Source organism: Amphiura filiformis, chromosome 18, assembly GCF_039555335.1.
Source record: "Amphiura filiformis chromosome 18, Afil_fr2py, whole genome shotgun sequence".
In the NCBI taxonomy this organism is placed as follows: Eukaryota; Metazoa; Echinodermata; class Ophiuroidea; order Amphilepidida; family Amphiuridae; genus Amphiura; species Amphiura filiformis.
Genome location: NC_092645.1, coordinates 32,306,448 through 32,378,536, shown reverse-complemented (window position 1 = coordinate 32,378,536; position 72,089 = coordinate 32,306,448). Strand labels below are relative to the sequence as shown.

General features: G+C 36.5%; 1 protein-coding gene across 2 annotated transcripts; it reads right to left on the bottom strand.

Moving 5' to 3' along the window:
- Positions 1-31,871: 31,871 nt before the first annotated feature.
- LOC140139440 (DNA repair protein XRCC4-like) lies at positions 31,872-54,978 on the bottom strand. 2 transcript variants are annotated; one of them, XM_072161196.1, is made up of 10 exons: positions 54,888-54,978; positions 46,251-46,438; positions 43,981-44,102; positions 42,139-42,207; positions 40,461-40,625; positions 39,009-39,065; positions 36,797-36,851; positions 34,241-34,401; positions 33,146-33,276; positions 31,872-31,967 (listed from the first exon to the last, which is right to left on the bottom strand). In XM_072161196.1, exons 2-10 carry the CDS (start codon positions 46,381-46,383, stop codon positions 31,889-31,891), a joined length of 972 nt encoding a protein of 323 aa, XP_072017297.1. In that variant the 5' UTR covers positions 46,384-46,438; positions 54,888-54,978; the 3' UTR covers positions 31,872-31,888. The 2 variants fall into 2 exon arrangements, with proteins under 2 accessions (XP_072017297.1, XP_072017298.1); XM_072161197.1 differs by lacking the exon at positions 54,888-54,978 and adding an exon at positions 54,783-54,867.
- Positions 54,979-72,089: the final 17,111 nt, after the last annotated feature.

The window sequence follows — 72,089 nt, the reverse complement described above, 5'->3', positions numbered from 1 at the left end:
TTCATAATCAAACAGTTTCTTGCCACGTCTCAGATACGATGGAAAACCAGTCTGATGGGGGCCCGTCTGATGTGCATCACGATATCCTTCCTGTACGTTACATTCCTTACTTCATATGGCTCGTACTCATGGCAATTATCGGCACATTTGGAAACATACTCATCATACTTGCGGTGGTTGTTAACACCAAACTGCAAGTTATCAGTAGTATCTTTATCGTAAATTTAGCTGTTGCTGATCTATGTATTACAGGTTTAGTCGATCCATTCACCGCTATTGGTCTGATCAAAAATGCTGATTTTTTCACCAACTATCCAGATGTCTGCATAGTTTTGGGCATACTGTTTGGTGTTAGCAACGCTAGTTCTCTGTGGTCTATCGCTACTATTTCCCTTGAACGATACATTTGTCATCCACGCCTATATCTCAAAATTGACAACCGTCGATCTACATTCTTTATCTTGCTATTTCAATGGTTTATTGCAGCGGGTGTATCGATTCCTAATTTAGCTACGATAGGCTACCCTTATTATATACAAAATGAACTCATATGTCACTTTAGTTTTCGAGGTAGCTACTATACTTTTTATTCTCTAAGTTTCGGGCTTTTTTCACCAATGCTTATTATACCATTTTGCTACTTGCGAATTTATTTATTTGTAAGAAAATCAAAACAACAAGTACTGAAACACGGTAACATGAATGTGGGTGGGACACGTAATTTCCAGGCTGCTGATACCAGAACTCTTAAAACGGTGGCGATAATATGGGTGATTTTTATGGTAATGTGGGGCCCTAATTCGCTCATCTACCTGAATCATCAATGGCCACTTTCATACACTAAAACATCAATTGCACTTGGCTTGTCGAACAGTTCAATCAATTTCATTGTCTACGGTATTATGAACAGGAACTTTCGTCGTAGCTATAAGATCATTTACCGCAAGATATGTAGCTGTAGATGGAACGCGTCGAAAATGACGATTGTTGATGGCGGGGGTGCCAGATCAGCTCAGAGAAACGATGTTCCAGATATTTCTTTGAACGTGAGGTTTGGTTCACCATCATCAGATAGCCAAATACATGGCCCAGCAGACCAACCATGCCAACAGAACGTATCCACAAATATTTGATATCAAATTCAACAGATATGGGCACGTTTTCTTGGTGTTATTATTGATTGAGAACGTATTTTCTTAATGTAATCAGATATAACACGAGGAATGGTGATTGGTGTGTTGGTGTGTAGTATTACGATGTGTATTAGTTAGCACAATGTGGCTGTTGCATCTTGACAGAACGAAAAAATAACAAAATTATAGAAATACGTATAGGTAAATTCAAAATATGTTTCGTGTATGAACTCACCAAAGGACTTATTTAGGGTGTGTCATTTAAAAGGGCATTTCGTGATCCACAGGCTCATCCCCCCCACTTTTCTCAAAAAAAGTTGAGATTTTTATACCACTGGAAACCACTGGTTACATAATGTTTTATGTATCAAAAATTTCTTGCAGATTATTTCCTTTAGCAAAGATATCGTGAAATTTGAATTTCGTTCTGGTATACCAGAACGAAATTACAACAGTGGCCTATGGAGCAGTGTAATACACATAATCATGCATAACTCGCAAACGCAAAATCGGAATCAACTGAAGTTTTGGGAATAAGCTTTTTTCGTGGATATCTACTGAAAAATGTTATAAAAAGAGGATGCTAGGATCACGAAATCCTCCTTTAATACCCAGTCAAAATACTTGCTTATGCATTTATCGTGCTATACATAAATGACTATAAATGATACAGATTGTTAGAGAGCCATACGGTTAGCCACTTTGAAAGTGACTCCTTGTCACTATTTGGCTTTCCCTGCCAGGGTTCTCTTGTTTTTCTGTCCTGTTTGTCATTTTTCCTGCTCTGGCCCACCATCCCAGGGGTTGGTGTTATCTGCCCAACAGGCCAGGTTGCTTAGTTCCCATTATACTGTACATAATATATTCATAAATGTATTTTTGATGTAGTGATTTTAGATGTGCAATATATGTATCTTTATGTATATCATATGTTTATTGGGAAATGAAATGAAATTACATAATTAATAGATGTGCGTAAAAAATCCGTAATGCTTGAAATTTTTCTCCGTAAAAATTAAATTTTACAAAACGTTGACTAAAATACAATTGATGGGGAATGTTTACGAGAATATGTGATGAGCCCCCGCCTTCCCTGAAGTTTTAGAGCTGTTTATTTGTAGTTTTTGCTTCTTTACCAAAGAGAACTAGTTAAAAATGCATGTCTTTCACTACTTCTCTCTTTCATTGAGTAATTCTGTATTCCATGCACAAATACATTTTAAAGAACCATTATTTATAGTAGAGGCGTGCTGCCAACAATAGTTTCCACCTGTTCAATGTGATATTGCAATTTTGCAACTTTTAATAAACACTCATAACAATTGTAATTGTGTCTTATACAAAAGGCTGTGACAAAAGAAGAGAGGTAAGACCGCAACATTCTCCAGGGTGAAATTCCATAGTGGCTGCTTCCTGGCTTGATCTGCAAGCAACGTTTTTTAAGGACGTGTAGAGATGAAGCAAGTTGTTGTTTGCTGTATCAAGCACAGGTAGACATATTATAAATCCTGTTCCATCAATCTAACATTCTGCTGCACTGCCCCCGACTTGGGACGGGCGGTGGTGGGTTGAGCTCTTTGTTCCCGGGACCCCTCCCTCTCCAGCAACTGTTGACATCAGGGAATCACATTACAGTAGTGGCTACTCCCTTCTTTCAGATCAGGAACTGTTGGTATAAGGTGTTGAAACCAACGTGCCAAGCCAGCACCCCTTGGTATACCAAGCAAACCCTTTGTCATGGATCTGCAGGGCAGGACCCGCACTGCTGGAACATCTTAATGTGTGCGTGCAAGTTCCATTAGAGGTTGGCTGGTCACAGGATCCTGGTCCTATGTAGGGAAGTAAAGCTTGGTCATTTATTCAACTTCAGGTAAGTCGAGTGGTGGCATATACGGACGATTCACCAATTCCCAGTTTCCAAAGTGTCTGTTGTTGCGTGCAAGCCATAGAGTGTATGTTGCTCTTAATGCTGTTCTCGCCACAGTATCCAGTGCCTTTTTGGTTTCTTTGTTTGTGAGGCCAAAGAACTTGAAGCAGGTTCGAAGTGTGTTGTTTGTGACATTTCATTATTTAATAACACTTTTTTTTTAATTGCAAAATGTTTTCAAGAGTAAAAGAATTTGAACTTGAACGATTTTAATAAACACTCATGCAACATTGTGTCTTATATGAAGCGGTGTGATAAAAGAAAAGAGACAAGACAATTATTATAACATTCTTCATATGCACATTACATTTTATTTTTCATTTGCGCAATAATTTTAATAATAAAATCACTTCAAATTCAAATTCAAAACTATACACTTGTTTCTCTTTGTTGTTTGTTACATGTAGCATAAAGTAATAATAATAAAAAAATCACTAGAGCAACTGTGATTCAAGAAGCATGAATATCAGGCGGCTGCTGAAAGACCCCAATAATCTTCTATGGATGACCTTTTCCCTCAACTAGAGTAAAAAGGATAATATCCAATTGGTTTTCCAGGTCAATTCTCAAAAACTGACTCAGGTGACCTCTAGATGACTTTGATCCCTAATTTATGTAAATAAGATTACTTCAAAAGGACATTCACAGATACAAGAATCTGTTTGACTTAATACATAATGCATCATGGTACGTTCAAGTTGATTTAAATTAAATCTAGTCAACTGGACTTACTATTTATTGACTGGCGACGTTTCACATCCTATCCTGGATGCTTCCTCAAGCCGTCTGATTTTTCGGCGGCGATTGGTCAGTGACCCGTGACGGGGTCACAGAACTGAGACGTCGAGGGATCTTTTGGATAGCAGAACTGTAGGCCCCCGCCAAGTTGTGGCGCAGACCTCCTCCTCTGTTCAGAGATGGCTCCTCCCGCTTCACATAAACAGCCTCTTTCACACCTCTTTCAAACCACCGCGATTCTCTGTCCAATATGACAACGTCCTTGTTATCGAATGTGTGGTTGGTACTGTTGAGATGCGAGTATACAGCCGAGTCTCCACAACCAGATGCGCTTGCTCTTCTATGCTGATACATGCGCTTAGCCAGCGGTTGCTTTGTTTCCCCTATATACAAGTCCTTACACCCATTGTCTGTACATGGGATAGCGTAGACAAGGTTATTCTGTTTGTCTTTCGGGACTTTGTCCTTAGGATGAACAAGTTTTTGCCTCAGTGTGTTGGTGGGCTTAAAGGAGACAGGGATTTGGTATCCTCTAAAAATTCTGCGAATTTTCTCGGAGAGCTCTGACACATAGGGGATGGTGACGTTGTGTCGTCGTTTCTCTTCCCCTGCTGATGCAGTATGTGAAGCGTCGTCCTTTGTTGGCGAATTTGGCTTATGAAGCGCTTTCTCAAAGGTCCATTCGCGGTATCCACAAGCACCAAGTGCAGATTTCAAATGCTTATGTTCCTTGGTCTTAGCGTCCTCATTCGACGAAATAGTGTCCGCACGATGGAATAGCGTTTTGATAACCCCTAGTTTATGGACTAGTGGGTGGTGAGAGTCAAACAGGAGATATTGGTCCGTGTGAGTGTCTTTTCTGTACAGAAGTGATCAGTTCACCATTACTTTGGATACTGACAAGGCAATCCAGAAACGCGAGTTTTCCGTCCTTGGGTTCCTCCTGCGTAAACTTGATGTGTTGGTTGACGTTGTTGATGTGCGCAAAAAATGGAACAAGCTGATCTTCCTTGATCTTTACCCAGGTATCATCCACGTAACGATACCAATGCGATGGCGCTGTACCAGTATACGACTCCAAGGCTCGGCGTTCAAAGCGTTCCATAAATAAGTTCACAACTATCGGAGAAACCGGGGAACCCATGGCACAGCCATGGCGTTGTCTGTAGAAGTTTCCATTGTACACAAAATATGTAGTGTTCAAACAAAGTTCTAACAATGAACACACTTGATCAGGATTAAGCTTTGTTCTTTCGCTTAACGTGTTGTCGTTGATCAGAAACTCCTTCACAACATCAACGGCTTCATCCGGTGGAACACATGTGAAGAGGGCAGACACGTCGTATGATGTAATAGTCTCCCCTTCTTCCAACTGAATGTCCTTGATTTTTTTTTCAACAAAGTCTTTGGAATTAACGATGTGGTGTTGCGACTTACCGACCAATGGACCGATAATGTAGGCTAGGTGTTTGGCAACATTGTATGTAACAGAGTCTATGCTGCTTACGATCGGTCGTAAGGGGGCGTGCTGTTTGTGGATCTTTGGTAGCCCGTAGAATTTAGGAACCGACTCCCCCGGGTATAATTTGTAATACAAGGGTCTGTCAATAACTTCCGATTTCTCTAGCTGCTGTAGACAATCGATCACTTTCTTTTTATATCCACTGGTGGGGTCCCTTTTGAGGAGTTCATAGGTCTTAGAATCACTCAATAATTCACTCACTTTCTTGTCATAATCAACCTTATCCAACACAACGGTACACCTGCCTTTGTCAGCTGGTAAGATAAAGATGTCCTTATCCTTTCCAAGCGAATTAACAGCCTCCTGTTGCTCTTTATTCAGGTTAGAGTTCGGAACCTTAACGTTAACTAAACACGATGATATTTTAGTTCTCAACTCATCCGCTGTCGATGTATCCAAATTGTTGTGTTTAATGGCTGACTCTGTTGCTGTTATTAATTCCACATGGGGGATGCGATCCGGCGCTACCGAATAATTCAAGCCCTTCGCGAGTACATCTCTCTCCGCAACACTGAGCGGTCTTCACCCATCTGTCTTTTAAATCATTATCTGGATGTAATCCATCTCTATTTCTCCAGTTCTTATCCAAGTCCGACCTCGACCAAAAGATCCCTCGACGTCTCAGTTCTGTGACCCCGTCACGGGTCACTGACCAATCGCCGCCGAAAAATCAGACGGCTTGAGGAAGCATCCAGGATAGGATGTGAAACGTCGCCAGTCAATAAATAGTAAGTCCAGTTGACTAGATTTAATTTAAATCAACTTGATATTTTATTTACCTGGATGACTGAGAATATACACAAATATATCATGGTACGTTAGTTATCACTTCTTAATTAGCAATTTACTATGCACAGTAATACAGGATGAGTCAAAAAACGGCAATAGAGCAAAGAATCAATATTATGTAAGAACCAAGTCGAACTTTCCCAATATTGAAAGATGCTATAAATGCTCTACTCAATGGCCACCTTCTGTGAAAATATGAAGTGAATCGCGACTACCGTTTAATTTTTATGAGTCCTTTTGCTGCGATACCCAATTTCGTTATTTGTCCACGAGGTACCATGTATTTTGAATGAGAGCACACAGTGCACGGTAAAAAATGAGAGCACACAGTGCACGGTAAAGACACCAGATCTGAAACTGACTTTAACATAAATAAGGTTGTTTTTGCGTTATTTTTTTTTCTGTTCAAACAAACTTTCTAACATTACTTTAAGTCCTTCATACCTCACTCAATTCCAACACCAGTTTTTTTAATCCCAATATGTCCAACTTTTTGGATATTTTGAAATTCACTCCACTTCAATTTGCGCGTATTTCATTTTGACATTTGAAAAACCCGCCTACAAATTTGTATCTTTTTGATAGAGAATAAACATCTTTAAAGTAAAGGTAAAATAAAAATAACAACAAATAATGTTTCTTCTCCTTAAACAAGACCAAGGGCAATAACACTTTGGGTGCTCCATTCTATTTTAATGCCAATGAGGTTAAGAAAATGGCAGTTGTTCCAAATCTACCTATCTACAAAGTGGGCTGACATTCAAATTTTAGATGTCTGTTGGACAAACATTAAAATTGGGTAGCGCTATAAAATGTGTCATAAAAACAACAAAACGGTAAATGCTAATTCCTTACTTTTTTCACACAAGGTCACTGATGGATATACCATATATAAAATGTTTTAAAATCTAAAAGGTTCAACTCGGTTCTTAAATAAAAATGGATTCTTTTCTCTATTGCACTTTTGTTGACTCACACTGTACAATGTAGCATCTTTCTCTAAAACCATTTATATATAAAGCATAGGCCTACACTTCTTCTTCTTAGCGTGTCCAAGCGCATGGTCAAATGCGCCCGAGCCAATAGCTGACGCAGTGACGAGCAGAATCGTTGAATTCAGCATTCATTCATTCATTCATTTATTATTTTTCACTCATCAAATTACAAAAAGCAAGAATACATACAAAATCATAATATAAGTGAGAGTGAAGGAATCACAGGAAAGGCCAAGGAGAGGCCTGAAAATCTGTGATCCCTTGATTGGTTAATTCATCATTTGACATGGCAGCAGACTGTCACTTCAATGAAGTAACAGTAAGCTGTCATATCTTGATATGAATTAACCTAAATACATAAAAAAATAACAGTTAACAATAGTAAATAAGAAAATGCACAACACAAATAAGTAATATACAATATAAATATCCAATGTGGTCATATAAACCAGATACAATAAGAGTTAATAGTAACTTTGCATAAGATGTTTTTAAATACATGGCGGAATTGATTAATCGATGATGATCTTTTAATGCTGTTATCAACATTATTCCATAACTTAGTAGCTGCATATTTGATGGATTTTTCACAGAAAGCTCTTTTGATAAAAGGAAGCCTCAGACGATCTTTATTTCTGGTGTTTAAGTCATGGATTTTAGACTGTTTTATAAACAAATCATCAAAAACACTTGGTAAAAATCCATTTTCATGCTTGTACATAAATAAACCAAGTTCAAATGTATACATATCCCTGACACTTAAAGTATTATACCTAATCAGTAAGGGATTAGTGCTACTTCTATAATCACTTGCACTTATAATACGAAGTGCCCTCTTTTGAATTTTAAAAAGATCATTTATGTATGATGAACATGCACATCCCCAAGCTAAAATACCATAGTTGATATACGGTAATATCAACGAACAATACAATGTATGTAGCGCCTCATGTGGGAGGAAGTTTTTTAATTTATTAATGATACCTACATTTCTTGAACATGTTTTTACAATATTATCAATATGATCTCTCCAAGTGATATTCTGGTCGATTTGTAGACCTAGAAACTTAGTGCTTGGCACTCTTTCAAGCGGTGTTCTTGCTGTAGAGTGCATGTCAGAATCAAGAAAGAGTAACAAGTTGTACTCGGGTTTTGTGTTCTTCTTGGTACCGAGTAACATATAATTAGTTTTTTTAGCATTGACAGATAATTTATTTACCTGGAACCATCTATTCACATTTATAAGCTCTTTGTTGAAAACCTCCTCAACAACATTAAACTGATTGTGAGAGTAAAATAAATTGGTGTCATCAGCAAATGAAATCACATCAAGTGAATCAGTAATTAAGTGAATATCGTTAACGTAAATGATGAAAAGCAGTGGACCCAGTATTGAACCCTGTGGCACACCGCAAGTAAGATTTTGCTGTTGAGATGAAACACCATTATAATATACATATTGTTTTCTATTACTCAAATAATCCTCAAACCATTTGTGTGTAATACCTCTAAAACCATAGTGATAGAGTTTATCAAGCAATATTGTATGGTCTATAGTATCAAATGCTTTTGATAAATCTAAAAAGACACCTGCTGTAAAATAGTCATTGTCAACAGCTTCAGTAATTTTGTTAACCAAGTCAATCACTGCCATATATGTGCTGTGGTTTTTCCTAAAACCATACTGACGTTTGTATAAAATGCGATGATGATCTAAGTATGACATGCACCTGTTAAAGACAAGTCGTTCCAGAATCTTTGAGAAAATTGGTAAAACAGATACTGGTCGATAATTCGAAAACAAGTCATTATCATCCTTCTTATATAGTGGAATTACCTTCGCTACTTTAAAACTGTCAGGTATTTTACCAGTACAAATAGACTCGTTAAAAATTATCTGAAGTGGTTTTACTATCACTGGAGCAACTTTTTTTTATTATAAATGAACCAATTTTTTATTATAAATGAACAGCTAGGTCTTCATGTGTGCAGTGTTGTCCCATGTGGACAGACCAACAGGTGTTCCATAGTCTGTGGAACCGTTCCAGACTCACAGGTAGTGTTTTGTCCTTCTGGTAGGTAGCCCCAATTCTGCAAAGCGACCTTGCACCTTCCGACCCCTGATCTTAGGCCTATACTACTACTATTCAACAGTGTCACAAAAAATAGCCTGGTCTTCATCGGTTTTAAAAAGGCATTTGACACCATCCATCGGGGGAAATGCTGAACGTGGAGTACCAGAGAAACCTGTGGCAGCTATTGGAAACACATATGAGAACACAATACCACACCAGATGGAATTACTAACGACTTCATAATTCAGGCTGGAGTACCGCAGGGGACACATTTACACCATTTCTATTCATATGCTCCCTGGAATGCACTAGATTGGAATGAAGATCTCCTAGGGCTCACACTAAATACCAGGAAAAGTAGAAGGATATGTCCCCAAACAGTTGCAGATCTCGACTTCACTGATGACATATTGGCCGACAGTCTCAGATATGCCAAAGAGATAATCCATATTCTTGAAGCTGCGGCACTAACAGTCGATCTAAGCATGAACGCAAAGAAAACCAAGGTAATGATTTGCAATATGGGCCCATCCCAAATCCAAACACTTGATGGCAATGAACTTGTAGATGATGCCTTCATATACCTTGGGGCTTGTATTGGCAGCAGTGGAAAAGACTTGAACATCAAGAAAGCCCAAGCATGGAGAGCCGGCAATAGCATGAGCAAGATATGGAAGAGCAACCTGCCTAGAAATCTAAATATCAAGAAGCTTTTCACCACTACAGTTGAATGTATGGTGCAAAAACCTGGACAATTACATCTATGTTTAGGAAGGCGTTAATGGTTGCTACACACGAGTACTTAATGTTACCTGACAGTCATACACCACCAATAAGGAGCTGTACTGCAATATCTCCCGAAGCTCCGAAAGACTGAAAACGTAAAGGCTGAGATTCACCGGACACTGTGCCAGATGTAAAACAGAGGTAGTTTCCGGAGTTTTGCTAAGGCAGACGACACATGGTAAAAGATCAAGAGGACAGCCATTGAAGGACTACATTAAGACTCTAATCGAGGATACTGGGGTAGAGAGAGACAAGACATTAGGAACTACATGCAGAATAGAGTCGTTTGGAGAGCCATCAGCGGAGTCCGATTGGCCAAGTAAGCAATTCGAAGGTTCAATGATGTATATGACGTAATAATGATGTAATACTTGATAATAACACATAATAATCTAAATTACTATTATACATGTACACCTTAAGAGATGAGTAGTGTCTATCCTTGTCCATATTGCCTACATTAGCTTGTCAAAAAAATTTCAGAGCTTTTGGTTGCCGTATTTCTGTTGGCAATAGTCAACGTGCTTATTAAAGCCATCGTGAAAACATACAGATATTTTAGTTAATTAAAGCTCACTTTTTTCTGATCTCAAATTAATACATTACTTTGTACTTCAAAAGGTTAGAAATTTTTTTTTTGTCGGAGAATGAATCAATATTCAAGATCGGAAATGAGAACGAATCCGATTGAACTTTTACAACAAAATCAAACAATTTCTCGTGTTTTTTTAAATCTGCAAGATATATGCAAATTGTAGATTACTTAGAAAATCAATGCATTTCCTGTTTCTACATCAATAACTGTAAGTCCAAAGATTAATAGAGTTTCTATTAAAGAGTTTAAAGTTATCGAAAGAAAAAATAAACGTGATTATTTCACAACATGATTATGTCACAACTGCGTAAAGAAAGAAGAAACGACAGGACAATAGAACACAGCGCCCGGCTGTGAAATTAATAACGGCATGCATTTTGATAGTCTTTACACTCAGTTGAGCTATTGGTACTTGGTACAAACACATCAGTGAGTAAACTTCATGGAAACGATTCTTTGCGTCAATCAAACTCGTTTTTTGCCAATCCTTTCAAGATAATGTACAGTAAAGATTACACGTTGAAGCAATTCATCAAATCAATTTAAGCTTCTTCAGCAGATGATATTCATTAATATCGATATCAGCACCAGAAAGCTATTTCAACAACACTTATTCCAGCACTCGACAACAGATAACTATTTCATCAATACCAATATCAGCAGTAGAGATCGGGTATATCATCAATACAGTATTGTAGATACATAAATTGAATCAATACCGATATCAACAGTAGATTACTACATGAGAGCAACGTTATCAATACCGGTACAGGTAATAGATAATGCTTGATCGATGTCATCAGTAGATATTTCCATCAATATCAATAGCTACGAATATCGGCAGCAGTTAGTTACATCAGGAAAGCAATGGATAACAAGTATGCCATCAATATCAGCAGCGACATTTAGTTGATCAATACAAATATTAATTTTAGTTTCTTCATCAAGACCAAAATCAGAATTTCTGAAACCAGCAGTAGATACAGCTAGTCAGCTACTTCATCAATGCCAACGACGGACTGATACACTATACTTCATCAACACTAGTATTAACAAAAACAGGGAACATCATTATTAACAGAATCTAGCAGAAGACACTGAAACACAAGAAGTCACGTACTTCATAATCAAACAGTTTCTTGTCACGTCTCAGATACGATGGAAAACCAGTCTGATGTGCATCACGATATCCTTCCTGTACGTTACATTCCATACTTCATCTGGCTCGTACTCATGGCAATTATCGGCACATTCGGAAACATACTAATTATATTTGCGGTACTAATAAACCCAAAACTACAAGTTATCAGTAGTATGTTTATCGTCAATTTAGCTGTTGCGGATTTATGTATTACAGGTTTAGTCGATCCATTCACCGCTATTGGTCTTATCAAGAAAGCCGAATATGTCACTAAACATGAAACTGGCTGCATAGTTTGGGGAGTACTCATGATGTTTAGTATGGTTTGTTCCATATGGTCTATCGCGGCGATTTCATTTGAAAGATACGTTCATATTTGCTATCTACCACTGTATCTCAAAATGTATAACCATCGATCTGTACCGTTTATCCTGTTAATTGTATGGTTTATTGCGGCGGCTGTGTCAATTTCACCTTTAGCTACAGTAGGCTACCCTAGTTATATAAAATATCTCCTTGTCTGTAGCTGGCGTTTTCGAGGCGGTTACATATATATTGCGATAGCTTTTGGAATAGTTTTACCAATGCTGATCATACCGTTTTGCTACTTGCGCATTTATTTATTTGTAAGACAATCGAAACAGCAACTACTGAAACACGGCAACATCAATGTGGGTGGGACACGTACCTTTCAGGCTGCCGATACCAGAACTCTTAAAATGATAGCGATAATATGGGGGATATTAATGGTAATGTGGAGTCCTATCTCACTCATTTATTTCTATCATCAATTGCCACATTACTACCCTCAAGCGTCAATTGCTTTTGGCTTGTCGAACAGTTCAATCAATTTCATAGTCTACGGTATTATGAACAAAAATTTTCGTCGTAGTTACAACTTAATTTTCCAGAAGATATACTTCTGTAGATGGATCGCGTCAAACGGAACAATTACCAATACTAACAATAAGATTCCAAGAAACAAAGTTTCAGCTGTAGCACTGAATACGAAATTTTGTTCACCATCAAGTGGTCAAACGCACGGTCCAGCGGACCAACGGAACGCATCAGTAATAACAAACATTTGATATCAAATTTGACAAAAATAACCACGCTAGCTTGTACTATGATTCATTGACCTTGGACTATTGGAGAATTCAACAATTATGACGAACGTTTTTCAAATTTTACGGACACAGCCACTAAAGCCTGTAATATTGAAGGATTTACCCGTAACATTACAAGCTCTGGCCTCCTTATCCAAAGTGTTTTATTTGGGATTGACTTTGGACTGTTGGATAATTCAAAATTAAAAAGGCAATAGCTCAAACCGTCCAAAGATAGTGCCCTGAGGTACACCACCATGTAATTCTACCTACGCAAAGTAAGTATTTTCCTCCCAGAAAAGAAGTCCACCACCCACTGCATAAGCGAAGGGAAAACACCAAGTTTAAGAAGCTGTAATTTTATGGTAAATCAAATCAACCTTCGAAAAACCTGTTAGCACAAGTGTGCCAAAATGTCTTGATTTCTCGGCCCCTGACATCAAATGGTGATAGCCATCAATAAGGCAGTGGGTGGTAGACAATCCCGTCTGGTTACCAAATTTTCTTTGATCAACATGAGGATGAATAAGCATCTACAATCTATTTGCACACTCTTCCTTCAGCGACTTTCGCAAGACATGGGAGTCAGAGAAATCGGACGCAATTTGTCACTTGAAGGCGGAGTTTACTTAGTGTTTGGAATGACGTAGGCTTCCTCCCACTGGGAATGAACAATACTTTGCGTGAGGGATGCATTGATTATATTGACTACCCAACTTATATGAAAACACATATAAACACTCATGCAACATTAAGTGTTGTGACAAAAGAAAAGAGACAATATAATTATTATAGTATTCTTCTTAATGCACATTGTATTTCATTATTTAATCATAATAACAATAATAATGGACATTTATAAAGCGCACAAAACAAAAGGTCTCAAGGCGCTGCACAAAGGCAACTACGATAAATTACAATGTCTTAAAACTACAACAATAACAACATTTGTTTTCAATTGCACAATGTTTTCAATAATAAAAGCACTTCAAATGCAAACACTTCTTTCGTTTTGTTGTTTGTTATTTTGTAGCATACAATAATAATAATAACAATTAAAACATAATCAATGATAATAAAAAAATATTTATAAAATGCACCCGAGTACTGACAAAATATATACACTAGAGCAGCTGTGATTCGGTGGTCGTTTGCACGGAATTTCATGAACCTGCGACAATCTATGGCGATTTGACCCCGAATGACTTGAACTTACGAGTGTCAGATGACATGTGTATGTTCATGGTGTCAGTCATTGTTGCGACTGAGGTAGGTCAAAATTGCTCAAAGTTAGGTCCGGTATAGAAGAAAGAAGATATAAACGTGTAGCATAACAATATACAGTCGTGAACACAGTCGAGTTACGACAGGACAACAGAACACAGCCGGCTGTGAAATTAAGAACGGCATGCATTTTGATAGTCTTTACACTCAGTTGAGCTATTGGTACAAACACATCAGTGAGTAAACTTCGATGAAACGATTCTTTGCTTCAATCAAACTTCTTTAGACAACTATCCTTTCAAGATATTTAACAGTAAAGATTACACGTTGAAGTAATTATTCATCAAGTTAATTTACGCACGGTATATTTCTTCGGCAGGTGATATTCGTTAATATCGATATCAGCATCAGAAAGCTTTTTCAACAATACTTATTCCAGCACTAAATGGCAGATAACTATTTCATCAATACCAATATCTGCAGTACAGATCGGTTATGTTATCAATACAGGTACCACTAGTATAGTAGATACATATTAAATCAATACCGATATCAGCGGAAGATAACATTTCCTCAATACCAGAGAGCTACGTTATCAATACCGGTACCAGTAATAGATAATCAATATCGATGTCATCAGTAGATACTTCCATCAATACCGATATCAGTCAGTTACACCAGTAAAGCAGTGGATAACATCTATGTCATCTTGAACAATATCAGTGGCGACATTTAGCTTACAGGTACTAAAATTAGTTACTTCATCAATACCAAGATCAGAAACAAGGCCCATTCTTCATCAAGACCAAAATCAGCAGCGGCGATAACTACTTCATCAATATCCGACATCAAACAAAGTTACGGATTTCTTATCACGTCTCAGATACGATGGAAAACCAGTCTGATGTGCATCACGATATCCTTCCTGTACGTTACATTCCTTACTTCTTCTGGCTCGTACTCATGGCAATTATCGGCACATTTGGAAACATACTAATTATATTTGCGGTACTGGTAAACCCAAAACTACAAGTAATCAGTAGTATGTTTATCGTAAATTTAGCTGTTGCTGATTTATGTACTACAGGTATAGTCGATCCATTCGCCGCTATTGGTCTTATCAACAAAGCCGAATATTTCACCAAACATCAAATTGCCTGCATAGTTTGGGGCGTGCTCATGATGTTTAGTATGGTTTGTTCCATATGGTCTATCGCGGCAATCTCATTTGAAAGATACGTTCATATTTGCTATCTACCACTGTATCTCAAAATGTATAACCATCGATCTGTACCGTTTATCCTGTTAATTGTATGGTTTATTGCGGCGGCTGTGTCAATTTCACCTTTAGCTACAGTAGGCTACCCTAGTTATATAAAATATCTCCTTGTCTGTAGTTGGCGTTTTCGAGGCGGTTACATATATATTGCGATAGCTTTTGGAATGGTTTTACCAATGCTGATCATACCGTTTTGCTACTTGCGCATTTATTTATTTGTTAGGAAATCAAAACAGCAAATACTGAAACACGGCAACATCAATGTGGGTGGGACACGTACCATTCAGGCTACCGATACCAGAACTCTTAAAATGATAGCGATAATATGGGGGATATTAATGGTAATGTGGAGCCCTATCTCACTCATTTATCTCTATCATCAATTGCCACATTACTACCCTCAAGCGTCAATTGCTCTTGGCTTGTCAAACAGTTCAGTCAATTTCATAATCTACGGTATTATGAACGAAAATTTTCGTCGTAGTTACAAGATAATTTTGCAGAAGATAAAATTATGCTTCTGTAGATGGAACGCGTCAAAGGGAAAAATAATTACAAGTGCCAACAATAAGATTCCAAGAAACAATGTTCCAGCTGTAGCATTGAATACGAAGTTTTGTTCCAATGGCCAAATGCACGGTCCAGCCGACCAAAAGAACGTACCAGTATCTGCAAATATTTAATATCAAATTTTACAGACATAACCCCGCTAGCCTGAAATATGAAAAGATTACTGTTATGGCGCTATTTTCGATATCTTAGATACTTTGACACACTATGCTAATAAGTATCAAACAAACTGGGATGAATATATTCCAGCCATTCAATTTGCATATAGGTCTACACCAGCAGACAATTCTGTAGGATTTAGCCCTTTCTTTTTATTATATGGCAAGGAAGCAAGACTACCCCTGGCTGTAACATTGATGGCTAAGAGTGAATACCCAGACAAGACTACGAGAGAACATATTTTGGTATCTCAATTTGAAGTGTAATATCTAAGCAACATCTTGAACGTAATCAAGCTAGCATGAAAGACCGTTATGATGAACAAGTAATGTACAGTTTCAGGTGGGTGATACAATTTGGTTACATATTCCAGCCACTCAACCAGGCTTGTCCAAGAAGCTCATGAAATTTTGGTCAGGACCATACTTACTGGTAGAGCAAACGGGCCCTGTGAATTTCCGTGTTCGCAACCTGACAAACAATAAGTTGATGTCAGCCCCCGTGCATGTTAATCGAATGCCAGACCAGAAAATCATGTCTTGCCCATAGATTTTGTACAAAGAGATCCTCTAGAAGGTGTTGTAGATTCTGAATGTCCAGATGACTCATTTGCCCCACTTATGGCATCCCAGGAATTGGATAAGAGCATATCTTTTATACCGGGTCTACCTTTGACCCCTTGCCCCTTTCCTTAGAGTTTGAGAGATGTTGTTTTTTTTTTTTTTTTTCTCCACATCCATTCGTGTTTTGGAGTTAAATGTCAGATTAAAAGATGCAGTTATTCAGGAAATGTTATGTCTGATGTTGAAGTTATTTATATTAAATGTATATATATATATCGAAGTAGAAACACCGCACTAGCGTACTGGAAATCATAATGCATATTTTGAGACTTTGCTTATATTTGATATGCGGAATTAAAGATTATAGTGAAGTTATATCTTGTTATCTGTCTATTTCTCTTCGTGAATTCAGCGAGTTATTCCCCGTGAAGTTGAGATCCATCGGCCATGAATATGGTATGATTTCAAAAAACCAAATAACTGGTTGTTGGATAACGTGTAAGTTTCATTCACAACAAAACTATACGCGAAGCCTGTAATATTACGAACTGTTGCGTCCCAGTGCCATATGGAAAGGTTTCTATACAAAAACGATTCTCTTATAAACCATTATGCGCACCGTTTCCACCTCGATACACCTGAGCACACATTTTCGTCCAAGAGCTTCCAAGCAGAGAACAACAAGCAGTGAATGTCTCCACCACATTCTTTGATTACACTACATGATTGAGTGCATAGTAATGTAAGAGCTGTGGAGCTTCTAGATGAAGAATGGGCCTCTTTGATTGGTTTTTGTCGAAACCTTAAGTGTTCCCTTCATCCAATCAGAACTTTTTTTTTTTATATCAAACGAAAGCTAAAACTTCCCCCTAAAACTCTTTTCGTCAGTAGGTCAACAGATAACGCAATTCAATGGTATATCAAGGCGAATGTGGAAAATCTGTTGAAAAATGTAGTTTTAAAAGTCAAAACCTCAAGTGTTCCGTACAATATTTTTAAAATTTTATGTCATTAAATGAAAAAGCACACTGATATTGTCCATATACTAGCGTCACTAGAATGAGCAATGGCCAATTCTCTTTAAATTGCATATCTTGTGCAAAAAGTTACTATTTTCGCCCGTTTTGTCATACGGTTGTAAATTCAATGAACTATGACTTTTAAAAAAGAGCGCTTACAAATTGATATGTTTAAACGACAAAAATATCATTAACGATTTCATTTTGAGATTGACCTTGGATTGTTGGAGAATTCAAAAATTTTGACAAAAGTTTGATTTTTTTTATAGACATAACCACGGTAGCCTGTAATATTCAAGAATTTGTTAATAAACTATGAGCGAAGCCCGTACGAGCTGTGGCGTCCTTATCCAAATTAGCGTTTGAACGATATACGGTTTCATGGATTGGCCTTGGAATGTCGGATAATTCAAAATTATGATAAAAGATTGATCTAGAATCAGTGGCATCTTTAAATAGTTACCATACATACCATACAACTGATAAGGCCACGATGTAAAAGGACTGTGATAAATTTGCTTTTCTTTTCTCCGAGAAAAAATCCCATAGGAATATTGTACAACACGTTGCGTGTCGATAAGAATGATAACATCGTCTGCTAGTAGACGAGACCAGAGGATGATTTAAGCACTACCCAACACCCAACTGGGTTAACTGTGCAGTGAGCAGAGCTGTATGAGTAACATGACACCACTGCTCTGCTATACTGCATAGACGTCCATGGTAAAATTTGAATTTGTACTGCTATATTTACACTACAAACACTGTTAATTTGCTGGTCGATTTCACATTTTATGTTATCTACAGAAGGTGTGAATTATCCTTAATACACACATCACTTTTGTTCTGAAATCGACCAAGTAATAATGACACACACACAATTCTAAAACATCGTCTTTTGCGCAGAGTTCAATGGGATCTGAAAAGTAAAGTGGCAGTTGAAACTCTAGTGATAACACTTTTGCAATGCATGATGGGGCTTCCTTAAATCATCCTCTGAGACGAGACAGCGTGAAGATATCCCAAAGGTAGATGTTGATCAATAGGCTGTGTCACTTTGCAGTTTTAATAAATTTCTCCTTGTTGCATTGAGGGGACAACAATATCACTGCGTGACTTTTGAAAGCCATTTCCATCTCAGTTACTCTCTAAGTAGTGTGTGGAAACACATTGGCGAAGACATGTCAAATACCAGTCTAACATGTGATGAAATTGTTGCTTATATATATGGTAGGTTGTGCGTTTGGTTTACGGAGCAATGCATTCTCTTAGTGTTCGTTGATTGAGAATTCACTGGTACACATAATATCTTTATCAAGCAGGTTTCATCTGCTAATACTGCTTCAGCAATCGATCTGATAAAAGCAAATAGACAGGTGATTCATACTGTCATCAGAACAGTAGATACCAACTTCATCAACATCAATATCAACAGCAGATGACTACTTCATCAATACCAATATTGGCAATAAATACCTTTATCAATACTAATATCAACAGTAGATATGTATACCTACTTCATCAATACATTATTAGCAGTAGATACCTACTTCATCAATACAATATGAGCAGTAGATCACAACTTCATCATTACAATATCAGCAGTAGACACCTACTTTATCAATACAATATCAGCAGTAGATACCTACACCAACTTCACAAATATGAGCACTAATACCGATATGACAGCAGTAGACAGCTACTTTGTCAATGCACGTCAGATGTAGACATCATGACATATAGCATACTTGATCATAATTAATATCAGCGCAGGTAGTTAGCAGAAGAGACGCCTAACAAGTAGCTCCTTCATACAAACTTCCGAAATTCATGCCATGTCTCAAACACCACGGACAATGATGGAAAACCAGTCTGATCTGCGTCACGATGTCCTGCCGGTAAATTATATCCCATACTTCGTCTGGCTCGTTCTCATGACAATTATCGGCACATCTGGAAACATACTTATTATACTTGCGGTAGTTGTGAACAAAAAACTACAAGTTATCAGTAGTATGTTTATCGTAAATTTAGCTGTTGCGGATTTATGTATTACAGGTTTAGTCGATCCATTCGCCGCTGTTGGTCTTTTCAACGACGCCGAATTTTTCACCAACCACACTATTGTCTGTGTAGTGTTGGGCATACTAGTGGTGTTCAGTAGCGCTTGCTCCATATGGTCTATGGCGGCAATTTCACTTGAAAGGTATGTCCACATTTGCTATGCCCGCCGCTATTTTAAAATTTATAACCGCCGATCTGCTCCCTTTATCCTCTTTATGATATGGCTTACTTCAGCGGGTGTATCGATTCCCAATTTAGCTACGGTAGGCTACCCTTATTATATAAAATACGAACTTATCTGTAACTGGAGTTTTCGAGGAAGCTACTACGTCATTTATGCAATAACGTTTGGAGTTCTTTTACCAATGCTTATTATACCATTTTGCTACTTGCGCATTTATTTATATGTAAGAAAATCAAAACGGCAAATACTGAAACACGGCAACATCAACGTGGGTGGGACACGTAATTTGCGGGCTGCCGATACCAGAACTCTTAAAACGGTGGCGATAATATGGGTGATTTTTATGGTAATGTGGGGCCCTAACTCACTCATCTACCTGCATCATCAATGGCCACCTTCATACACTAAAACATCAATTGCACTTGGCTTGTCGAACAGTTCAATCAATTTCATTGTCTACGGTATCATGAACAGGAACTTTCGTCGTAGTTACAAGATCATTTACCAAAGGTTATGTTGTTGTAGATGGAATGCTTCGAACGAGACTATTGCGGGTGACGGCAGCACCAGCAATGCTACGGTACAGAGAAATAACGTTTCAGCTATAGAGCTAAATACCAGGTCTGTTTTCACATCAAATTGTCTAAGAAATGGACCAGGGAGCCTAAAGAACGCGCCAGCACCTACAAACATTTGAGTTATAAATGCCTTGATAATAATGTCTTGACATAAAAATGTATATATCAAGCTAATAGATTGAAATAATTCTGCAACATTCCATCATGGAATTTCCATGCCATATCTGATTTGAGAAGCCGTTCATTTGCTTGGAATTAACTTTAGCCATAACATCATAATCAGCAGTAGATTGCACCACCAGTGCAGAAGTACGTAATACTTCATCAATACTAAACTCCTCAACAAAAGTTTGTAATGTTTTTTCAAACACCTGTATCTCCAATTATTTGTAACATATTCATATCGTGTTGCATATCACTGGATAGCTACAATACTCCCCTTTACAATGACACCCCATTTGAAACAATAACATTTTTCACGGCTGAGTACACACCTTGTGAATGTAGTGGGGTCTCAAACAGAATTTGCCAAATTGACCATTATTCTGTGCTCAAACAACGCTAGCCACTAACCTTAATGATAGCAGGTAGAAAAACCACAGGCAGCCACAATAGTCAGGCACCTTTTCCTCATGCTGCTCACCGACCTGGTTATTGTGGGATGGAATTCCATACTTCAACAAGGATTCGTTGCAGGTCATTCAATGTGGTTGCATATGGGCTTCTCTGGCACTCACAGCACGATCAAGCTGGTCCCACAAGTGTTCAATCGGGTTGAGGTCTGGCCTGATGGCATGGCAGGCCATTTTGACTCTACTTCCATATTCTGTAGGTAGTCGTTGACTACCGTGGCTATGTGGGCGAGCGGTGTCATCTTGGAGAATTGCATTAGGTCCCGGATTGTGAAGTTGTGGGATTGCAGAATTTGGTAAATTCTTTTTGAGACCCATACATTCACAAGGCGTGTACTCAGCCGTGAAAAAACAAGATCGAAGCATTTTTTTTTTTTACATGTGTGACCTTTCGTGAACTCTAGCAAAAAACGTACCCTACGATTGGAGTCCACTACCCCTCTAGTAGTGATCCAGAGGGTCTATACTAACACCTCATGGTAACAAATATTGGAGACATGGGTGTTGAACTCAATCCTATTAAGGCCCGTATGAGATTTAGCTCCTAAACTAGTATTATAGCTACTTCATTGATCCTAAAATCTACTATCATGACAATAGATAATTCCTCCATCTATGTCGGCAGTAGGAGCTACATCAATAATACCAATTATCAGTAGCTAATAGTAATTTCATCAACACCAATATCAGCAACAGTTACTTCATCAACACCAGTACCAGCTTGTGGGATAGGCTTTTACGACGGGAATACATAACAATTAGTGGGTTGAGACATGTAGACCGCCCTTTGCCTACTGATGACTCTGAAAAGAGCCATTCACTGAAGACTGCCCCTTGTCAACAGAGAACTAGCAGATCTCGCCTATCTGCTAATATAAAAGGTTTTGGTGGCTCTGAAAAGAGCCGTTCACTGAAGACTGCCCTTGTCTACAGAAACAAGCAGACCTCGCCTATCTGCTAAATTTAAAGGTTTGGTGGCTCTGAAAAGAGCCGTTCACTGAAGACTGCCCCTTGTCAACAGAAAACAAGCAGACCTCGCCTATCTGCTAAATGTAAAGGTTTGGTGGCTCTGAAAAGGGCCGTTCCCTGAAGACTGCCCCTTGTCTACAGAAACAAGCAGACCTCGCCTATCTGCTAAATTTAAAGGTTTGGTGGCTCTGAAAAGAGCCGTTCACTGAAGACTGCTCCTTGTCAACAGAAAACAAGCAGACCTCGCCTATCTGCTAAATTTAAAGGTTTGGTGGCTCTGAAAAGAGCCGTTCAATGAAGACAACAAGACTACCCCTTGTACTGCCCCAGTACCAGCATTAGATATTGGATCCACAACTTACAAGCTCTTTGGTAGAATTGAGGTCCCCTTTACTGCCCATAGTTTTAATTTAAGCACACTCATGGTCACGACGGTTATTTATTATATACAATCTTTAATATGTCAATATTTTCTCATTGTACTACATTGTAACAGTAATCAAATTGTAAAAATTACCACTATTATTACATTTATTGTATCATGTTTGATGTATGAAAATATGAATGAATTTGGTTTACAGCACGAGTTTCCTCATATCCTGAGGGAGCTCTTTAATTTAGGTTCCCTTTTCTACCCATGGTGTAAAATTAGTTAGCATAATCTTGTTTGTTATAGCAAATCGTTTATTCGAAATTGTGAATAGCTTTGTTTATTTTATAACAAGTCTAATGCTGAATAACTTTCTTAAGGGTATACGATGTATTGTTGGTTGAAGCAGCAAAAAAAAAATGTAGCTCACAGCATCTTGCGAATGGTAGTAAGCTTGAGCAAAATTTGCATTGCTCAACTCATAGCGAGCGTGTAGAAGAATTCAAATATCACAGATATACTTTTGTAGGTCATGTGGTTCTTGAGTTATGTTGTAAAGAGGGCTGAAACAACAACACTTTTGTAAAACGTACATAACTCATTAACAACAATAAATTAAGCAAGTTTTCAAAGTATATGATTTGTAAAATGAACTTTTGCAAAACACCAAAGTGTTATTTTTCAATAATATATTGATTCAGATAATGAAAATCAATTTTTTTTTTGGCTGCTTCGACCAACAATACCTCGTATAACCTTAAATAGGAAGAATTCAAATTTAAATTTAAATAAGTTGGTGTTTCTTTTATCTGTCTATGAGCAATGCATGATCTGAAATAAGTTTTAGTACAAGTCGTTGGGTTTGATTGTCACAGCATACAAAAAACACCTCAAAATACATGCTTTTGGCCCTTATTACAGTGGTATAAAAAGTTATGTACATTATAGGGCAAGGAATCCAATTATTTAACACCAAAATAACATCCCCTCCACAGTAAGAACATGAAAATAATGGGTTGGGCTGTGCCTCAGCCATTATTTACATTTTTACTGTCTCAGACATATCATTTGGGTGTAAAAGGATGCTGCATTAGCCTTTTCTTAAATAGAATCCTGGTATAAATTGTATTGTTCAATTCTGTTAACAAAGGACAACAAACTGGTTAACAGGGAAATGCTATTTTTTGCCTTGATTGGCTACTCATGCTCAGTGAATTGTTTAACCCCATGAGAACTACCTGCCAATTGGTCAAAATGAATATTGTGTCCAATTTTGAACCAATCAAGGAGGGTATTAATAAGATCATCTGCAAATGCAAGTTTGACCATAAATAGTTTAAAGTCTAGTTATAATTGGCAATTGAAATGAGCATCTCAACTTAACAACCAATCAGAAATGCTGTTAGATGACTAGTGTCCAGGAGGTTAAGGCGCTTCACTTGTTAGACAGGTGGAATACAAACTGTATCAAAATGATTGGAACCAGGATATGACTGATATTTAAAAAAAATGTTTCAAACATAAAATTGCTCATAATTACTAGAAAGAAGATGCATAAGTTAACTTTACAATCTGATAATCTGAAGCAAATAGGTTTGCATGTGAGAGATATTGTCATCGGGGGTTACTTTAACGCACAAATCATGTGTATTTACGCGTTCACACACTTTGGGGACCCCTTCATATCCAAAAGTCTAAGTCCAACGCGTACAAAATCTTGAAAACGTACACGTTCATGTAAGCATTTAATAATTTGAATGCTGTCAAAAGACGAAAAATAATTTTGATAATAGTATCATGGCATGTGATTCGTGAACTTTATTCAGCGAAATTGCTTTACATAAGCGGTAACTCAAAAAAACCCAAAAAAACCACCAAAAAACCACATTGTTTAAATGTCTTTCAAAATAAAAAAATACCCTTTGGGCAATGTTTTGGACCCCTTCAGAGGGAAAATTCACAATTGAAAGGGTCCAAAAAATCTGAAAATACCCTTTCAGCTGATTGTCATTCAAATGAAGATAGATATATTCATTGTTTTAGTTCATTAGTGATTAGCTTTACTGCTCAATTATGGCACAGGTACTCTTAATCAATATCTCTTCCTGCAAGAGCATGTAACTCTGAACGGCATGTGCTATCTTCATGAGCTAATATTTTAGAAGATCAAACTAGTATAATTTAAAATATTCAAAAAAATGAGCCTAAACTATATATCGCACAGTGCAAAAAAAAGGCACATATAAAACACATAAAATATTCTGCAAAAATGACAAGTCGTTGGTTCCAATCATTTTGATATAGTTTGTAAACTGTTATAAATCATAAAAGCTACGTTTTTGCTTCTGTACTCAGAACAGACATGTGTGTAATTGATTATTTGCATTATAAAACCTCTTAGGCCAAAAAAAAAAAAAAAGATTATTTGCTTGTCCTCCACCGACAGCCGACCCTAATCTGGAAAAAAAAATTTTGTTTTTGTTTTACTGTACAAATAAATACCAACCCTAATTTTGGAAATTCCAGAAAAAGTTTTTTTTTCTTTCAACATTTTTGGCATCCTGAATTTTTTTTTCAGTTTCTACACGCTTCTAAACGGTTTTAAATACACGAATGAAGTGGTATTATACAGTAGAGAAATATCCCAATTTACAACTATTTAGGCTATTTATTAAGCTAATTCAAGGCATATAGTCATGTTTTGGCTATGGCCTTTAAAAAAATCCAGACTGACCGACCCAATTCTGAAAAAGTTGTGGAGGACAAGCAAACAATCTTTTTTTTTTTTGGCCTTAGCTATAGATATGAAATTATAGCAACAATTAACATTAATTATTGTATTTTTTACAATATTGACAAAGTCATTGACAAAGTTATCAACAAATTTTATTTCAGAAATATGTTACTCAAATTTCTACAAAAGAGTTTATATAAAATATCATCCTATATGTTTTTACTCTGAACTCCTGGTCTGAAGTGCTCTAATAACTAGATATTTATTTTGTTTGGCATCATATAAAAATAAGCAGGTTTAATTTTCAATGAAAATCATGACATACAGGAAAGAGTGCAGCATCCACTTTATGATTTAACTGGGCAAGATAGTAAAATAATGCTAGCTATTATGCCACATACCTGATAAAGTTCTGTTTAAATTGTGTGCTTGTTAGCCATCTGTGTCTAATATGTTAGACCAGTAATTATAGGTTAATAACTGCGCATTAGTTATTTGGAGGGCATTGTGAAAAATCTAAACATTTTGCCTTTGGAACCGAGGGATATGCCGAGGTCCAAGGCAAAATGTTTAGATTTTTCACAATGCCCGACATATAACTGATGCAAAGTTATTAACCAAATTCATAACCGTCATTTTTAACTCATCACTCAACCAAATCTCAAGATTTTATTCTCCGAAATTTGTTGAAATAAACAATTTTTATCAAAACTTATATTTTGCCCTTCAAAAAGTCGAACAGGCTAAAACGGACTTACCAATTACAGCACTGCGCAATCACGCCATGTGCAAATATGGTAGTTAACGTGCGCGTGAAGTGTTCCGCGGAAGTCATTGTATCACGTAAGCACACGCGCGGAGGTCATTGATGGATATCAATAACCTCCGCGCCGTGTCGTATATCATCTAACAAGCAATTTGATTGGGACGCACATACATGTATGGCATGATACGCGGAGGTTATGAATGTATGTTATGTGCTCCGCGTGCAAACCTTTGTAATGCTCCAGTCTAAAGAAGCAATTTATCACTCGATATCAAGCTTTCATGGTAAATACAGGAGGTTCACTATTTCGGTCTCCATAAGTGACAAACTATATGTCATATTTAACATAGCACATGGCAATTCCGAGTTCGTTCTCTAGGTCTAATATCTTTGAGAAAGATACACTGTTGCCAAGTGGAGATAAGCTACACTATGCAGTTTCAACTCCTCTTAGATACAAGGAGGGAGGATTTTTTTTTTGACCAAGAGTACACAATAACAGTTACTGGAGAACATTAGGCCTAAATGTGATGTGGTCAAGCAATACTTGTAATGAGCAAGAACGTTTCCACAAATATTGGTGTCTATAAAAATGCTTAACAACCCATCAAAAACGATATGGCAGGGATGAAAGTGGCCTGAAGTGACTTGGCAGGAAAAGCCTGAAAAGCGCATAAATTTGGGCTATAAAAGCCTCAAAATGGGCTGAAAATATATAAAAGTGCGGAAATTTGGAGTAGCAAAAGGCCTGAAATAAGGCAATTGCCTGAAAACTGACATCCCTGGATATGGGCATGAGCGTGACATAAATATGTAGGGTTAAATTGCATAGGCTTTCTGATTTTTTTTTTTTTCGAAAAATTCTATTGACATCAAGGTTGGTACCAATCATGAGTCAGAATGGGCTATTCCAGATGAAATCCATACACCCTGTATGGAAGACATGATCCTAATCTCCCACACAGGGAGTGTGAATTTCAAATGGAGTCACCCAATCAGGTAACCCCACTTACAATTCACACTCCCTATGTGGAAGATTATGGTCATGTCTTCCATAGGGGGGTTATGGATTTCAACTGAATAGCACAATATAAAGAAACTCAAACTGAACATGTCAACATTTGTCATGATTCAGTTTTTGTCTGCAATTTATTAGGCCATACATAAATCTGCAGTCACTTTGAAAATGTGTAGGATATCCTGATAAGCCAAACACACCCCTCCCCGGGTGAATCACTGAATGGCTCCAGCAAAAACAAAAAGTTTTCGACATCATTCGCAAAAGCTTATAAAAAGTTGTCAGAAAACGTTTAAATGTTGGGTTATATAAAGGGTATATTAAGGGTATAAAATGTTTTCATAACATTAAAAAACATTTTTTGATAATCTACTACCCAGCAAAACACACAATGTTTTACAGAAAACGTTTCAATGTCGGGTTATATATAGGGTATAAAAACGTTTTAATAACATTCCAAAAACATTTTTGAAAACTTATTAACAGAATGTTATTTTGGGGTTGAAAAAAATATTTTACAAAAATATTTGCAAAAAAATATTTTACAAAAATGTTTGCCCAAAATATTTGCAATAACGTTTTAACAACGTTTTCATGACCTTTATATAACCCGACAGTTAAATGTTATTAAAACATTTTGAAAAAAAAAACATTTTAAGAACATTTCTGTGTTTGTTGGGTGCAAATATTTTCACCTAATGTAATTTAAGTGTTGACAAAATATTTGGCAAAAATTGTTTGCAAAAATAGTTTACAATAACATTTTGAAAACATTTTAAAAATATTGTTGTAGTGTGTTTTCATACAAAACATTTTAAAACGTTTTCATGACCCTTATATAACCCGACATTTAATGTTATGAAACGTTTTTATCTAAACCAAAACCCAAAATATAATTTATTTAAAACATTTTCACAATGTTTTTGTGTTTGCTGGGGAGTAGCTACTTTTAAGATAGAGCCAAAAAAAAGTTGTTTGTTTGTCCTCCACCCCCAGCTCCTCAGTTTAATGCCTGACCATTTTTTTTTCAAATTTTTTTTGTAATAAATAAAAAATTATTTTTTTTTCTTCAGATTTGGAGTATCTCTGGACCTAGCTAGAGCTAAATGCTAGGATCTTTCTAGGTTAAAAATAAAAAGCTCCCCCAAAACACTTTGTATCTTCAATATGCAAAGTTATAATTTGTTTTCATGTCATAGTCTATTATTATTAATGACTTCAAAATACATTGGATTTATATCCATTTTGAAATCATTAAAAGACTATGACATCAACACACACTATAACTTTGCAAATTAAAGAAACAAAATGTTTTTTAAGTCACCATAAATGAATGTAGCTTTTAGCTCTAGCTACAACCCTGGACAAAAGGGTTGGAATGAAATTAGTACGGTATTGCAAATGAGCCCCCGTTCCCCCGATCAATGTTGAATCCTGACATTTTGTTCATGTGCGCTCAGTAGTACCCAACATTGATTGGTGGGGCAGGGGGAGGTATTGGGGGTGAGGGTAATGTTTAGACTTGACACTCAAGAAAGTGCCATTTCATCACTCTAGAAATAATGAAAATATGGCCATTAGAAGGTGCACATTCTATTTTTCATTCCAACCTATTTTGTCTAGCATTGTATTTGAAAAGTTGAAAAAAAATCATCTAATTTTGGTTTTTTGGCCATAAAATGAAAAGTAAATAAGATATGGACCTGCAATTTGGAGGCTAAGCAGCTCTTATCATTATCCTTTACCACAAAAAGTAACAATAGCTAATCCGTCATATTTAGGGACTGGTCACTAAAATTCCTAATATCCTATTTTTGGCCCTGTTTAGAAACACAATTGATCACTTTAAATGCCAAAAAAATAATAAGTCTACAAACTTGTAAAACATTATTTAGATCAACAAAAATCTGAAATCTATTCTGTATAAATAAATACTAAGGAAAAATAAAATATCGGGATCAAAATAAAAAGCGACCATGCAGGATTCGAACCCGGCTGTCAAATCTGCTCGTTTAACTGGTACGCGCTCTACCAATGGAGCTATTTAATGTTACTCGATTTGTTTGCGATAATTTAGACCATATCAATGTATGAGTTTTACGGTATGCAGACACAATAAAGATTTTAATACTATGTCCCTATACTGTTTACAGGCTTGCATACCGTGCATTTTTCTATTTATGTCAAGTTTTGGAATCTAATTTGTGAAGAAAACGTCTGAATACCGTGGTTCTCTATTCAATAAGCCAATTATTGTTGCATAAAACAAGTGGATTAGTTTAAAACACTTTTTATTCATTTATAAAGAATCTCTAGTACAAAAGTGCACGTAGAATTACAACGCCTCAATAGCTCAGTGGATAAGGCGACTGGCAGTTAACGGAAGGGCTTGGGTTCAATTCCGGCATTTTTTAAAATTTCTTTTGTTTTAATTTGCTTTTGCCTATGAATAAAAATTAAATTAAATGCTTCGTTTTTGTACTGAACATTTGATTTTAATTTTCCTTTCTTCAGACTTACAATAAGAACAATATAGCTATAAAACCTGTAAAATATACTACACATGTTAACTATCTACTGAAGACGAAATAATGATTTTCTATGTATTTTGTATATTTTTAACTTCAAAAACACTTATTTCAGTTTTTCATGTTCTGTTTCTAAGATTATACTTTCATGAATTACATTTATGATATTTCATTTACATGTAAAGGGTAAAATGAACATTTCTTGGACGTACAACACTTATAATGCAATATATGACGTTATATGAGCTACTTTAGTTGAATTGCATGAACTTCAAATTAAAGGCTGCATGTACATAAATTGACCGCTCCCTTACACTAGTGACACTAAAACAATTTTGGTTTTGTCATTGAGGAAAAGACAATTAATTTTTTATTTTGATGTAAATTTTCATGTAAATCGGACAAAGAATAAAAAACTATAGCTATAAAACATGTGTCATTATGTAATTTCGGTAGCCTTAGAGACAACCCTGGACAAAAGGGTTGGAATGAAATTAGTACGGTATTGCAAATGAGCCCCGTTCCCCGATCAATGTTGAATCCTGACATTTTGTTCATGTGCGCTCAGTAGTACCCAACATTGATTGGTGGGGCAGGGGGAGGTATTGGGGGTGAGGGTAATGTTTAGACTTGACACTCAAGAAAGTGCCATTTCATCACTCTAGAAATAATGAAAATATGGCCATTAGAAGGTGCACATTCTATTTTTCATTCCAACCTATTTTGTCTAGCATTGTAGGTCCAGGAATACACCAAATCCGAAAAAATTAAAAAAAAAAAATTCCGTCCAACCGCACCTCCTCTTTCAAAGCTGTGGAGGACAAACAAACAATTATTTTTTTTGGCCTAGACGAGGATTGTACCAATGAAGAGTGTACCAATCTACAACTGCCCCACCAAGTCATCAGCCTCAGGCTCCTGTTGTTGTGACCTGGATGACCGAGATGATCTTGAGCGCTGACTTGATGAGGGTGTCCTCCTGGTGTCCTGAAAGATAGAACAGTTATTCAATGTAAATAAAGTGATAATAATGTAACTGTATAGCTATATTTGACAGATGTGTCCAATGGGCTATTCCATTTAAAATCCACACTACCCCTGTGGAAGATTTTGGAAATATTTTCCACAGGGGGAGTATGAATTGCAAATGGAATTAACATATTAGGCAGCTCCATTTGAATTTCATACTCCCTCTTAGAAATATTCAAATTGAATCTTCCACTGAGGGAAAGCGAGATACAAATGGAGCTGCTAATATGTCCATTCTATTTGAAATTCATACTCCCCCTGTGGAAGGTATTTCCAAAATCTTCCACAGGGGTAGTGTGATTTAATTGAATAACTCAATGATTAAACAGGAGATTAAATTGATAAATTCTCGACCATGTTTACATGCCACTCAAAGGAAATTTTGTTCATATTTGGCAATTCCAGTTGAAATGCATATTACTTTGAAAGACATGACTCTAATCTTTCATAGAACTGGCTCCGTTCCCTCTGACCGCATCAGCAAGGATGAGCGGTGGTTTTAGGAGTTGGATTGTCATCATTATGAGCGGTGGTTTTAGGAGTTGGATTGTCATCATGGTACAGTACTTTGAGCACGTAACCAGTGCTAATCTTTCACACAGGAAGTGTGAATTTCAAATGGAGTTTCAAATGGGGTTACCTAAATGGGTGACTCCATTTGAAGTCTACACTCCCTGTGTAGGAGATTAAGGTCATGTTTTCCATAGGGGTGTATGGATTTTAACTGGAATAGCCCCATTACATGAAGGACACACCAAAAGTGAACCTTTTGGATTTTGCTGCTAGTATTTTCTTGACATAACTCAATTAAAAATGATGATGACGTATCCCAAACTTTTATTTTGGTATCTTTGAGATCGGAATCCAAAAGTACTATTGTTAGGTTACAAAAAACAACTTTGTTTCTCTTTGGATGCATGCATTTTGTTTTGGGGAACAATTTTACAGCATTTTGTTTTTGATTTGAGAATAAACAAAACAGAAGATACTTTAAAAAAAAAAAATGATGGCAAATTTTTTCAACATATTTCTTTCTCAAAACATTTTGGTTGCAAGTAATATGAAATCACAAAAATATCCTATAAAATTTAATCTATAAAATTCTCCTAATACTGTCAATTTTCATATCTAACCTGCTCTGCCCTGATTTGACAATAAATATCAGTGATTTGAGTCATAGGTTTACTTTGTGAAACTTTAGCTGCCCGAGCCAAGTAAACCACACAGACACACTAAATGCCAGTTGATAAACAGTGGTGAACAACAGTCACGATCATGATGAGTTTGACATCATATACACTGTATTTTGAATATGTTTATGACTGGAAATTTCCATTCGTAACTTTTATTTCATAATTTTTCACCTGGGGCGATTAATTCGGCTGAATTCGGTACTTACGAATTTGAAGGCACGCGTGGTACTGCAGGTTTCTGTGGTCCGGTGTCTTTCTTCTGTGGCTCACGTCGTCTTCTCCTGAATGACAAAAATAAAAATTGTAATTTTTGTAAAGTTGAAAATATTTAAATAGATAAACAAGCACTGGTTATCAATTGAATACCTGAGTGGAAGAAGGGTACAACTCCATCCAAACTGTTTTTGAGATATTAAGAAAAAACTTATTATTTGGAAAAGTTTTATAGACAGAATGTTTTCATCTTCAGGGGACCTTTAGTACATAAACATACAATATTACATACATTTAAAATTATATGTTTCCAATGGTACAGGTCTTAATACGAGCTGGAGTTGGGTCCTTCATCCACTAATATACTGCAAGTGCCAATTCCGTAAGCAGATGTGTTATAAATAGCTACCAAAAATTGGTAATTATCCATTAATTGCATAAGTAGAAGCATGTAATATATTAGCAAGAAAGTTTATTGTACTGAAAACCCAATATTTGTAGAAGAAAGGCCCAACTCCATGGAGTTGGGCCTTCTTCCAAGAAAACCATGATTAAGTGTATGTGGAAGACTATTTAGAGAGTGGATTTTGGCTCATCTTTCACACACAAGGAAGAACAATCTGCTGGCAATAAAATGCTGGGTCTAACTCATATTTGTAAAAAATTGGAGTTGGGCCCTTCTTCCACTCAGGTATTCAATTGGATCAAAAAAGCTGAAATAGACTAAGAAATCTTAGGTTACTAAGAAAGAAACAAACAAAAAACATCTATGATCTGAGCCTCCTCATATACTGCACATAAAAAGTACCCGTACACTTAAAACTTAAGGAATATCTTAAATACACTAAACATAAATTGTGACATGATCATTGATCAAGGAGAATGAGTCACATGTCGGCCCTGGTCGAAAAAGAGTTTTAAATTTGTTTCTAAAGAGGACAGTCAGAGCTTTCAGAAACTGAAAACCCCATAGAACGACTTTTCTTTGCAAAGTTATGTCAATTTATCAATTGCTAAAAACAACATAAAACAAAAGAATTTTAACATTTTCATTGCCAATATCTCAAAATCAATATTAGCAACATCCGACTCATTTCCCTTGATCGTGTAACATATATGGATTCTATAAAGGAGATCCCATTGATATAAGGGGTGTCATTTCCTCCCCATACACGAAAATACCCAAAATTTGGCTTCTGTTATCCCAATTGACTTTTTACTAAATTTTATCTGAAATCAGGGGTACCTTTTATTAGTTGTTGCTGGCTGATCCTCTTCTTCTTCCCCCAGTAATAACGAGCTGTCACCTGAATCTCTTAATGGAGCTGCTGCTGTAGCTTGGGACCTCTTCTTTATTCTTAGGGGTTCCTTTGCTTTCTGTAAAAAAATAGAACATCATTTCTTTTAGGTCACTCCAGACAGCCAACATGTGCCTACATTTTGTTCCTTGATTGTAGCTTTGATTTGTCAGTTTTGGAATATGTGACCAAATCTGATCCAGTCATGCTAAAGTCAGCACTAAATGAAACTGAAAGTGAGGAGAAAAAACATCAGAAAATGGACACATAAAAGGTTCACAGTATAGATACTTACTCAATTTTCAAAATTTCCAACTCGGGCCTGAGTGGATCAGATCGGGTCACATATGCAACATTGGGCAATGCCCATAGCAGGGGCCTATCACATATACTTATTAATTACCCTTCCTATGCAGCTGAGCCGATATCCTAGCCCTACCAGAAAAAGTTGACAAAAGACATTTCTTTCTGCATTTATGTTCAGCGATTTGCTGCAACTTTGAATAACTTTGCTAGTTTGCAAAATGTATTATTGACTAAACTTTCCTGTACAAATGTTCCATAGGCCCATAGAAGGTTTTCTTTTAACAACCAACCTCAAATGGATGATGAAATATGATATTATTGCAATATGTTATGACTATTGCGCATAACATATTGCATACAGTGTGCATTTTTTTATTTTCCATTGCATCGATCCCAAGGTACACAATGCATGTATTCACCCGTGTGAAGATGTGTTAGAGTGGAAATGAGACCATACGTACAACTAATAAATGTGCATGTACAAGTAGCATTAATTTATGCAAATGATAACCATTTGTATAGGTGTCGCTTCTAAAATAAACATATTTTGGATATTTTTAATTTAGTTTCTTATCTTGGTAAATTATGAAAAAAAAAAAAAAAAAAAAGAATGTATATTATGAGCCACATGAAAAAAAATAAATGTTTTCATTCATACTCATTGGTGAAATATGCAAGGTTCCATTGAAACAGTCCATGTATTTCATCTCATTGTAAGAATGAAATAATGCACAAACCTTTCTTTCATCATCAGTATCTTCATCTGATATATCCATCTCTTCCTCAGAGCCATCGCCATGAGAGCTCTGTGGTGAAACGCCCTCTCTTGATGAACCTGGTCTATTTGAAGCTGTCGCATTTTCCAGAGCATCTTCCAACTGTGCTTTGGTTTCTTTGACTGGAATGTAAACAAAATTTACATATTTTTTTATTATTATTTTATTTTATTTATGACATCTTTGTACAGGGTAGCCATTAATCAGTGACAAAGCATTGCTTTGTAAATGGGCTACCCCTCTTTCTAACAAAGCATCTTCTATGCAGAGACTTTCGAATTTGCAGGAGAACATTAAATAGCTCTTCTGGAGCCTTCAAGAAGAGCTGTTTAGAGCATTTACAATAGAATGTAAGGAGAGAATGGTCAATTTAAGGAGAGCTAAAAATCACTCTCCTATATCAGATTTAAGGAGAGCTCTCCTCAAAAGGCAGTCACTGTCTTTGAAATTGAGGATAACGATATTGGCTATACAAGATCATGTTGCATTGTAGAAAACATGAGCTGTACTAAACATGCTGCTGTTCATTGCAAATACAGGAGAAAAATTAAAATTAATCATTTGGCGATTTCATTTTAAAAACTTTGCTTATTAGACTTGTCCAAATTTTCTGTATTATAGAGTACCAAAGTGTGACATCATAAAATTTTCTTTTTAGCATTTCAGCATTTTCATGACCATATTTCAGTAGAACATGATGAAAAACATCCACAGTCCAAATTTGGTGGGAACAGATCATGAGGGCCCGAGATATGGCTGCATGAATACCTAATTAGCCCCATTGAAATCAGTGTAAATTGGCCGGGTTCATAACTGAGAAAAGTTCCTCAACTGTTGCTGACTCAACAGCTACAAAGATTACAAATAAAATCATTAACTCACCCACCTTAATCGACACTATATTAGCAACAAATCAAGATGTCTAAAAGTAACACTTTCATCAAAGCAGTAGCAGTTAGAATCCACCGTATCTAAAAATGAATACCAGTCACTTAGTATGGAGACAGATACCATCAAGGCACAGACAGAAGATAACCAGAAGAAGATTGAAACCAACAATCTAACCATCGAGAAGATGGAAACAAAAGCTGATGACCTCGAGCAGTATTCTCGCAGGAATTGCCTCCTCACACACAGGATATAAGAAATACTACTTGAGAACACCAATAATCTGGCTATCAATATCATTATCAACATCTTTGTACAAAAGTTGAATGTCTGCATCAATGAATCCGATATCGATAGATCACATAGACTTTGGAAAAGACACCTTGTGAGTGACGACGATGATGCAAACAATGACGATGATATGAATATCACAGTACCCTCATCCTATCATAATTAAATTCATTTCATACTAAAAGCACAATGAGGTGTTTATTTATGAACAAGTCAATTGAAAATCCAATGTAAGGATATCCCTGCTCCTAAATTCCTAGACTACACAATCAAGTTGATCGATAGACTTTTACAGGGGTATTCAAGATACAGACTTAGGGTAACAACAGGTTTGCTGTCTGGCAAGTGGAAATCTTCAGTAGGATGGGACACTACTACAAACAAGTATTTTCAGAGCCAGCATGGTTTAAGGGCCAATACCCACATATCATTGGGCATGGGGCAGCCCACTATGATACCAGCAGACATGGTGCAGTCTACATGCAGAGCCTGTAATAGTTTTGTAAGAAGTCCCAGTTGTCAATTTTATACATGTACATCATTGATGGCAAACCTGCTGACATCCTCAACTGGGCTATTCCATTTAAAATCCACTCTCCTTGTGGAAGATTTTGAAAATATCTTCCACAGTGGGAGCATTTATTTCAAATGAAATTAACATGTAAGCAGCTCCATAGAGAAAGATTCAACCTGAATCTTTCACTGAGGCACACCGACATCGCCCGGTTAATAATTACATTATACAGCAGAGACACTGAAATGAATACCAGGGATCGATACACGTGAATGTGCTATGCACAATTTGATATTCAGACGATAAATCTTTGGATACCGGGTAGAAAATGATGAATATCTCCAGTAATTGATTTAGTCTAAAGAAGCCAGATGTTGTTCCTTGCACTTGAATATATGTGTTCAACGGATATGATAGTAGTTAGCTAGCATCTTGAGAAAGAAGCGTGCGTCTTGAACTCAAAAACTGACAAAAATATTCTGATTTTATATGTGCCGAACTATGGCGCAGCGTAGGCTAGCTGCACTCACTCCTGTGGACAATGGTGGAGGCAGTCTAAAAGCAGATGACCATTGACCTCATCATGGCGTATACATGCTCACTCACACACAGAGAGGTCAATTACCAGGCTATTGTCAGTAGCCTTTAATAGTCGGATGTCTCATTATGCGTCTCAAAGGTAGGAACATAATGGCCATGCGTGGCTGTGGACCTAACATGTCGCGCGATTTCTGCCATGAAGATATCAGGGCAATGACACTGTGTGAGGGGGAGGGGGCAAGTTTAAATAGAATAGCCCATTTGTAATGCTGTGTAAACCTTACCTTCCTCTTTGAGACCTCTGATCTTAGCTTTCTTGTCATTCAGTACTATTTGGAACTGCAACAGACAAAAAAATACAATAATATAGATGAGGTGACATTTGTTTATTTGGTACACCCTCTGTTGGTCTGAGGTGGACATATGCCAGGCAAAGGACTGTATAGTTTACATGGAGAAAGTTTATTTTTTTGCATTAACTTTTGGTTTCAAAGCAAATAATACCAAACTTGTTATCAAACTTGATTACCGGTGCCACAAGTTGCATAATATCACAAAATTAAAACAACAAAGATTTTGCAAGTTGGGTTTTGAAAAGAGTTTATGTGTTCTGCCATACAATGTAGATAATGTGCATTATTTTGCCTTGTGGGAATCAACAGACGGCTTTCTGAATGTAAACCAGTCACTGCATCTATTCATGTAATGATACATGTGCATGTATCAAGGAGATTAAAAACCCAAAGAGTACCAACTCAAAATTGCACTGTGCATTAAGTGATCTGGAATGAGCGCTTTGAGCGTTTCGACAGTATTTTTTGTGGGACATGAGAGCACATCAGACATATCGAATTGCATTCTGAATACAAAGAATGTCTTTCTGATATGAAATAATTTTCATTTTTTGAAATTCACGATAATATACAAATTTTATGACAATTTATTAAAATTTGATATTTTTCACATTTTGATTTACATTTTCCTTTACCGTTCATATTGAAGATATGGATTTTTTCCAAAAAACACCTAATTTTTTTTTTGGTGTTTTGGGAAAAAAATCCATATCTTCAATACGAAAGGTCAAAATTTTCAATTGATCGTCGGCTTTTCATTCCACTTACATATACTTTAAGTATAAATCATCAGATTTATAAAGTTTACTTTGAGTACTGTTAAATATCAAAAATATCAATTTTGAATCATTTGCCATAAAATGTGTATTACATTGCGAATTTCAAAAAATCAAAATTATTTGATATCAGAAGGACATTCTTCGTATTCAGATATTCAAATTCGATATGTCTGATGTGCTCTAATGTCCCACAATAAATACTGTCCAAACATTCATACCCCATCCCTTAATGTTATAAATCTGCCACATTGGTTTGTTATGCATGGAGACCAAGCTAATGTACCTCAGGTCTTTGTTGGCAAAACCCCGATATCAAACAATAATTTGTGTCTTTAAGCCAGTGGCATGCACAAAGGGGGGGGGGCAGATGCCCCCCACTTTTGTTGGTCATTCGGGGGAAATTGGAAGGTCCTGTGGAAGGAAAAAACATATGGTGTGAAAAAAAAAAGTATTTATGAAAGAGTCCGTCACTTTTAACGGTGCAAAAACATCAAAATTTGCCCCCTCAAAGTAGGATTCCTTGAAAACCCCAGAGCTTCCGGGTGCGCTGCCCCTGGACCCATGCCTGGACCCCATCAGGGGCCCTAAGGCAGGCCCCTGGACCCCACCTGCCCGCACCTTACACTCCTAATCAGACTTCATTCGGGGGAACTTTCAATGTGCTGCACACGCCACTGCTTTAAGCTTGAGCTTCGCAAAGGATTGCGCACTTGGGACTTGACACACATTTTTGGCACAAACACGTTACACGTCAAACACAAAAAACAACACACTTTAATCAAAGTTTGCCATGGGCATACTGAATTTATCTGCAGGCACACTATTGTGCCCTTCATGCAATTATGACGGAGTCAGTCCTCACTTGGATCTACCTCATTGGCTAAAGCAAACAAAGTAACAGCTTGCAAATTAACTCTCTTCACGCGGGTGTCGACTGCAGACGACATGTTTCAAATTTTTTTTTTAAATTCAAAAATTTCAGAAATGTAAATTTTCGTGACCATATTTGGAATCAGCATGAAAATTGCATTAAAATGAATACAAACAAGCCTAGTATTGGTTGAGTAGTTCTTAAGATAGCTCTTGATATTTTGAGAAAAAATGTCAAAACTTGAACTTTTTCCGTTGAAGCGCATGGCTAGCAGGCAGAGCATTAAGCGATATTTTCAGCTGTAATGATGAATAGAATGAATTTGAATAGTTTATTCGGAACTTCACTTTTACATCAGTGGCAGAGAAAATGCAAACTATTAACAGATACAATATAATAGATGAAAAGCTGCCCTATGATGAGGTCAGTAGTATAGATATGGTCCTTGACCATGATTATTGGTCAAAATCTCACTGATGTATCTAATCCTTACCTTGGAATATAAATCTTGCTCTAACTCTTCTTTCAGACTAACACATTTCTCAAGTCTCTGTGAACAAAAATATTAGAGGAGATAATAATGATAAATTTATTTTTTCAAAACTCCATCTTTTTGGCATTAAAAAAAATTACTATCGGTTACAGGCCTGATATTACCGTAACCACTCGGGTAAAAGCCCACCCCCCTGGATGGGCAATTTCACTTCAAAAATGGGGTGGGCTTATAACCAGGGAGGGGCTAGTAGTTGAATTTAAAAGTAAGAAAAATATTCCCCATTTGTATATGCCCATTTTATTGTTTTTAAATTTTAAGTATGGAATGTTAATTTTTAACTGATATTTTTTAAATATTTGTTCTTAAATGGGAAAGAAAAGCATTGATATGATTTAAGAACTAAGCCAAAATGACTACTGGCCTTATACCCGAGTGCACCCTTGTTCCAGAATGGTTTGAAAAACAGGGGGTTGGCTTATAGCCGAAGGTGGGCTTATACAAGAGTGGTTACGGTAAGTATGCCTGGACCAGAAGACCAGGAGCTAAAATGAGCTCCTGGTCCCCCAAATGGTTCCTGGTCCTAAAGTTTCTATTGACACACCATGCAGGAGCCAAAACTGGGCAACCATAGGGTAAAAAAACCCTGAAAACCTGAGGGCCTGCTTAATATAAGCCTTGATAGTTGATGGGGTTAGTGGGTGGGTGGGAGGCTGCAAGTTTGTCTCAGGAGCAATGATAAAAAACATGCAAAGAAGTATGCAATTTTTTTCCCCGAAAGTTTTATGCGCAATCAGAATGGCAGTTAGAAAAATATGCTGCGTTCATAAATATTGTATAATTGCACTCTAGTGCAGTTTTGCATACTACGGGCTGTGCGTTTGGGTCTTGCAAGATCGATTATTTTTTTGAAGGTGAGGTGCATTGATATTGGTCAAAGTTTCTGACATTTTTAGTATTTTGTTTGTTACAAAAATACCAGAAATTCCTTGTTATGTATCATATAAAATAGGTTAATAAATGCGAATAGTTCAAGTGGATGGCGTATATATATTGACACAGGAGTCCCAAATTGCCCCCTAACCGCCTAAGGGCTTTTTTGGCGACGGAAGGGAAAGAAGGAAAGAATAAAGAGAGAAAAGAAGGAAAGAAGTTGTTTGCTCTGGGTGGGATTCGAACCCGAGACCCCTCGCATGCCAAGCACTCGGTCGGCGACACTTTGCCACGGGTCTTGGGCTTCGCTGGCCAGCGAAACCGTGCCTAGATATCACTTAGGGCGATTGCGTCATCACACCACGTGGGATGCATGCACGAACAGCGCATATATCAAGTAGTATTTTGTAGTATTCAGGAGGGTTAGGGTTAAAGCTGTTGTGCTTTGTCAGCTAGAACTCATCCACATTTGACCACTCTGTAAGTAATTTGATGGTGTCCCCTGCATGCATATCATACCTTGAGGGCATTAGACCTCTCTGTTGATAACCTCTCATCCTCCATTTCCAACCTGCGGATATCTTCCCTGAGTGTTGACACATGACCTATGCTGAATATCAGCAGGTCTTGTATACTCTCTGATGGGTCGTCTACCGGTTCCATAGTCAGGCAGCCTAACTGGAACTAGAATGGAATAATACACAAGGGCAGAGTATGATAGTTATCTGGTGAGGTTTGGTGGAATATGGTTTATCTGTAGTTAAACTACTATGTATTCAAATAACTTAGACAAAAAGCCTTTAATTGTTTCATTGAATACTGACTTACTGTTAATTATAAATGTCATGGAAGTAAAATAGTGTTTTTCATATTTTCTACAGATACAACACAATTCTTAAGGACATTTCTGTTTAAACTTCACAAAAGCCTCTATGGCAGTTGAGATTGGACTGCCAATTTCCTTTCTTGGTCCAAAAGGCTGTAACAATAAAATTGTTCATGTGATTTGTTTGGAGGGGGGTACTCAAGTTTGGTTTTGGTATGGACGTGCCGCTGAGAATTTGACAGTGGACCCATAAATATACAAATTTTTCAGAAATTTGGACCCATTGATATACCAAAAGTCCAAATTTTCAGCCGAGTTTAACCTAAATTGTCTTAGTTTTTCCAAATTTTCTCCAAATTTTGGGAAAATTGTGAAAATTTTGGCTAGATTAAGGAAAAATTAGGCTATTTTCCGAAAAAATTGAGAAAATTGTGAAAAAAGGACCCATTCATATACCAAAATAGGCTTTGAAAAAGGGGTTATTGATAATACCAAAAGGCTGAAAATGCTTCCCATATTTGCGGCACGTCCCCGTATGGTCATTTGTACTGGGTACCCCCCCCCCCCGGACCAGCCTTGTTTTCGGCCGAGTTTAACCTAAATTGTCTTAGTTTTTCCCAATTTTCCCCAAATTTTGAGAAAATTGTGAAAATTTTAGCTAGATTAAGGAAAAATTGGGCTATTTTCCGAAAAAATTGTGAAAAAAGGACCCATTCATATACCAAAATAGGCTTTGAAAAAGGGGTTATTGATATACCAAAAGGCTGAAAATGCTACCCATATTTGCGGCACGTCCCCATATGGTCATTTGTACTGAGTACCCCCCCCGACCAGCCTTGTTTTTATATATGCTTTAAGGTGACGAAAAAAAGAAACCCTGTTCTACGGGCGGACGGACCATTAAAGTAGGGTCAGTCGGTCGGCCTTGTTTTTTTGTTTTGAAATGACCCAAAAAAATCACCAAAATCTGTAAATAATTTGCAATTTGAGAAAATACAAAAAAAAATTGTGCCTGAAATTTGGGTCGGCATTCATTTGTACAGGAAAATGCTTTTCCCCAATTTCTTCAAAATCTGGGTCGGTCGGGCCTGTAGAACAGGGTTTTCTTTTTAATCGCCTAATAGACTTTTTAGCCTAAATTGAGCATTTTTTTGTTTGAGCCTGGTCCCATCAGGACCTAAGTGTGTCTACACACTTGAATAGATTATGATTATGTAAATGTATATATATAATTTATAATTCTTCTCTCAGAAAAACCTGATAGGCCAGGTGATATGAGAAGAGCTTTCTTTTATGATACCCTGGCATTAAATTCGGGCAAGTGTTAAAGTACATCCCTGCCTATGTTCATAAATCATAATGCATTCTTACCTTTATATTTCCTGTTGTCATAACCTTCTTCCAAGAGAATTCCTTAGCTCCATCATCAAGATCCTGAACCTACATTGTACATGTAAATAAATAGCATTATCAATGAGCGCTTTGTCACAGGTCTGACCACAGCAACTAAAGGGACTATCCCATCATGCATTGCAATGTATCTGCTAGATCCATAACAATTGCATACAAAAATAGGTAAGATCTGCTTAAATATTGAGACCTATGAAGAGTTTCACAATAGAGGTCATATTTTTTCCCCAAAGAACTTAAATCTTGAAATGAGGATTTTGTGTACATTGTCAATGGCACATACAGTTCTATTACGGTACCGCATAGCATTTATAATGGGATACTCATTTCTGCTGCTGTGAGGTCTGTCAGAAAAACTCGGCTGCTTATTTCGCTTCTCATTTCAATGCATTCAACGGACATGCACAAATCCTACACAACAAACCTTCCTTAAAAATCTTCTTGAAAAGGGGACCCTTTTCATTAACCACTGATTCTGTAATTACGCTTTTAAAATTTACCAGTATGTGGGAGGGGGACATTTATTATAAATTTTATATTCCCCTTTCCTCCATTATTGATGCCCATGAATATGCTAAAAGATTCCATGATTATAAAATAAAGAAATAAAGTTACAAAAATCTTAACTAGCAATTAGCTAAGTTTTAGATTTCTGCACACACACACACAAGTTTGTCCATAGACACTTGCAATTATGCATTTAAACCCTGGGACCTGTAGCCAACAGGTGTGAATTAAATACCTGAGTGGAAGAAGGGCCCATGCATTTCCATCAACACTTTTTTAGGTAAAACTAAAAACACAATATTTGGAACAGTTTTAAGCGACACACTGTTTTCATCTTGAGGGGATCTTTAGTACAGGAACATGAACATACATGTGAAATGATATGTTGCAATGTCAACAGTACAGGTCTGTTTTAAAATATGATTTCATTTTTGTAAAATGCAGTTGGTCCCTTCTTCCACTCAGGTATTCAATTTCTTTCTGGGGAGCGGAGTTGAGAGTTAGTGTAAGGTTGCATGACACGTTTATTGTCACTGATTGATATTCGACTTTGTGGATTGAAAGTGAGGTAATTTCTTTTAAGGGGGTACTACACCCCTGGCCAATTTTGTGCCTATTTTTGCATTTTTCTCAAGAATTATAGCGCATTGGTGACAAGTAAGATACGTATATTATAGGGGCAAGGACTACAACGACTGCACTGAAAATTCAGCAACTCAAGGCAAGTAGTTATTGATTTATTGATCAAATGTTGGTTTTGCCTCATTTTTGACTGTAACTCCACAACAGTTATCTGTGCTGAGATAAAATTTCCAGTGCAGTAGTTGTAGTCCTTGCCCCTATAATATATATATATCTTACTTGTCACCAATGCCGAAAAAATGCAAAAATAGGCACAAAAATTTCTGATATTTTGAAAACGGAGCAGGTCAATTGTCAAAATTCAAAAAGTATATGAAAGCTATTTATTCCTCAAATATGATATCAAATATTTTGTTAAGATTGGATCCGGCATTAATATAACCCAAAATTGAAAAATACAGTTCTTTCTGGGACACCCTGTATCAGGTGGGGTGGGGTTATGGCCTGGAGTATATATAGCATAAGTATGGTACCGTGTATTCAAAAAGTATATGAAAACTATTTATTCCTCAAATATGATATCAAATATTTTGTTAAGATTGGATCCGGCATTAATATACCCCAAAATTGAAAAATACAGTTCTTTCTGGGACACCCTGTATCAGGTGGGGTGGGGTTATGGCATATGGAGTATATATAGCATAAGTACGGTACCGTGTATTCAAAAGCCAGACTGCCAAGCTCCATCTGCGTCAGCGCTTTCTTTGACACATCTATGAACTCTTTCCTTTCCATGCTCACTTTCTTGGCTAATTGGTCTAGATCTGATTCAGGAACTGTAAATAAATAAACACACAAATAAAACAATAATCCAGGAGAAGAGGAATCCAGAGGAAGATTATGGAAGAAGAATTTGGAAGATGAATCCAAAAGAAGAAATGAACCCAGAAGAAGAATCCATAATAAGAATATTATGGACCCTATCGAATAAACCAACTGGCAGCCAGCCATGTTGGAGGACAGGTACAGGTCTCTAGTTCGATTCACAGCCATTCATACCTATCTCCTGTTTTATTGTACTATCATGTGAACTGCCCCATGGTGGCCTTTTGGTAGACAGAATTTTATCTAAATGAGGATGAGTGGCGTAGTATTCAAAATGGTTTACTGAATGGCTTTGATTATGATCAATTCTTAAACACTTGAGAACGTTCCTGCAATCTCATTGGTTCTTACCCGTGTGATATGACACGATATCACACAGGTCAGCGCTGCATGCATCAACGCAATACGCTGCGTGCTCGCTATTTGAACCAATCGGGAGGCGCATAGCAACAACGGGACTGATCGATTTTAAGTCCTAGGTAATTCCTTATAAAATGTAGGATTTAATTTGATTAAAATTTGTAATATATACTTATGATATTTCTATTTGAATTGAAGTGTTTAAGAATGAGAATAAAGGTATTGTTTTTAGCAGCTGTAGTGCATCTATCGTCTCATATAACACGGCGACATCATTATTTTTGGCGTAAAACAACTCGGCCGCCTCGTTGTTTTACTTAAAATAATGATGTCGCCTGTTATATGAGATGATAGATGCAACAGGGCTAAAACCAATACCTTTATTCTCTAAATATATTGCATTAGATAGAATACAATGTATGTAGCATAATAGGAAAATAAGACATTGAATATGATGATTGTTATCAGACCGACTTGGTAAAAATTAATTAAATTGACCTAACTCAGTGTGAGTGTAAAGTGAAAAAGTATGTGTGTGCACATCATCTGCATACAAAATCCTGTTCATATTGTAGCCATTATAGGATACTTTGACAAAACCATGTGATACACGATTTATTTGTACCACTTGGAACTTGAAAGGCTGATATAAATAATAATCAGTGCTTACTCATCAGAGGCTGTATGTCCCTATTTTGGCCCAGTGAAAATTATATGTACACAAATTTTCAATGCGGAGTCAATTTGAGGAATTACTGAGCCAAAATTGGGGATGTTTCATTTGGTGGACCCAATTACCAGAGAGAGTATACTGATAATTAGCCCTTCACACATATCTGCAATCTTGCTACCAAAACAAGGTTCTCCCTGTAAACGCATGCGCAAAAAGTGCATTTTTGTTTCTCATGCTTTTCTAGCAATACGTGGCAATTAAAGTACGCACACGTAACACACACTTTACAAGTAGAACCCCCGGCCCCAACTCAACACAAAGTTGACAACCATGAGAGTTACCAAATTACAGAAAAGGGGTCATTTTTTACCAGTAGCAAGCAAGGACCGCGAAATTGGCAAAATAGGGGGTATTTTAGCACTGTCCGTGAAATTTGACAGTGAAATCAGCAAAATAGGGGTATTTAACTTGCACTGTCAGCGAAATTTGGATAAAAGGGTTACTGTCTTGAGAATTTTATGTCAATACTTACATGTAGTGTCATTGATAAGGGGTGTATCCTGTATGGGAAATCCGCCTTTTGTTCAGCGCACCGCTGATATAGCGTAAAAAGTTACATGTAGAACATCAATTAACAATTGTCACTGGTTTCACCACAGTTCACCGACCACCACCATTAAACACTCAATTGTTAGGCTCACTGCACACCTCCAGGCAAGGGAAAGTTCAGGTGAGGAGCAATAATGCAGATGCAACGGAGGAGTGTTTGAAATTCTAATCATTGAAAATGGGTGTTTGAAATTCTGGTCATTGAAAACCACCAAAAAGGGGTTGTTTTTGGCCAAATTTTGTCCTTGATTTTGCATGAAAAAGGGGGGTAAATTTGAAGAAAAATCATTGCAAAGGGGGCCTTTGAAAGATTTGGTAACCCTCATGGTTGTCAACTTTTGTGTTGAGTTATTTGCGGGTAGAACCTCATTTTGAGATGACTGTGCGATCGGGCAATAATGACATACAAGTAACAACAATATTATTATTAGCCACACAGTTCAAAATATGTACTTACTTTCTGCAGTCCAAGCATTGAGTGCATCTGTCATCAGGAGCCTAAACCCAGCATTTCCCCCAGCCAGTAATGTTGTCTGCAAGAAATATGGCTGCCTACCGACGTCTACTCGACTCAACACAGTTTGGTCCATTTTTGTTGACTAGATTTCAATGTACAGGTACCAAGAAGTTGTATTACACGTAGTTCTATAACATGAACAAAAATTTAAAGCAAAGATTTTAAGCTGAAGCAGGCATTGGTAAACCTGTGCCACACTCATTGTTTTACAGCCTGAAATTAAGGCTGGCATTTTCGGGCGGGCTAGCGGGTACCCGCCCAAGATTACATTACCGGGCAGGAAATACCCTGCCCGGTACCGATATTTAAAAAAAAAAAAAAAAAAATTGTGAAAGTTTTTTATTTTTTCGGTTTTGTAGTGTCCCTGGACCTAGACCTAAATGCTAGGATCATTCATGGTTGACCTAAAAAAAAAAATTGAATTTTGCACGGTGTTTTGTGTTTTTAATATGAAAATTGATACTTTGTTTTCATGTCATACTCTATTAATGATATCAAAATGCATTCAAATTCAATGCATTTTGATATCATTAATAGAGTATGACATGAAACAAAGTATCAATTTTCATATTATAAACACAAAACACCGTGCAAAATTCTTCTTTTTTTTTGTTGCAATTTCGGGTACCCGGTTACCCGCCCGAAAAATGCGCCGGGTACCCGAAAATGCCAGGCCTACCTGAAATGTATAAAAAAATTTATATTTAAAAAAAAAAAAGCAGTCAAGTTAGCTCAATCGATAAGGCGTTCAACTATGGTGCAAGAGGTTGCGGATTCGAACTCTGGCGGTGCCTAGTGCGCTCTTGTTGAAAAATTGAGCAAGCTTGAAATTCCCCTGGACAAGAAACTTATACTTCTATAATTGTCTCGTTGTAACCTGTACGAAACTCGGGGAGCTGATCCCGGTTGCGAAGGTTATTTGTGGAATGTCTAGGGTGTGCACTCTTGTAGCAGCAAAGTCCCTGAATTGTTGTTAAGGAGGCTGTGTACTCTCAGACATGCATGTAGTAAAAGTGCAATAACTTTGTAATTATTCGCGCAAGACATATAAAAGTATACATTTTTATGAAGGCAAGACATCAATAAATCGTAATATAAATACAGATTTGGGGTAAAAACAACAATTATGAAGAAAATCACAAAAAAGTGAGTTTTTGGCAATATTTGTTAGGTACATCATAACAAAAAAACACTCTTTCCAAAATATTTTATCTTGTTTTTAGCTCAATCTTGAGGCTCCATTCCAAAAACGCTTTTTTTATTTTTTTGATATTGGCCTTATTTTTTGAGATATTGACCATAAGGCATCAAATTGAACTTTTTCAAATTCACAAACGCCTATTTGCACTTAAATGATGCCTAAAATCGGAAATAGACCAAAATATAAAAAAACAAGAAAACCGTTTCTTGAGTCGATCATGCTTTTTACGATGATCATAATTGCTTACCGTACCTATAAATGCTGTATTTATTGAGTTATCGTGTACCTAAATCGTCATTTTACCGAGAAAATGAACATTGAAATAATGGCTGTTGAAGTTTAAAGTGGTCAGATTTTGCACTTTCATCGAATCTCGCAGGAGAATGCAGCAGTTTTTATTTTTCTACCTTACAAGTTACATTACATAAACATCGGGTAAATCCACAGCCCCTTGTTAAGTGTGAGCGAAATCCATTCATAACTTGATATTTAAATCGGGGAAAGAACTTGAAAAAACCCACATTTTATCAGCTAAAAGCGGAGCCATTTGACCACTAGGTTTTTGTGCTTCCGTGGTGTTTCCATAAGATGCGCCACGCATGCAGATAAGCGTCAGCGTATGTGTAGCGTATTTGTGCGTTAACAAATTGCGCGATCACGCAAAGCGATGCGTTGTTCTTGCTGCGTGTACCCTGCTGGTACAACAAAGATTTTCTTTCCTTTTCAATTTCAAACACGAGTGGAATAGTGAAATAAAATCCTTAAAATATTGCAGTTGGAGTTTACAAATCTGGATTTTCATTCCTTGTATTTATAAAAAACATAACAAAGTACAAACATATTAAAAAAACTCAATTTTGCGAAAGAAACAATGTCTAGAGTACATAGCTGCCTTAAATGGTTTATGGAATGATGGGGGCCGTAATGGTCAGCAACAACCTGTAAAGTGTGCTGAGGCTTGTGGATCAATGTCTAGGCGTTGTGCCTGTGCGTACATGTAGCGCACTATAAACCACTGCGCTTTTTTTTTTTTTTTTAATCCATGAACATGATAACTAGAGCGGTTATTGCACTGCAAACTGGTGGACCGAGCTAAGTGCATTTGTTCATGTTTCCTATATTTCTTATTTTAGATACGATTACGAATAGGGTGCAACTTGCTAGGTTTGAGTCCAGTCCGCGTTTTCGGAGTTTAGGGTTAGGGTTTAGGGTTGGGGTGGGGCAGTCTTGTAATAAGACTAAGAGTTGCACCCTATTCGGCAATCGCTCCTTATTTTATAAACCATTTGTATTTAACCTTAAATATTAACTGTCACAACTGTACCCATTTATTTGGTGAATGGTCATTAAATATTGATTAATGGATGAATTTCTAAATTAATTCCTGCATTCCCTGGCATCGCCATTACACAAAAATGCTGGGAAGACTTATATAACATCATGGCAGCTTCATGCTAAGTACACTAAAATGTTGCTGCCACCAGCAATATATCCTACGTAAACAGCATAATTTATATCAAGACTTTTGTTCCAAGTACATCTATGACGTCACAGTCCTCAGATCGCTGTGCCAAGTCTCCGGTCCATCAAACTTTGTGCTCTATTCTCTCGTCCATGATTGAGCTACTTGATGAAGACAGCTACTAAAATTGCATACATCTAGCCTACATCAGGCCACGGCAGTAATTTTATGTTATTTCCAATACATACATTGTATTTCACTGAATTACAAGTGCCAAATTTGCAACAGCAATGGCAACAGGTTTTGTGACCATTAATTTGATTGGTCAGTAAGTACCGGTACCTGTTTTATTATGCACAGACTTCCAAGTTAGGGGGTTCAATTCAAATCATCATTTATGAATCGAATCTCGGGATCGAATCCATTGATTCCTACAGTCATGAGGGTCAATGACTCACATTCGATGGGTGTAAATGTGACGTGTTATGTCAAAAGGAGACACTTTTGGGCAGGGTCATAAATGGAGAAAGCCAAAAATCTGCCTGGGGCGATTTTTTCAGAGTTTGGGATTGTTGCGAAATTGTAATATAATGTTTAAAATATTGTCAACATTGTCAATAACATTTTTAAAGGGCGATATCTCAATTTCCAAAATTTTTCATAATACCATATAACTTACAAACTCAATATCTTCGGTTAGGAATGTCCAATTTCATTGGGGAAAACCGTGTTGTGGAGCAAAATATCTCTATATTTAATGTAAAAACTTCAAACTTGATAACCTGCACAAAGTGTCTCCTTTCACCGCCATGATTTAAGCAGGCAATGAATGGTTAGCAATTTAGCATTACCATGTATCTGTTTTAAAACCATCGCATACATGTATGCGGCGTGATGTCTAGCATGTGCATAGGAAGTTGTGGAAAATCATATGCGCCGTGCTAGACAGTTAGCAGTTTACTCGAGAACTCAAGCTTCGAATTTGCACAAGATATTAGTTACGCATTCGATGCTAGAGTGCGTTGCTATCGTTTTTCGGTCGGACAGCGGTTCAATTTTTTGCACCGGGGGTTATTCATTCTGTTAATGTTAATAAGTCAACTGTATCTTTTGAGCAAGATTTGCCTATTTTGGACAGTCTAAAATTTTTGCTGTGTTTACTTCTGAACTTCCCTTGCTTTACAGTGTCATGCTTCAGCGAATCCGAATAGATTTTGAATGCAATCGTCTCTAGCCTACATGTAGAATGTGAAGGTGTGATCAAATTCTTGGCTAGACTTCTCGAGCAATTAGCAGTACGCTTAATTTGTAAAAAAAGGAATTCCGCCAAAAATTATAGTCAGTGGTGAGTGGATGCGGATAATCATGATATGTTAATCTGCGCAGAGTACCACATCATGTCGCACTTGACTTTTGCGACGCGTGGGGGGGGGGCAGTATGACGAGGGATGTGCCCCCTCATAAGTTAGGTATGTCCACATTGCTTATTATAGAGGGTGACGTTCAACTCAAAAAGTTGCGACCACAGTAAATTGCTTAACTGTGTAATCCCCATAGGAAAATACAAATTTTTGAAATTTGGACACCAGAAACTTGGAGACGTACCGTAGACTAAAAAGTGCTGGTACTTTATCCTTGATACAGAAGTTATCATGCAGTGATAGTTAGATGTCATAAAATAAAATCGCCTTTGTGTGTAAAACAGATCGTGGTGAAAAATGATGCATTACTTGTTTTTTGTACAGTAAGTCATTGGAAGGCATTGTCAATGATGGCCGCACAAAAATCAAAAATGTCAAAAACAGACATTTGCCCATAACTTTGTTGATATTTGAGCTACAGACATGGTTGACCCCACATTTTTTAAGTTAAATAATCACCTTTTTAAACAAAATAATTTCCATGTGAAAAAACCTACTTGAAAATTTTGTGATCATGCCTACATAAGTTTAATAGACAAATTGGGCGATTAGATCACATTCAATCATGAACATGATCATTTAATGAATGCTGGACGGTTCGCACCCTTTCAATTTCGGACCCGTGCACTTTCGCCCCTTTCTATTTCGCGCACCCGTGCACTTTCGCCCCTTTTTATACGCGGCTATTGTGCTGCTGTTGATTGATGTACGATCGATTGCTTGAACTCCCGGCGGTGCGGCGTAGTATCATAGTATGTTTATAGTGCTGGGGCCGTCGGGCATGCACTTATTAAAGCTGGTTTCATACTACCATGCCACTTGCCGCTAAGCGGCGTGGCGCACGCGCATTGCAGACAAACGGACACAATCAAGGCTTGTCATTGGTTGAAAGCAGCCCTGCCGCTTGCCGCCAGCGGCAAGCGGCAGGAAAGTATGCTGGGGCATAAGTCATGATAAACCGGGAAGGAAGGAAAGAAAGGATATTTTATTTAACAAAATAGAGGAACGATTTTTTTCTCAGTTATATAACAGGCCAGATATTTTAGCAGCAGGCTTACCCAAAATAATGAATTAGAATTCAATGATAAAAATAGTAATAATAATAAATAGTAATAATAATAATAAATTTATATTTAATTATTAATTATAATATGTATAAAAACAGTGAAAATTTGTTCCAACTGGCGACCAAAGGATGGATCCAAAAGGATACAAGTGTCAACAAGCAATGGATAAAATTAAAAACAATGAAAGTATGACACAACATCCAATGGGGGAGTAACACAAAACATATAAACAAAGTTAATTTAATAATATAATATGATGACAATAATAATAATATGATAATAATAATAATAACAATGTTAATAATATAAACAAAGTTTATTTAATAATATAATATAATGATAATAATATGATAATAATAATAATAAGAAGAAGAATAACAATGATATGAGGATGAATGCAGATTATTTTTATCATATTCATTTATTATAAATTTTTTGTCTCTTAGTGAAATATTGTATTAATCTATGTACATTTTTTTTTTATAATTATCTTTTAACAAACTTTTATATTTTATATTTTAGTAATGTTTTAATATCCACACGGACATGTGGAAGATCAATATTGTATTGAACATGTTTTACTGTGTATAAAATAAAGTTATTATTATTATTATTATTATTATTATTATTATTAGTGTTATTATTATTATTATTATTATTATTATCCCTCACTTTCCTCAAAAAATTGAGATTTTTATACCACTGGAAACCTCTGGCTACATAATGTTTATGTCCAAAAAAATTCTTGCAGATTTAATTCGTCTAGCAAAAATATCGTCAATTTTGAATTACGTTCTGGTGTACCAGAACGAAATTACAACAGTGGCCTATGGAGCAATGTGTAATACACATAGTCATGCATAACTCGCATAATGCAAAATCGGAATCAACTGAAATTTTGGGAATAAGATTTTTTCAAGCATATCTACCATGTCTACTAAAAATGTCATAAAAAGATGATACTAGGATCATGAAATACTCCTTTAAGATAGATGTCATTTATGCGTCGGACCCCTATAGCCTGATCATGCAAACGAAAAAAGAAAGAAAGGAAAGAAAGGGAAAGAAAAAACGACATCCAAAGAAATTAAGATGAACTGAACAAATCTTATTGATAAATTGATTGTTTAAAACTGTTTATTATGTGCAGCAACATCCAAAAACAAAACAGGGTTCAAAAGACAAAGCAGCTTTCTTGATTAAAAAAAAGAAGAAAAAAGGCACTATAAAAAAGGAAAAAGGAAAGAAAAATAAAGAAAGAAATTCATCTCCTTTACACGATCTTTATTATCTAAGAAATAGATGCTATATTACATTATTGACATCTTCGAGTTCAAACATCCCGCCTTAAAATTGTTGGCATATTTAGCAGATTAAGATATAAGATGTGCCGTGGTGTTAATAAAGCATCGTCATAATGAGTCCGTGATTGACAGGCCAGTAAACAAAATGAATCATGAACACATAGATGTCAATCATTTACAATGCAGAATTGGATAGCATTTTTTCCACAAATGTGTTTATTTACTTTATGTTATTTATTAAAACCATATTTATACAGGGCTACCTTTCAGATAAATCTGCTATTATAGGGGCTCTGTGTCATAAAAACAATATACATAACAATTTGTAGAATTATACATAAGCCCTATATATGTAAGAATTTTTTAAAAACATAAAAATGCATAAACATCAAAAAATCATACATCAAATATATCAAAATTCATTAAAAGTATTTACATTTCTTTGTTTATACAATTTACGTAACACTTGTAGAAATATATATTAAATCAATTGAGAACACAATACATCATTCATTAAAAGACAAAAGTTAAAACATTTGGTTCATTATTTACATTTCTCATTAAAACGAACAGAAAACTTTCCTGATTAATAATATTTTACGATCGTACGTCAAAGAGGCATATGGCACTTTTAGCGTGTCTGTTTACGGTACCCTACCATTGATTTGACCCACACCATACCCGGCGTTTTCGCGTAAGTCATTCATTACATAATGGGTTGAAGGAGTCACACTTTATACAATCACGCGGCCGCGTGGCCGGAGACTTGTCAAGCAATCGATCCGATGCGGGTGTGTTCTGGGACGAATATATGCGTGCTACTGCCTAGTCACCGTAGGCTCTACCATTGCATTGATTGAACCCATGTCACGCCCGGGCGCTTTTCGGCGTACTAGTGGCAGCTAATACTCATGGTGAAGAAAGGTGGTGAAAGTCGGCACAGCATTATCGCAAAGCTGCTGCAGGCATTTGTTTTGCTTGTGCGCATTTGTCTTTGAGAAATTTGCTAAATATTTTTTTCCATTAGTGTCATGTCAAAGAAGATCAATTCGCAACATAAAGATGGGATAAAATTATAAATTATAAGCCATCATATTTTTGGCCATATCAATATTAGGCCCTATAAATTTTATACTTTATAGGCCATAAATAATTGAATACTAAATTATATAGCCTATTATAAAGTACTAATAAGGTAACATAATTCTAATAACAATAATATAATAATAATTAATATAATAATAATAATAATAATAATCAGTGTCCGAAATAAGGAAAATATGGAGGTTGTCCCGAGGGTAACTAAAGCATAAATTCTGCTTGTCCTCAAAACATTTTGGTTATCCCCATAATGTGTCATATTTTAGAGGTAAAATATAGTGGTTGTCCAGGGGATAAGTACATAGCTCAATATGGTTGTCCCCAGTGATTTTTGGACAAGAGGACAAGAGGATAAGTGCTTATTTCGAACACTGATAATAATAATAATAATAATAATAATAATAATAATAATAATAATAATAATAATATAATAAAAATAATTAATAGCCTTAAAATAAAATAGAAATGAAATAAAATAAAATAGGCCTATAGGTAAAACAAAATAACAAATCAAAAACATAATGAATACCAATCTTTAGTCGAAGCACATTTAATATATCGTAATAATATAGGCCTATTAAATTAAATCGAACCGGAGAGTCCATCAACATACTATTTGCTTTTGTACACGCTGGACCCAGTACCGGTACTGCAAACACAGACAATCAACACTCAAAAGTCAACCAATACTATACACATACAACACCCACTGTACCGCCGGAGTTGAAGCAATCGATCGTGCATCATCAATCAACAGCAGCACATTACCCGCGGTTTAAAAAGGGGCGAAAGTGCACGGTGCGAAATTGAAAGGGGGCGAAAGTGCACGGGTCCGAAATTGAAAGGGTGCGAACCGTCCTGTTTCCCATTTAATAATTTAAGCTTATTTCTAATTCAGTAATTTTAGTAAACCTACCGCTCGAATCCACTTACACGACAAGCGTTAGTTGTTACAAAATATGGGTAAACATTTATATTATCCCTCGAAAATCTACATTGGCATATACCTAATATTACACACCTTAATGATTGAAATCTTGATGCTTTTTGGTCTTCGGCTGACTGAGAATTATTTTTGCGGACTTGCACTACATTTTCTACAACAGCTCGTCACCATAAAGGGCGCACACCACTAGAATATGTCCCACCACGCAACCTATGGGAGTGTTCAGATTGTGGGGTGGGGTGCTAGAAACATTAGCGTAGCCAGGGAAGGGAGGGGGGAAGCTTCAGGTCTTGACATTTTCTACTTTTTAGCCCTTTTTCAAATACCCCCCTTGAAAGTTGCCTTGCCTATTTGTTGGGTAATTTAGGCCTATTAGGCTTTTTTTTTCTTCTATTAGGATTTTTAGCGGGGGGGCGTCCCCATGGAAACATTTTGGTCGAAATACAGAATCTGTACTCGCATAATGATGTCAACACTAAAGAAGAACAAAAATATTGCAGCTTTTTAGAGCAGATCAGAACTTGAGGAACTGACACATAAGTTTACAATTGAATACTAAGTAGTGGAAGAAGGGCCCAACGGAAAAGTTTTATAGACAGAATGTTTTCATCTTCAGGGGACCTTTAAAAAAGAAAAAAAAAACATGATTAAGGGCTGGGGTATGAACGTTTGGACAGTATTTATTTTGGGACATTAGAGCACATCAGACATATCGAATTGCATTCTGAATATGAAGAATGTCATTCTGATATCAAATAATTTTGATTTTTTGAAATTCGCAATTTAATACACATTTTATGGCAAATCATTAAAAATTGATATTTTTGATATTTAACAGTAGGCCTACTTGAAGTAAACTTTATAAATCTGATGATTTATACTTAAAATGTATGTAGGTAGGATGAAAAGCCGACGATCAATTGAAAATTTTGACCTTTCGTATTGAAGATATGGATTTTTTTCCCAAAACACCAAAAAAAATTAGGTCTTTTTGGGAAAAAATCCATATCTTCAATATGAAAGGTCAAAATTTTCAATTGACCGTCGGCTTTTCCTCCCTGCTACATACACTTTAAGAATATATCATTAGATTTATATAATTACCGTAAAATGGGGTAACTTTGGGCACTTTTCAGAGTTTTTAAACCACTGCTTCCAAACAAAACCAATTATATTGCTAATTATCTCTTTTTATGACAATAGGGTTCCCTTCTACACCTTGAAGTTGAAAAAGATTTTCTAATAATTTTGTAAGGGTGCCCTAGGGGTTCAAAATAGCCTGACCAAAGTTACCCCGCATTTGGGGCAACTTTGGTCAGAGCATACATTCCATGAACAAAAAAAATCAAAAAAATTGATCTTCGCTGTATAAGGGCAAGTTGTTGTTTTTTTATTTCATTTGGGCTTGCAAAATTAATTCAGCACACATCCTTGCTCACAAATATCGATTTTTATTTTTTCTGAAAAAAAATGTAAAAAATGCTCATTTTTGGTCAAAAATCCCGATTTTTTCATAAATTTCGAGGAAATTGGACATGAGCGACTAATATTTCTTCCAAATATATTTCTGAACAAATTGACACCAAATATGACTAAAACAATATCGCTGTACAAAAATATGACCATTTAAAAAAAAAAAAAAAAAATTGACCGACCAAAGTTACCCCGCTGACCGAAGTTACCCCATTTTACGGTACTTCGAGGACTGTTATATATCAAAAATTGAAAAATATCAAATTTTTATAATTTGTCATAAAATTTGTATTATATTGTGATTTAAAAAAAAGAAAATTATTTGATATCAGAAAGACATGCTTCGTATTCAGAATGCAATTCGATAGGTCTGAGGTGCTCTCATGTCCCACAAAAATACTGTCGAAACGCAATAAACGCTCATTTTGGATCCCTTAAGTGAACGGGGAAGACTATTTAGAGAGTGGATTTTGGCTCATCGTTCAAGGAAGGAAAAACAGTCTGGCAATAAAATGCTGGGTCACTCTAACTCATTTTTGTACAGAATTGGAGTTGGGCCCTTCTTCCACTTAGGTACCGGTATTCAATTAAGTTATAGACGAGACAATCTTTACTTGTACATAATTGCTCAAGAAGTCATAACAATGATAAGAGACAAGTCATGTAGTCAGTGTAGCCAGGATTATAGTGCGAGCATGGTGAGATGGCAACACGAAATTTTTGTTCATATTTGGGGAGGGGGTGCCAAGCTAGTACAACAACAAGTCATCACTGAACATCTATTCATCATGATCGTTCATAAAAGTCACTGGTAAGCAAATGTTCTCAAAACAGATCCAAATTAAGTAAATTACTAAAGGTACTCACTGGAAATATTTCGATTCCTCTGAGGAATCAGTCCCGGCATCCCGGGGATCAGTCTAATTGTTCACTCTAGTTTGGCGAGTGGTAGTGTTTCTAGAAGATGCTATCGGCAATCTTGATGTCATCATTTGAGATGGTTTACCGATTGATGATCTGACCGTACATTCGATCAAGTCTGCATTACACCCCCTTGTCTTTGTTCATTGTGGTGTTGCCTCTACTCCTTATCCAGATGGCCGGCCTCTTTGAGCCAGCGAGTTGGGTTTTTTTTTCCTCTTAGTCGATTACTTTGACCTCCTTCTCACACCCAATTACGTGATTATAATATTAGTTGCTGTAATGCTGTATGGACGTTCTGATAGGCCTATGGCTCGGTTTGTATGTTTCTGAAGTAGATGCTTTTCTCTGCGCTCTCGTGAAGGTTTTCTGACTAGTTTTGACGATCTTACCACCATCTACTTAACATCAAAAAACGGTAAACCTGTTCAAGGAATGGTTCGAGAATGAAGCCATATCCGCAGCTCCTGCCAACTGCAAACCCAGAATCTGGAAGAGTATGTGTCGACGACTACCTAGAGGTTATCAAGAAAGAAGAAGCGCAGAGAATCCGACAACACATTTGAACCAAGTCAACGCTACAAACAGTATCAGATTTACTTACGAGGAAGAATATGACACTAGTATCCCTTTCCTGGACACCTTAATCAACAAAAAAGACGATGGGTCCCTCAATTTGTGCATCTATAGAAAACCAATACACACGGACCAGTACTTTCAATCACATCATCCGTTACATCATAAGTTCAGAGGATGATTTAAGCACTTCCCAGCAAGTCTTGCGGTTAGCACAGCTGTGTGAGTGAACATGACACCACTGCCCGCCCACTGCATACACACGTGCATGGTTAAATTTGAATTTGGACAGATATATTTACAATAAAAACACCTTCTAAAAGTTGGTCGATTTCACATTTTATGTTATGTACAGAAGGTGTGAATTATCCTTCATGCATACATCACTTTAGATCTGAAATCGACCACGTAATGACGACACACGGGCAATTCTAAAACAACATCTTTTACACAGAGTTCAATGGGATTTGAAAAGTAAAGTGGCAGTTGAAACTCAAGTGAGAACACTTTTACAGTGCATGATGGGGCTTCCTTAAATCATCCTCTGTCATAAGTTAGAATGATGTCGTGAGGACCCTCATCGACAGGAAAGACTCCATTGTTTCTGAAGAATCGGATCGCCGGAAGGAAAAGACCCATATAGAGCAGACTCTCAGTCAATATGGCTACCCTCAGTGGTCCATCAATAAAGTTGTTGAGGAAAAAGATCAGCCGAAGCCAAAGAAAATCAAAACTAGCGACAGCCAAGACAAAAGCAAAGGTCTTGTACTTGTAGTGCTACCATATGTGGAAGGTTCATATCTGAACAGGTGTCCAGAATTTTCAAAAGCATGGTTTTTCAACATCACTAAAACCGCATTGCACCAAATTTTGTTCTTCTTTAACCAATGTTAACATTTCTTCATTCTTTTATCTATTGTATTATTTTGGCCATGCCCTGACCCGAGGGCCTGACAGAAGCAAACGTCTTTGTGTAGGATATACTGGGGTGAAAATAATGGGTACCTCAATTCTTATGCTGTGTATTAATTAACGTGTCTAAAGGCCAGGGTATCCAGGCCTGGGTGCTTTAGTCTGGATGCTCGCCCCGGAGCGCGCCCACCTAGTGCCCAATAGCAGAAATTGACCTATGATGCATCATACCTTTAGACCAAAAACACTATGTTTTGGGCTCATTGGCACCAAGGAAGAACAACCTGGGGTTGAAGTGGGCCCTCCATGGCTAAATAAAGTTGAATCTAAATCTGAAAAATAGCAAAAGTCATGTTAATTTGGGCTACAACAGTCTGAAATTTGTTCCCGCGCAAATGCCCTATTAAAATCGGAACAAGATATGCTTTTACCCCCGGGGGGGGTACTCAAGTTTGGTTTTGGTAGGGACGTGCCGCTGAGATTTTGGAAGTAGACCCATAAATATACCAATTTTTCAAGAAATTTGGACCCATTGATATACCAAAATTCAAAATTTTCGGCCGAATTTACCCAAAATCGTCTTAGTTTTTACAAATTTTCCCAAAATTTTGGGAAAATTTTGAACATTTTGGCTAGATTAAGGAAAAATTGGGCTGTTTTCCGAAAAAATTGAGAAAATTTTGAAAAAGGACCCATTCATATACCAAAATAGGCTTTGAAAAAGGGGTCATTGATATACCAGAAGGCTGAAAATGCTACCCATGTTTGCGGCACGTCCCCGTATGGTCATTTGTACTGAGTACCCCCCCGGGCTTTTACCCCCTCTAAATTTTAATCCATCCACCGCCACTGTCGGTTTCATTTAAGGAAAAATTGGCCACTTGGCGAGTTTGGGGGCCTCCACATTTTGGCCTGGCTCAGGGCCCCCAAAAGATCAATCCGGCCCTGCACCAAGATATTTATAAACACTCCCTTAAGAGTGAAGGATATGACTGCATGGATGTGTTTAATAGGTCAATCATTGGGCTATTCCAGATAAAACATGCACCCCCCCTATAGAGGGCAAAATTGTTTTTTTCTAAAATGTCTGGAATTCCAAAGCATACTTGAGGAAAAAACCTGGATTTCCGGCCCTGTTTAGTGCATGTAAAATCTGGAAATCCATGGAGGGTATAGAGGGTTTTTAAAATTGTCAAAAAAAGTTGGAATTTTCAATTGACTTACCAAAAAAATCTGAATTCCATCGCCCTCTATAGAGGGTTTCTAAAAATACTCAAATAAAAAGTTGGAATTTTTCAATTGACTAGCAAAAAAGTCTGGAATTCCATGGAGGGGTATAGAGGGTTTTTAAAAATTATCAAAAAAAAAAGTTGGAATTTTCAATTGACTTAACAAAAAAAATCTGGAATTCCATCGCCCTCTATAGAGGGTATCTAAAATTACACAAATAAGTTGGAATTTTTCAATTGACTACCAAAAAGTCTGGAATTCCATGTTAGGGTTTTTAGAGTTGTGTTAGGCTTGTATAGGTGTTTATTGTTCTAAAGGTTTCATTATATTTGCTTTATCTGCATTTATTCCAAGTCATCTATGATGTTTTACATGTACAATGTATAATATAGGCCCACCACCATACCAAGGCGTGTGTTTGGCAGTAACGTACGCAGGTTAGGGGTCTCGATTCTCTGACTGTTTTAAAATTTAATAACTAATTCCCCAGTTTCCCCCGATTGGGTGCATTATTTCCCCGAACTTTTTGACAAAAAAAGGGGGGAAGGGCACATCCCCCTGTCCCCTTTGCGCATGTCACTGGTGATGGTATCCTAGGTAACCACTAAAATTAAGCATCTCTTTTGTGAAGGGTTGCTGTTCTCCTTACGGGTTTCAATAACAATATGTGGTATGTAGGCCTACTAGTTTCTATATTAGACCTAAAAAATGTTTGATTGGCGTAACATAATTTTAACATTCTTGTTAAATCGGGTCTTTAAGTCCATGAACTGAACCACACAAAGGGACGCATACTCTGTCGGCAGCACACATTTCGAACTATAAAAGGATTGTATTGTGAAACTCAGTTTCTTGCTTCAGCTCTTTCTAAAAATTCATTAGGGCAAAATTCTTTCTTTATGTCCTTAATTATTCTTTATTTATTCCTGTTCTTTCTTTCTTGAGGCCTAGATCTTTTTTCCCTACTTTACAACTCGAATATTGTTGTATTGTCAATGGATATACCGTAGAACGTTCGCCTAATGGCGCTATGGGCCCCTATGATATAACTGGTATTTTAGACACAAACTTAAAGTGCCCTCCTACAAAAATCTCACCAGCAAATAAGGGCATGCGCATACCCTTAATTCTTGTTGTGATTAGAGGAGGTAGCTCTCTCTTTGTACACATGAAATTTACCCCAAGGCAAAGGAGCCCATGTGCGCCATTAGGCGAACGTTTACGGTACATAAGAATTCAAACTTTCTTACTTTGGTTTGAGCTGAGACTAAAATACCTAAAGCCTCAAATGTTGTTTTTATATTAAATACATACCTGTATTTGAATGAAATAGATATATTTATAATAGGCTACATGATAAATACATGAAGCCACAGCAAGTAGAACGAGTGCGACCTTGTCGCGCCTATGGTGCCTAATTGCTGCAGTACCTTGTACTACGTAGGTGCTCCTTTGTTAAAAGGGAATTCCCTGATTGGGGAGTGGACATTAAAGAGCTCATATCTAAATTCGTTGGGGACTGTTACTTTTTAAAGTTTCAACGTCCGTATACATACGACATGTATGAATAAAATACGACATGAATAAAGTAATAATAAAGTGCACATCTTCCAAATCTAGGTAAACATGTTGCATGGATCGAATGGTGCAATTAATAATACCTTGTCTGTGTCATGTGCTCATTTCTTCGATAAAACAAAACAAATAACCACTCGTATCATACTGATGTCTGAGTGAGGGATTATTATTTGAAAGGAAAATAAGTTCACGACTGCACTTTCAGACCACAAATTGACCCCACTAACCCTAGTAAAAATCAAAATGCAAGTTTAAGAACTTGCAAGTTTTGATTGGGAAACTTGCATGTTTTACTGCACTTGACTCACAAATGCTAGTGTTTCGAACGCAATGCAAATTCTTTTCTAAAATTGGCAAGTTTCTTGAGTTTTCTTGAGTAAACACGACCAAGCTGAGTTGTCCACACTTGCGTTTTACTTGACTTTGTTTATGTAAATATATTCAAGGTTTTTATAATTGACACCTGTCTATTTCTTTCCTTGCCCTGTTACATGTATAGCTATTATTATAAGATGAGCTCAAAGTGTATATTTCTACATTTTGAGCTCAAAATATTTAATCAATGATATAGGGATATCATATGTCTATACTATTGTGTGTGGGGGTGTGGGCTGTGGGAGTGAGTGTGATGCTGTTTTAAACAAATAGGCCTATAAAAACAAAATCTTCGCACAAGCTAGAATGAAGAAGAGTGAAGACCCAAGTCGGGCTGGGGATCACCATTGCAGGGGATGAACCTATAGACCCACACCACTCTTCGTCATACATAAATTCTCCCAGGCGCATTTCATAATATGAAATTAAAAAAAAAAAAGGAAATTTAGTTCGGCAGAGGTGGGGCTCGAACCCAAGCTGCACCGCTATCATGTATACAGTATCGTATCGGCATATTACCAGCGCCTTTACCATGTTTACCGCTCGGCCAACTGAACTGACTTGTTGGAGCCATCTTGAAAATTTGAACATATAATCACAACTTCAATTACGGTAGGCCCTACTTCATTACTTCAACATACCACGTGACAAGCAAAGCAGAAAACGTACCATATTTTGGAATTTTATCTGCTTAAAAACATTAATGTGTAGAGCTACCATTATTAATATTGTTGAATTCTCAGGCGCATACAAAAAATACGAGGGGCCTATGATACATACACAATTGATTTCGTGCATGCACATGCTCTGCAAGGCAGGGAGCCTAGTCAGCCTACCATTTTTCTTGTCAAGACAGTCTGGATTCGTATTCCACATAGGTCCCCAAAGTTCTTTCAGATATTAAAAGATTAAATTCCCATAAAGACGAAACAGTAATCTTTAGTGGGGACCTACGTAAATTTTACATAAAATTTCCGCCATCAATTCTGTGTTAATTTTTATTATTCAGAAAATATTTTGGCGTATATAAAATTGAAATAAAATTCTCTGCTTCCTAAACCACTGATGAAGCATGATTGGGTATCACGAATCGTTATATATGATGTACAGTTAATATTCAAATATTCTTTTACACATATGATGCTTCAGTTTTTACACAAACAAGAATTTGCACTTATTCGACAATAAATAAGTGATATGAGGCTTAATAATGATACATGTGTCTTGACTCTGAAAAACAATATTTTTTAAATTTTTAATTATTTTTTTTATAGTTTTTTAAGCCACCTCGGAAGCCACCTACAGGATCTCATTTTGCATTTAGGGTTTTTATTGCGTTGCAAAACTTTCTTTATATATGGCCAATTCGTGCCTGGAAAAGGCTATCCCTCTTACAACCTATCAACAGGTCTGATTTCTATAATGAGGTGTCACCGGGTTTCATGAGATAATAATACCAAATTTAAACACCATGAAATTCAATACATCACGACCAAGCTCACATTGGGCGCCCCATTCCTTTTTAAAGGAATTTTATTAAGCCACCTACAAGAAACAAATTTGGCTATAAACTACGAAGAGTCTAATAAATAAATAAAATAAATAAAATAAAATGAAAATTGTACATGTATGCAAGATGCCTTATCACTGAAGTAAACAATTTACCCAGCCATTTGCTCTTGCTATAGCTTTTGTCAGGGTCAGGGATATTTGTCTCATAGTCCTGCTTTTATGAACACCAATATTATACAGGTTTATAGGCCTACACATGGGTTATTACAAGAGTCAATGAACATTTGACCAATTAACTATAGATAATGGACTTAGTTTTATGCAATGTAGTTATATTGAACTTTTTCTGAAGTAAGTCGCCTGCTGCATAATTTTCTATGCAGATGATATGTTTGGCCTGACCATGACCTGCTAGTTTGATTAACCAATCAGTTATGTGTATTGTCAGCATGTGATGGCTATAAGCCAATTGCAAACATATTTATAAAAAAGGCTAACAAATTCCTACACTGAGCAGACTCTTTGCTGGGTTTAAGGGCTAAATAGTAAGTTGTCATGTTGGGCAAGATTAGATAAAGGCATACAAACTAGGGTATGAGATATTAGGAATTATTTCCTAGCCTCTTAACCACAGGGTTGGGCTATATAGCTATTCAAGACACAGGACATGTAAGGGATAAACTGTGCATATGAGATGTGGGGGCAAATGGCATCATTTCACTGATGTGAAAAAATATTTCATTGAAAACCCTCCCACTCAGCTATTTTAAAAAGGTAATCAGGCTTCCTCAGCATATCACATGTGTTATGGTATTATTTTGCGAATTGCCCCTTGGTACTTTATGGAGGGGAGACTTTTATTTAAATATAAAGGATGAGTGGCCAGTATTCGGTAGGGTCTATTTACAAATTCAGAGTCTTGCAATTATGATTTTAGAGCCAAAGGGGTAACTATATATTATAAAATTATAAAAGGTTAGAAAGTCAGTATTAAAAGCAAGTCAGTAAAATACACCTCTACACTACAGGCTGCACTCCATAGTAGGCCCACAGCTAAAAACTACACTGACAGAAAAAAACTTTAAAAGAGAGAACTTTTTATTTTTTTTTTTTCTACAATGCAAAATTGATCATTAAGAGGAGGAAGCAAATTATATTGCCAATATGTTAACTTTAATTTTCCACTTTTATGCAAGAAATAAAAGAAGATAAAATTCCTTTAAAAGGGAAGCCAGCTTCAATGCAGAAGAGGTCTTGTAATTAGTTTGGGTGGAAGGCATTTTTAGGATCACTCTTTTTATGATCCATCATGTTCCATATGACAGCCCACCAATAATGGGATTATTTTGAAAATTTAAAACGCTTGAAATTTCACAAACAAATAGGCCTATATGTTAATAAATAATATAAATACAAGCTAAAACCATGGGGGTTCGATAATGACCGAGTATTTGGAAAATGCCATACGGCCAAGGGCGGTTTCACAAGCTGCCGGCTCTATCATGCCATTCGCCGCCTGCACCAAACCATAAATGTCCGGCATCAATGATAAGAACATGCACACAGAAAAACCAAACATTAACTCCTATAACTTCCTGTCAACTCTTTAATCAATTACTCCAAATTGTTCTGTCTTTTTGTCTTTTCTGCCTTGTCTTTTCTGTCTTTTAGGCTACCCTTAACTCATTATTAGTATAAAGAAATACACTGCAGTTTTTAGTTAATTGGCTAAAAACTGCCATCTTACTTGCCTTATACATGCACATTAGTTTTATATCAATTTATATATTAATTCGCAATTTATACATAGCACATTATAAAATGTACAAAGACTGATATTGTTCAATAGGCCTACATGTATATGAATTGTACCCATATCAAAAATAGGCCCTGAAATTACATCGAATTTTTCCTGTTGAAAAGACAAAACTGATGTTTAAGATATCAATTATTTCAAAATGACATTTTAAGTCATTTTTATCCATAAAACGATACAGGATATAGGATATAAATTTGAGTAAGTCAAATTTTTTCTTAAGTTGTGTGACCAGTTTAAACTTACCTCAACAGGATATAGGATAGTTTTACTTTGACTTTTACGTCCATAAAGGTTTTAATCATGTTATTAATACACTCACATCTCATGCTGTGCTGATCTCCAGGAGGTCTGCAAATGTAAATCTAAGAACGCCTGATAACAAGGATACTATCATTTTCTTTCGTTGATATGCTGTGGAAACTATTATAGGCCTGGCATATAACTTTTAATGTTATATTTCCTTCAAACCATAACTTTTGAAATTCTCACTCGTTTTCATTCGTTGAAACGGCAAAACATACTTTCTTTTTCTTACAAATCGAATAACAGGTCTTACATTATATTTTCAGCATAAAAAGTTCCGCTAAGTAATTCAAATCAATGCTAGTACCCCGTAATCTCTTTAGCAAACAAAGACGATCTCTGAATTCGATAGCCAGCTCTTAGCTGGCGAAAATCAGAATCCCTCAAAGGGGCAGGGACAATCAAGTGTTTGTTTGTTGTTGTTGGCCAAATAATTATTTTATTGTTTTGATTATGTTCGATAAATTTGGTTTTACCATAGACCACTTAAATCTTTCCTATTTTGGAGATTGATGATAAAAGAATAATGTATGATTTTGGTAAAATTTTAATTTTGTTCTTCTTTTTGTCAAAATTACTATGATTACATAATATTACTACTACTAGTAACACTTTATCTGTCAAAGGGGTCTTCTGATCATTTTAACCTGAGACTAGTAAACCAATAGTCTCAGTTTTAACTAAGCGAAAATAATGTGGTAAAAAGTAAAAAACCGACTTAGCCGCTTAAATGTGGAGCTTTGGGGGATCCCAGTTTTATTATAAAACTCTAAATTTTACTTTGGCATTTTATTTCAGATAGCATTGGGCAATTACAATCCCCGGGTAACAATCATGTAAGAAGTGCAAATTTGAGCAAAATATGCAGCAAATGATAGCTTTACTGTAATACCAGAAGATGGGAGAAATATCTCTTCTGCTGATCAAGCAGACCCCCCCATCCAAAACAGCCTGGAGTGACTGTGAAGACTGCATGTATTATAAACTCAAGTGTGTATAACTTTGTTTGCCAAGTCATGGAACCTTTAATGTGTTTGAAGAGCATAATTATCTTTATCCATGGTTAAACAAACAACCATGAACAAGATCTTGTTCTGTTACACGTTGTACTGCTCTGTGGTTAAAGTTGTGCAAATTACCAGTTTAGTTTGATTTTGTTTACTTACGTTTTTTAATCTCCATGTGTTATTCAACCTTTTTATGTTCACTCAGCATGCAGGAGAATTTTAGATGCGCTATAAAGAACATTGTAGGCTTTACAAAAGCAAAACTTTAAATTTTAATGAGTTAAATTAAATAAAGCCTAGTAGAAACGAGATGCAAGGTATCTTAATATTTTAATGACATTATCAATCAAAGTTTGTTTCCTCCATCCCCTACACAAAACCCAATGGCATATAAATATTTAAATTCCTCATCAAATTTATAATATGCTAATTAATCAGGGTCGGTACAATTTGTGACCCTACTTCTCATACCCGATTTTTCATTATTCATACCCCACCTGAACCGACTTATTTTTTAAGTTTTGTGAAATATTCGCAATGAATTCAGTAGGTAATTTTAATTAAAAAATATTAAATAGTAGGGTCACAAATTGTACCAACCCCTACGCCACTGCTAGTACATGTTTTGAAATATCTGAAATAGAAGATGTGAGTGACTTGTAGCATAGCCTACATTACTACAATGCAACCCACAGGTATTACTATAGGATGACCATCAAAATTTTATATTGTTTTCTGGATAGAACTCATCAACAGAAGTATGAAAATCGGACAAAAACTTTTCGAATTATGAATTTTCAAAGTGTCCCATTCTGACGGTCATTGGAACTGAATAAAATAACAAAGTCCAAAATTACCAATTTAGGAGCAAAATTAACACAAGTACATAGTTACCTTTTTATACATGCATTGTGAAAGTGTCAAATAAAAGGGGTTTCTTATGAAATGGCACTTTACAGTGGCGTAACTAGACATTTTCATTTGGGGAGGGGGGGGGGGGGCAAGCGGGGGGCAAACATAATAAATGAGGGGGCCTGCAGGAATCCAGCACCTTTTGGCGACAAAAGAAGTGTATGGTACAAATGCGCGTGAAGCGCGCGAAAATTTTTGGCATATTGAAGCTAAACTGGTGACATATGGTAAAAAAGTGGAATAAATGCGCGCTTCGCGCGCAAAAATTTGTGTTTTTTAAGGTTAAAATGACCAGATATGAGGTTAATTAATAACTCTCAGAAGTAGGCCTACTTTAACTTTTTCATTTGGGGGGGGGCAAACAGGGGGAAAGGGTTCAAAATTGGTCAAAAACTTAGTTTTTGGTCTAAAATGTGATTTTTGGTCAATAATTTGATTTTGGTCAAGAATGTGATGTTTGGTATGGAAAGGGTTTTGGTCAAAAAGGTGATTTTTGGTCAAAATGTGATTTGTTTATTCTTGTAGGCCTATGTATGTTTTGTTTTCCTTCTAAAATATAACTTGTTTTGAAATTGGGAAACAGATGAATGATGTGATATTTATTTATTTCATATACATTGCCCACCTAAAAAATCCGGACAAGCCTATTTTACATAACATCAGAGAAGATGAGCTCATCTTCACATGTATTTTGATTGCATTTTGTTCCATTCAAAGAATTAGCTAGTTAACTCAGAGTCAGACAATCCATAGAGATGAATTCGTCTGACATTTGGTTTGTAATGGAACATTTTCCAAATGCAAAACATGTAAAAAAAACTCAATGTCCGGATTTTTTAGGCGAGGAACATCATTTAAATATAAATTATTTTTAATAATAATAATAATATGCACTTCTTGATTTATGCTTTTGGATTTTTAAATGTATATTTAGAGTCCCTCTTTCAAATTTTATATTTATGTGTAATCTCGCTATATCATATGCTGATACTTTGGTCAAAATTTACATGATCAGAAAAAAACTATTATTGTCAAAATTTCTGTTTTTGGTGTCATGTTATTTATTAATCTAAAAGTATTTTGGCGACAAAAAGACTAAAACCCACCCTATTATACGGGCGGACCTTTCAACTTCAAGTAGGGTTGGGTGTTTTTTGTACTTGTTTTTCCAGAGAGAGGCTATCTTGAAATTACACTAAAATATCACTGGTGAATTTTTCACAAACATATTTTCTATGATTTAAGCAAAATAAACGTGTTTTTTTTAATTCTCAAAAACACAAATTCCAGGTCGGTTGGGCCCATAGAGAAGGGTTTTTTCGTAGCCTTTGATACTATTAGTTATTTTTTAAATTTATTAATTTTGCAACATTTTATAAAACTTATTAATATTAACAAAAACTGATGCTAAACTTAAAATTTGTATCCATCATTGAAAATCAATCAATCCCTGAAATTAAACCTGTTATTAAAACCCCAAGCCACGATTGATGGGTTGATTTGTCTTTAATACACAGAATAATATTTTCCCTCAGCTACGGTAGCACCCAAATCTGCTATCCTAAAATATTCTAAAAGCACAGAGTAACACAGGGCTACATTTTGTATACTGCATGGATGGAAGCGAGGTTTATGACCAATTCGTGTGTGCAAAGTGTGTGTGTGCACTATCTATGGTGTGCAATGTACCATGAACAAACAATTACGTAATAGTATTGACTTTTGTTGAACCTCAATACTCCAACCAGAGAGTTTCTCTGCTCCTGGTAATTACTGAGCGTGTTTATAGTGAATATACCGCATTTTGAGTATACCGTACACGATAATCCTTGTATATGTACCGATACTCTTGCTGTTTATAGTGGGACACAGTTACCGCACATATTATATACCAACTAACATTATCGTACATTTGCAATGACCCAGAGGTCACACGGGGAATGTGTAAATATTGTGGCGCGAGCTATAAACAGCCCATTCAACAATATGATCATGGCGGTGAACATGTAGCTTCTGTTTTGATAACTCTTGGGGTGAGAATCGTTCCGAATGTCCTGCGCGCATCCTACGCATCATGAAGAAGCTCCTACTTCCGGTAATACCGCACACAATTTATACTGGTGTGTTTATAGTGGGAATATCTCGCCACAATATCCTTCGGTTGAGAAGGATATCAATGTACCGTACATACATATACTGCTAGTGTTTATAGTGGGCAAGTATCCGGATAATCTCTAACCGGGTAGAAATTGTACCGCAATGTACCGCACATCTGCTCCCACTATAAACACGCTAACTGTTTATAAGTGGTAATTTTCGCGTACAGTTATTTTCGCGATTTGGAGTTACAGAGACATTTTTGCAATTGTTATTTTTGCGATGCTATGTCTTGCCCTATACTTGCAATACATTATTATATGTGACGTGTCATGTCAAAAGGAGACACTTTTGGGCAGGTTATCAATTTGGAGGTTTTTACATATCTTAAATATAGAGATATTTTGCTCCACAATGCCGTTTTCCCCAATGTAATCGGACATTCCTAAGCGAAGATATTGAGTTTGTAAGTTATGGTATTATAAAATTGGAAATTGAGATATCGACCTTTAAAAATATTATTGACAGTGTTGAGAGTAGGAATTACCTTGAAAAATGTCTCCAAAAATACAAGATGCTAGTTATATTCGGGTCTAAAACTATCAGACAATATTTTTAACATTAATAACATCACAAATTCGCAACTAACCCAAATTGTGAAAAAATCACCCGCGGGCAGATTTTTGGCTATTTCTCCATTTACGATCCTGCCCAAAAGTGTCTCCTTTTGACATGACACGTCACATATATATTCGCGAGGTGTTAATTTCGTGGATGGATTTGCGAAATCAGCGAAAATAAAACCCTCGCGAAGTGCGCTTGCTTTCTGTGAACTTGTTTTCATTAAGGTAGTGCACTTGCTAGCTGTTTAAACTTTCATTGAGTAAAGAAACAGCTTATTTTCAAGGCAACCGTTTTTTTTTCGGGGGTTGACTTCATTTGAAATCTACACCCCTGTGTGAGAGACTAAAGTAATGTATTCCATACAGGGTGTATGTCTTTCAACTGACAAGACAAATTTTGGCTATCTTTTAGAATACCCTACCATTTTTTACATTCACAGTGTATGTGTATGGGTCGTTCATAAAAGACTCCCATTGAAAATCTACAGTGGTAGGGTATTCTAAAAGAAATCCCAAATTTTAAGGGGGCACCTTTTGGCGACAAAATCAGTTAATGTTACAAATGCGCGTGAAGCGCGCGAAAACTTTTGGCATATTGAAGCTAAACTGGTGAAATATGGTACAAAAATGGAATAAAGTCACGCGAAGCGCGCAAAAATTGGCACTTTTTAGGTTAAAATGGCAAAATATTAATGTCAATTTGGTCAGAAACACAAAAAAGTCTTAAATGTCGGGGCGGCCACCCCATCCCACAGGTGGGGGGGTAAGACTTTTTCAAAGGGGGCAGCTGTCCCCCTGCCCTAACTACGCCACTGAATGGCTTTATCGAGTTCTTGGCATAAAGCGCAGCAATTTAACATTTTAATACTAAATGGGCCAAACTAGGGTTAATTTTGGTCTAAAATAGACCAAAAGGGAGAGACAAATTATTAATAAAACGATCTGGAATTCCAGCACCTCAATGGACAAAAATGTGGATTATTTTGTTGACCAGAGGCAAAAAAGTCTGGAAATCCAACCAAGGATAAACACAATAAACCTGGAATTCCAAAACCCTCTATGCCTTCAGACTAACAAAATGGTGGAAAAATCTGGAAATTTTGTTGACCAGAGGCAAAAAGTCTGGAAATCCAACCAAGGATAAACACAATAAACCTGGAATTCCAAAACCCTCTATGCCTTCAGACTAACAAAACGGTGGAAAAATCTGGAAATTTTAAGCCAAGCATAGGCAAAATAGGCTGGAATTTGGAACAGCATAAGTAGAATAGGCTGGAATTCCGAGCCCCAAAGACCACCAAAAAATCTGGATTTCCGTTGCCCTCTATAGGGGGGGTGCATGTTTTATCTGGAATAGCCCATTGTCAATGGTTTACCTCATTGATTTCATTACCCACAAGTTCAATTCTCACGTACCAGTAGTCAGTAGCGTAGCAAGGATTTTGGAGTGATGGGGCATTGGGGCAACGCCAAATTTGTCTATTTTTTGTCCCATTTTTAGTCATTTTACGGGCACTTTACTCTTTGCCGTCCCCATAAATTTTATCCCCGAAAAATATTAAGGGGTGGGGAAGTAGACCACTAGTACAATAAGTTTTTTCTCAATTTGAATTTTATCCTTTGTCATGTTTGTAGTAAAAGTCATACCTAGAATTTTTGTTCAATTTGAATTTTATCATACACAAAAAAAAAAAAAAAAATCAACGTATAGATCCTTGTACCATTAGAACACATTGGGTTACATCAGAGGTAGACGCTTTACCAATGAACATAAACTGACAAATTTGAACTTTCTTCTTCTTTAAGGTGGTACTACACCCTGATAAATTTTGTGACTAATTTGGCATTTCTCAAAAATAACAACACACTGGTAACAAAGTTTTGTATATTATAGGGCAAGGAATCCAATTACTTCACTGAAATTTCAGTGATTCATGAC

Excerpts from the sequence above, each read along its gene's own strand:
- LOC140139440 (XM_072161196.1), bottom strand. The coding sequence starts at position 46,383 with ATGGACCAAACTGTGTTGAGTCGAGTAGACGTCGGTAGGCAGCCATAT. Across the intron at positions 44,103-46,250 it reads CAATGCTTGGACTGCAGAAA|TTCCTGAATCAGATCTAGAC; the intron begins GTAAGTACATAT and ends ATTTATTTACAG. Across the intron at positions 34,402-36,796 it reads CAGAGGTCTCAAAGAGGAAG|TCAAAGAAACCAAAGCACAG; the intron begins GTAAGGTTTACA and ends TTTACATTCCAG.